The 70491-nt window shown below is 49.5% G+C and overlaps 1 protein-coding gene across 2 annotated transcripts; it reads left to right on the top strand.

The window, feature by feature from the left end:
• Positions 1-18416: 18416 nt before the first annotated feature.
• On the top strand, positions 18417-52381 carry SMAD7 (SMAD family member 7). 2 transcript variants are annotated; one of them, XM_060173842.1, is made up of 4 exons: positions 18417-20376; positions 21626-21679; positions 28756-28827; positions 51124-52381. In XM_060173842.1, exons 1-4 carry the CDS (start codon positions 19770-19772, stop codon positions 51660-51662), a joined length of 1272 nt encoding a protein of 423 aa, XP_060029825.1. In that variant the 5' UTR covers positions 18417-19769; the 3' UTR covers positions 51663-52381. The 2 variants fall into 2 exon arrangements, with proteins under 2 accessions (XP_060029825.1, XP_060029824.1); XM_060173841.1 differs by having other exon boundaries at positions 28753-28827.
• Positions 52382-70491: the final 18110 nt, after the last annotated feature.

Below are 70491 nucleotides of genomic sequence, written 5' to 3'. Positions count from 1 at the left end.
AAAGATAATTTAAAATTAAATTAAAAACAAGAGAAAGGAGAGAGGAGGAAGAGCGAGAAAGAGAACATGTTATAGCATGACTCTGACACATGTGAAGCCAGGGATTGCATTCATGCCTGAACATCCAACACTACCTACTGTGACACCTCGTGCAGCTTCACCTTAAGGGTTTTGAATAAACCTGCTAGCGTTATTTTGTTTGGCCACTGTGTGATTCTACTGTTCCTAGTAGAATCTTGCCACCAGGCAAGGTAAAGAGAAAGAAAGAGAAGCAGAGAGAAGGAAAGACACATAATAGCCTTGCATGATGGCACATTCATGAAGACTCCCCGCTGCATGGTGCTTCCATGTCGTGACCAGGGCTCAAACCTCTACCTTCAAGCATAGTAAAATGTGTGCTTCTGGGGAGACTTAGTTCCTGATCCTCTCCCCCCAACAACACCACTTTTTTTTTTGCCTCCAGGGTTATTGCTGGGGCTCAGTGCCTGCACCGTGAATCCATTGTTCCTGGAGGCCATTTTTTCCCATTTTGTTGCCCTTGTTGTAGGCTTGTTGTGGTTACTGTTGTTGATGTCGTTCATTGTTGGACAGGACAGAGAGAAATGGAGAGAAGAGGGGAAGACAGAGATGGGGAGAGACAGATAGATATGTGCAGATAGATATATGCCGGTCCTTGCGCTTTGTGCCACGTGCGCTTAACCCGCTGCGCTACTGCCCCACCCCCAACACCACCAATAAAAAAAATATTTATGGGAGTCTGGCGGTGGTGCAGTGGGTTAAGCGCACCTGGCAAGAAGCACAAGGACTGGCTTAGGATCCCGGTTTGAGCCCCCAGCTCCCCACCTGCAGGGGAATCACTTTACAAGTGGTGAAGCAGGTCTGCAGGTGTCTATCTTTCTCTCTTCCTCTCTCCATTTATCTCTGTCCTATCTAACAACAACGACATCAGTAACAACAACAATAATAACTACAACAACAATTAAAAAAAACAAGGGCAACAAAGGGAAAATAAATATAAAAAATTAAAAAACATATTTATGGGGCCAGGTGGTATTGCACCCAGCAGAGCACACATGCTACAATGCACAAGGAACAAAGTTCAAATCCCTGGTTCCTACCTGTGTGAGGGAGGGAGCTTCATTAGTAGTAAAGCAGTGCAGTGGGTGTCTCTCTGTCTCTCTCTTTCTCTCCCCCCACTTTCCTCTCAATTTCTATCTCCAAAAATACATAACATTTTTAAAAATGGGGGCTACTGGGCCAGGCAGTGGCGCACCTGGTTGAGCACTGATATTACAGAACTCAGAACCTGGGTTTGAACCCCCTGATCCCCACCGACAGGGGAGGAAGCTTCACGAGTGGTGAACTAGGGCTGCAGGTATCTCTCTGTCTCTCTCCCTCTATCTCCCCCTCCTCTCTCAATTTCTCTATTTCTCTATCCAATAATAAATAAATAAAAAGATTTAGGGGGCTGGGCAGTGGTGCAGCGGGTAAAGCGCACATGGTGCGAAGCACAAGGACTGGTGTAAGGATCCCGGTATGAGCCCCTGGCTCCCCACCTGCAGGGGAGTCGCTTCACAGGCGGTGAAGCAGGTCTGCAGGTGTCTATCATTCTCTCTCCCTTTCTGTCTCCCCTCCTGTCTCCATCTCTCTCTATCCAGCAACAATGATAGCAATAACAATAATAATAACAACAATATACAACAAGGGCAACAAAAGGGGAAAAATAGCCTTCAGGAGCAGTGGATTCATAGTGTAGGCACCAAGTCCCAGCAATAACCCTGGAGGCAAAATAAATAAATAAATAAGGAGTCAGGTGGTAGCACAGAGGGTTAAGCGCACATGGTGCCAAGCACAAGGACAGGCATAAGGATCCAGGTTAGAGGCTCCCCCACCTCCCCACCCTACCAGCAAGGGAGTCGCTTCACATGCAGTCTGCAGGTGTCTTTCTCTCCTCTCTGTCTTCCCCTCCTCTCTCCATTTCTCTCTGTCCTCTCCAACGACAACATCAATGACAACCATAAAAACAAGGGCAACTGTCGGGCAGCCCCCATGCTCCATGCTCCACTGCTGATACTATGGCCTATTTACATAATCATTGTTTTGCCTGAAAGATCCCCACCCATTGATCTAGCTTCTTTCTACCTGGAGACCCGCCCTCCCTGCACGGTACATTAATTCCACCAGTTAAAACCCTAGAAATCATTGCTATGGAAGCTTTCTACCTTCCTGCTCTTTCTTTTCTCCACCCCTTTTCCCAACCATCTCTGTTCCCGACTTGCCACTTCCGGTTTTATCCCATAAAACCCACTTCTGTTCCTGGTTTCGCTCTCTTTCTCTCCTGCATCCCAAACTGGAGACAGGCTGGTGTGCAGAGTGGGAGGTGGCCATTGCAGTTTGGCACCAGTGGCTTAACCCGCTGTGCTCTCACCCGACTCTGGAGTGTTTCCGTGTGAATGAAAATTGTATTACCATGCCGCCACAAGTTCCTGGATCCTCTCTCCTGCCCGCAATGCTAGCCTGGCAGGCAACAAAAAGGATATATATATAAATAAATATTGAATAAATAAATAAATTAAAATATTTTTTAAAAATGGGGTCTAGATGGTGGCATACCTGGTTGAACTCACATGTTACAATGCACAAGGATGCAGGTTTGAATCTCCAGTCCCCACCTGTACGGGGAAAGCTTTGTGGGTGGTGAAGCAGTGCTGCAAGTGTCTCTCTGTCTCTCTTCCTCTGTCTCTATCCTCGTCTCTATTTCTGACTGTCTCTATGCAATAAATAAATAAAGATTTGGGGGTCAGATGGTCACGCACCACATTAAGCGCACATAGTACAAAGGAGAGGGTCCGTGCAAGGATCTTGGTTCAAGCAGGATCCCTGGCTGCAGGGGGTTGTTTCACAAGTGGTGAAGCAGGTCTGCTGGTATCTGTCTTTCTCTCCACTTTCTATCTTCCCCTCCCTTCTCAATTTCTTTTTTTCCTATTCAATAAAACAGAGGGAAAAAGAAGAAGCCACCAGGGGCAATGGACTTGTAGTATTGGCATAGAGCCCCAGGAGGCAAAAAAAAAAAGATTTAAAAAATCATTTAAAAAAATGAAAAACTATATATTTATTTTATTTGACAGGACAGAGAAATTGAGAGGGAAAGGTATGAGAGGCAGAGGGAGAGTCCTACAGCACTGCTTCACTAGTCCTGCAGGTAGGGATCACGTACTTGAACCTGATAAAACGTCTGCTCAGCCTCCTGTGCCACTGCCAGCCTGTACCCCCTTTATTTTAATCTAGAGACAGAAAGGCAGATAGTGAAAGAGACCACAGCACAGGGGGCTGGGTGGTGGTTAAATGCACACAGAAAGAACACAGCAACAAAGCTTCTTTCAATACAGTGGGAACTGGGCTAGAACCTGGGTCGTACATATTGCAAAGCAGCGCACTATCCAAGGGAGCTATTCACCCCACACACACACACACACAGATACACCCTAAACCACATTACTGCTCAGTTCTGCCTTATGGTGGTGGGGAGTGGGGTGGGGTTAGATATGAGACTCTGAAGCTTCAAGCTTGACAGACTCTTTGCATAATCATTATGTTATCTCCCCGCCCCCTCCCTTTAAAAAAATAAAATGAAGTCTGGGCCAGGTGATGGTGCACCTGGTTAAGCACACACATTATAGTGCACAAGGCTCCAGGTTCAAGCCCCTGCTCTCCACCTGCAGGGGAAAAGCTTCATGAGTGGTGAAGTAGGGCTGCAGGTGTCTCTCTGTCTCTTTCTCTCCCTATCCCCCTCTCCCTTTTCAATTTCTGTCTCTATTCAATAATAAATTAATGAATTCATGAATTTAATTAAAATTTTAAAAAATGAAGTCAAGGAGAGTGACTTCTTTTAATTTTTCTCTTTCTTTTTTCTTTTTTTCTTTCTTTTTGCATTTGGTTATGAGATAAAGAGAGAAGAAGCACAGCATCACTCTGGCACATGCGATGCCAGAGCCCAACTCTAGACCTCATGCCCAGCACTTTTGGCAAGCAGGCTGCACAGGGCTCCATCATGTGTGCCCCCCAGGAGTGAACCCTGAGCCTCGCACATAGGTGCATAATGTTCCGCACTGGTGAAGCCACCACCCAGCCATCCTGCTTCTCTCTGCAGACTCTCTTGTGTTTTGAATTACGCACTACCATGCATGTATGGCATATTCAGAAAGCCCTGAGACAGAAAGGGAACTTCAAATTCCAAGCATTGTACTGATAGCATTTGGAAAACAACAAAGTGCATTACACTTTGCAAACTTGAGATGGGATGCCTGGTTCTGGTGTTTGATCTGGAAGTGGAGATATCTCTCTGGGTTGTGAAACCTCTAAAATCCCTTGGAGCTCTATCTAAGTTGACCTTCCTGTAGATTTCCTTTCTTCTTCTAGTGTTTGCCCTTCTTCCATAGCCAGTCAACAGCATCAGGTTGAGCCTGATGTAAAGTTTCGAGACCTCCTTTGAATCTGGAGAGGTGGCAGTCGTTGACTATGTGGGTCATCGTCTGTCTGGAGCCGCAGGGGCAGTTCGGGTCGTCTCTGGCTCCCCAGCGATGGAACATAGCGGCGCACCGGCCATGGCCTGTTCGATAGCGTTTGAGGAGGGCCCAATCATAACGTGCTAGGTCAAAGCCGGGTTGACGCTTGCAGGGGTCTGTGATGAGGTGTTTGTTCTTTACCTCAGCTGACTGCCAACTCTGTTTCCAAGAGTCTGGAACAGAGAAGTTCAGTGTAGGCGTAGGGGACCAGATTGGGTGACGAGACGTCAAGCGTTGGACAGGGTGGGCGAAGATATCCGCGTATATTGGCAGGTCTGGTCGAGCGTAGACGTGGGAAATGAACTTAGATGATGCCGCATCCCGTCGAATATCTGGCGGGGCGATGTTGCTAAGAACTGGCAGCCATGGAACCGGGGTGGAACGGATGGTTCCAGAAATTATCCTCATGGAGGAATATAATTTGGAATCGACCAAATGGACATGGGGGCTACGGAACCATCCTGGGGCACAGTATTCTGCAGTGGAATAGCATAATGCCAGAGAGGATGATCGTAGTGTGGAAGCGCTCGCGCCCCATGAGGAGCTGGCCAGTCTTGCAATGACGTTATTCCTCGTGCCCACCTTTGCTACAGTTTTTATGAGATGTTTGTGAAATGACAGAGTGCGATCGAGAGTAACGCCAAGATAGACTGGCTGGGCTTCATGCCGGATTCTCGTATCACCAAGCTGCACATTAAGCTCACGCGAGGCCGAGGCATGGATTTCTTGAACTCTCTCTCTCTTCTCTGTTGGTCCTAGGGACTCAAGCAGTGTTAAATAACACCCAGTAAGTACTGAAAGGCTTGAGCAGGATCAGGACTGAACTCACTTGGAGTTGGGGAGGAGGCTCAGTGGTTAGAGTTCATAGTCCCAGATTTGATCTTTTGCACAGAAACTGTGTGTGGCAGGCTAGCTCTTTGTCCCCTTCTCCTCCTTCTCCTACTCCTCCATCTCCTTCTCCTTCTTTCCATCTAATTTTTATTAGATAGGACAGACAGAGAGGACAGGGAGACAGAGAGAGGGAGAGAAAGACAGACATATGTGCAGACCTGCTTCACCGCTGCTCTCAAAGTGCAACCCCCTACAGGTGGGGAGTGGAGGCTTGAACCTGGGTCTTTTCACTTGGTAATATGTGTGCTTAACCTGGTGTGCAGTGCCCAGCCCCTTCTCTGTCATCTCTTCCTCCATCTTTCATGGCACTTGGTCCTTGCTTTTCTCCCAAGATAAAGACAATTTTGTGCTGTGCAGATGTCCCCTCTGCGTCACAGCCGACAATTTTGGGGTTGGGGGTAAATAGCATAATGGTTATGCAAAGATACTCTCATGCCTAAAGTTCCATAGTCTCAGGTTCAATCCCCTGTACCACCATAAGCCAGAGCTGAGCAGCGTTCTGGTAAAAAAAAAAAAAAAAAAAAAAAAAGACAATTTTTGAAAAAAGAAAGGGGGGGCTGGGTGGTGGTGCATCTGGTTGAGTGCAAGTGTTACAATGCACAAGGACCTGGGTTCAAGCCTCCAGTCCCCAGCTGCAGGGGGAAAGTTTTGTGAATGGTGAAGCAGTGCTGTAGGTGTCTCTCTTTCTCTCTCCCTATCAGCCCTTCCCTCTTGATTTCTGGCTGTGTCTATCCAATAAATAAAGATGATTTAAAAAAAAATTAAAAAAAAAAGACAAAGTAATGAATTTGAAAGCATCAAATCCTAAGTTTGATCCCAGCAGCCTGTGCATTACATAGACTAAAATAAAACAGTCTTCTAGGAGTGGTGGAATTATGCAGGTGCCCCCTGATAACCTTAGCTGGGCAGTGGGGGGGGGAGAAAGAAAGAAAGAAAGGAAAAGGCTAGAGCTGAGGAGATAGCATAATGATTATGCAAAAGACTTTTCATGCCTCAGGCTCTAATGTCCCAGGTTCAGTCCCAGCACCACCATAAGCCAGAGCTAAGTAGTGCTCAGGTCTTCTCTTGGTGTCTTTCTCATTGTATCTCTTTTTCTTTCATTAAAATAAGATAGAAAGAAAATTAATATTAATATCAATATGAATATTTGCTGTCACAGAGGTTTCACCATTCTGGAATGACTATGTCAGATGGAGACAGAGACAAGAGAGAGGGGAAACAAACAAGATAATAGGGGCAGAGAAAGAGAGAGTGTGAAAGAGACCATAGTACCAAAGCTTCCTTCAGTGTGGTGGGGGCAGGCTTGAACCTGGGTTGTGCAAATGGCAATGCAGTGCACTATACAAGTGAGCTATTTCACCAGCCCAGTAAAATATTTTTCTTTACAAGACCAAAGTGGGAGAGTTCTATTCCCTAGGCATGTTGTTCCCCGCGGAGGGGACGGGGGGGGGGGGGGGGGGGGAGGAGAAGGGAGAGGACCTTGCTCCTTCCGCCTTGCTTGTCAGAATTAGCAGCAAAGCTCTCCCAGGGTGGATTTCTGATGCAAGGCCAGGCTAGGGAAGGACTAGGAGCTCTCTTTATTGTCTTCTCTTAGCCCCTGCTGTCACCCTCTGACAGAGCTTCCAGGGCTTGCTTGTTTTGTTTTCTAGCTTGGAGGCCAGTCTGACCTCTAGGATGGGGACCCCTACACACACACACACACACACACACACACACACACACTCTCTCTCTCTCTCTCTCTCTCTCTCTCTCTCTGAAACCCACCAGAAGCCCCAGTCAGACCCTAGAAAGAGCAACTTCCTTCTTCCCAGATTACTTGGACATTTCCTTCCTTTAAAAAATTCCTTCCTGGCTTGGAAGGTTCTGCCGCATTACTTTGCGGGGCGGGTCCGGCCTCCCGGACTCACAGATTCCAGGGTGATTAGCATCTGGATATGGCTTAGTTTACATAGTGCTGGAGCAGCCCGGAGTCTCAGGTCCAGCACCCCCACGGAGAGGCCTTTGTTCTTGGAGCCTCACTCCAGGTCTGGCACACACCAGATAAAGGTAATTTGTTTGTTGGCTGAGGAAGGCAGACAGACTCTGGAAACAGCTCTCTTACCCACGGTTTCAGCTAGTCATGGTAGAGGAGTGTATAAACACTTTTTAAAAAAAAAAAAACAAAGTACAGCTCAGCTCTGGCTTATGGTGGTGCTGGGGACTGAATTTGGGACCTCAGGTGCCTTAGGCAAGAAAGTCTTTGGCATAACCATAATGTCATCTGCCCCAGACCTGTATATACACTTATAACTAGACCGGGGCTCCCTTTGGAACCACCCACTCCATCAGTGCTTTGGCCATTACTGGGGGGGGGGGGGCTGGGTTCTTCTTGGGGGTGCCAAAACATGCCAAGGCTAGTGTGTGTGGTTACCTCTGACCCCTATTCTTGGCTTCTGTAGGCTGCCCAGTTCCAACTCACCATGACCAGTTTTGTCTTGGTTAGTGATCTCAATCAGTACTTACTAGGCAGAGTTGAGCACCAATGGGGGGGGGGGGTCCGGGGTGTTAGATAGCATAATAGTCATGCAAAGAGTCTCTAATGCCTGAGGCTCCAAAGTCCCAGGTTCAATCCCCCAGCTCCCACCATAAACCAAAGCTGAGCAGTGCTCTGGTGACTCTCTCTCATTAAAATAAATAAATAAAATATGGGGGGGTAGCATAATGGTTATGCAAACAGACTCTCATGCCTGAGGCTCCAAAGTCCCAGGTTTAATCCCCTGCACCACTGTAAACCAGAGCTGAGCAGAATATATATATATGTTTAGAAATGATTGAGCACCAAAGTCATCCTTTGGCATCATGTCTTTTTGTCTATGCTATAATCGAGAATGTGAATTTTAGCAGAAGGATGACAAAGATGAAAATGGGATGTGGGTCAGAAAACAGCATACAGGGTAGAGGTAGACAACATAATGGTTATGCAAAAAGACTCTCATGCCTGAGACTTCGAATTTGCAGGTTCAATCTCCCACACCACCGTAAGCCAGAGCTGATCAATGTTCTGGTTTAAAAATTAATTAATTAGTTATAATAATAATGTTTCAGAGGATGGCCGTGGTGCACCTGGTTAAGTGCACATGTTACAGTGCATAAGGAACCAGGTTCAAGCCCCTGGTCCTCACCTTGAAGGGGTAAGCATCACAAGCAGTAAAGCAGTGCTGCAAATGTCTCTATGTCCCTCTTCCCTCTTGATTTCTCTCTATCTCTACCCAGTAGATAGATAAATAAAATACTGTAAAAGTTGTTTGCATAGCCATTATGCTATCTCCTCAACCCTATCTAAAGTAATACTGATGTTTCTAGGCTCTATGAGAATCAGCCAACTTGATGTCCTCCTGCTTGTGCTACAGTGGTTATCGCTGGGGCTTGTCGCTGGGTCTTGTCCTCCAGGGTTATCGCTGGGGCTCAGTGCCAGCACTATGAATCCACTGCTCCTGGAGGCTATTTTTCCCATTTTGTTGTCCTTGTTGTTGCCCTTGTTGTGGTTGTTATTGTTATTGTAGCTGTTGTTGTTGGATAGGACAGAGAGAAATCGAGAGAGGAGGGGAAAACAGAGAGGAGGAAAGACACCTGAAGACCTGCTTCACCACCCATGAAGCGACACCCCTGCAGGTGGGGAGCCAGGAGTTCGAACCAGGATCCTCATGCCCATCCTTGTGCTTTGCGCCATGTGCGCTTAACCTGCTGCACTACCGCCTAGCCCCCTCTGAGGGCATCTTTTAAGTCTGTCTTCATTACTGAGCCAAGGCTGGCCAAGTTCAAGCCTCAAGGCACTTTTCCTCCTAGTCACCCACTGCTGAGTTGAAATGGAGAGCTCATGGAGATTTCCTCAGTTCTTTGAGGAGAAACTTTCTGTAGCTCCTCTAATGTTATCTCTACCGCTTCTTTCCATAAAGGCAAGCTTCATTCTCAGAGAGACACTCTTCCAGAACACTCCCTCATAACTCTCCTGAGGCTTCAGAGTGTTTATAGAAAGACATGAAGACTTAAAGTGACAGGCATGGCTTGAAAAGTAAGAGAGGCCTCACCCTTCCACCACCAGAATGAAAAAGCAGTCTGATAGGGGAGCAGCAAAACTGTGCACACCTTAATGCCCCAGCTCCACAACAAAAGAAAACTTTGTGTGTGTGTGTGTGTGTGTGTGTGTGTGTCGTCCTTGGCTTTCTCTGTTCTCTCCTTACCCTCCTTCTCCTTTTTTTTTTTCTTCAATATTTATTTATTCTCTTTTGTTGCCCTTGTTTTTATTTTATTGTTGTAATTATTGTTGTTGTTGGATAGGGCAGAGAGAAATGGAGAGAGGAGGGGAGGACAGAGACGGGGAGAGAACCATAGACACCTGCAGACCTGCTTCACCGCTTGTGAAGCGACTCCCCCTATAGGTGGGGAGACGGGGGCTCCAACCGGGATCTTTACACCTGCCCTTGCACTTTGCGCCACCTGCGCTTAACCTGCTGCGCTACAGCCGACTCCCCTCCTTCTCCTTTTACCAGAACACTGATCATCTCTGGCTTGTGGTGCTGGGGATTGAACCAGGGAGCTCAGAGGCTCTGGCATGAAAACCTTTTTGCATAACCATTATGCTGACTCCTCATCCCAAATTTTCTTATATATGAACATAAGAAGGAAGCAGGGCATCATTCTGGCACATGCAATGCAAGGATTGAATTCGGGACCTCATGCTTGAGAGTGTAATGCTTTACTCACTGATAAAGCCTCACTATATATACTTTAAAGATTTTTCTCTCCTTCCCAGCAAGCTCCTCCATTTTCGCTCTGAGTGGTACTAGCCCTTGTTTCCCTGTGCTACTTCTCTTGTGGACTGTGTGCTGCTTGTGGAAAGAAAGGGGCTGTTCAGTGCGTCCCCTTTTCCTACTGCCCACATGGAGTGGAGACTCAGGAGAACACATTTCCAAGATGCATTTTTATTTATTTATTTTAAAAACTTACCTTTAGGGTGAGGGTAGATAGCATAACTGTTATGTAAAGAGACTCTCAAGCTTGACGTTCCAATGTCCCATGTTCAACCCCCTGTACCACCATAAGCCAGAGCTGAGCAGTGCTCTGGTAAGTAAATAAATATAAAAAATAAAAAAATAGAGGGCCGGGCAGTAGTGCAGCGGATTAAGGGCACATGGCGCAAAGTGCAAGGACCAGCATAAGGACCCAGGTTCCAGCTCTTGGTTCCCCACCTGCAGGGGAGTCGCTTCACAAGTGGTGAAGCAGTTCTACAAGTGTCTATCTTTCTCTCCCCCTCTGTCTTCCTATACTCTCTTGATTTCTCTCTGTCCCATCCAACAACAATGACAACAATAATAATGACAACAGTAAACAACAAAGGCAACAAAAGGGAAAAAAAAAGATAAAAATTTTACCTTAAAATTGTTTTAACCGGGAGTCAGGCGGTAGTGTAGTGGGTTAAGCGCACATAGCGCAAAGTGCAACAGGCTTAAGGATCCCGGTTCAAGCCCCCGGCTCTCCACCCGCAGGGGAGTCGCTTCACAGGCGGTGAAGCAGGTCTGCAGGTGTCTATCTTTCTCTCCCCCTCTCTGTCTTCCCCTCCTCTCTCCATTTCTCTCTGTCCTATCCAACAGCAGCAACAATAATAACTACAACAATTAAACAACAAGGGCAACAAAAGGAATAAATAAATATTTAAAAATTGTTTTAACCTTTTAATTTATTGATAAATTCATTTATTGGATAGAGACAGAGAGAAATTGATAGGGGAAGGGGAGATAGAGAGGAAGAGAGACAGAGACACTTATAGCATTGCTTCACCATCCATGAAGCTTCCCCCTGCAGGTGGGAGCTGGGGGCTTGACCTGGTTCCTTGTGCAGGGTAACATGTGCGCTCCACCAGTTGCACCAATGCCTAGTCCCAGTTCTTACACATGAGAGTGGGTTTCACCTAAGACATAGAGAGAAAAGTCAGAGCACCACTTTGCTGCTGATAACCACAGACAGCCAAGTTCAACCATTTCCCCTAGCTGCTCATGTGAGTACATTAAAAAAAATTTTTTTTTAACTTAATAAGAGAGAGATACAGGGAGCCGGTAGTGGCACAGTAGGTTAAGCACACGTGGTGTGAAGAGCAAGGACCGGAGTAAGGATCCTGGTTTAAGCCCCTGACTCCCCACCTGCAGGGGGGTCACTTCACAGGCGGTGAAGCAGGTCTACAGGTGCCTTATTTTTCTCTCCCCCTCTCTGTCTTCCCTATCTCTTTCCATCTCTCTCTGTCCTATCCAACAACAATAGCAATAACAAAAATAATAATAACAACAATGACAATAAACAAGAAGAGCAACAAAAGGGAAAAAACTAAAAATAAATAAACAAAAAGAGAGATACAGAGAAAAATAGAGACCAGAGCACTGCTCAGCTCTGGCATATGGTAGTGATGGGGATTGAACCTGAGACCTCACAGCCTCCTCAGGCATAAAAGTCTTGCATAACCATTATGCTGTCTCCCCAGTCTGAGCATATTTCTGCTCTAAAATGCAAAGCTCCTATGCTTGCAGGTCTGCTGGCTCCTTCCTGTGCTTCTGTTGTTGTGCCAGCAGAGTTTAGGAGGCTGAGGCTGAGAGAGGACATGCACCTGACTGAGAACTAGCAGGACTTCTGATTAGGGCTGGCGGGCTGCCCCACTCTCTCCCACTGGGTCATGAGGTGGCAGGCTCCTCCGCCTGGCTGTCTGCGATGACACACTGGCCCCGGCTGTCACCAGCTTCCTGGAGTGGCTGTCCTGCAGAGATCTCTGCTTCACTTCCATGTGGGGCCTTGCCAGCTCCTTTTCTCCAGGGACCTCAGAACCCGGCCATGCCGGAATAGAGAATTGCAACAACACAGCTCTTTCAAGATGTGCAGGGTTTTTGGAATAAGTAACAAGTCAAAAGGTACAAAAGGTACAAAAGGTTACAGACAGTGAAATTCCCCTTCTAGTTCTGTTTTGCAGTCATCCAGTGCCCCTTTCCTGGAAGAAACTACTTTGGCGGAGGGTGGGGTGGGGGGTGGGTGAACAGTATAATAATTCTGCAAAAACATTTTCATGCCTGAGGGTTCAAGATCCCAGGTTCAACTCCTCACAAAACCAGAAAGCAGGGAGTCGGGAGGTAGAACAGTGGGTTAAGCGCATGTGGCGCAAAGCAAGGGCCGGCTTAAGGATCCTGGTTTGAGTCCCTGGCTCCCCACCTGCAGGGGAATCGCTTCTCAGGCCTGTGAAGCAGGTCTGCAGTTGTCTATCTTTCTCTCCCCCTCTCAGTCCTCCCCACCTCTCTCCAATTTTTCTGTCCTATCCAATAACAATGACATCAATAATAACTACAACAATAAAACAAGGGCAACAAAAGGGGATAAATAAATAAATAAATATAAAAAACAAAACTAAACTACACCAGAAAGCAGAGCTGAGCAGTGCTCTGGGGGTTGGGGGGTAGGGGGAATCACTTCTGGGAAGCCTGGCAGTGCACACTTGGTAGAGCACACATTACAATGCACAAGGATCCCAGTCCCATCCGTAGGGGAAAGCTTCAGGACCTGCATTGCTGCAGGTGTCTCGCTCCTTTCCTGTTGATTTCTGTGTCTCTGTTCAATAAATAAAAAGGAAAGTGGTCCGGGAGATGGCATAGTGGATAAAATGCTGGACTCTCAAGCATGAGGTCTTGAGCAGCACATGTACCAGAGTAATGTCTGACTCTTTCTCTCCTCCTATCTTTCTCATTAATAAATAAAATATATTTTAAAAAGGAACTATTTATTTAAAAAAAATAAAATAAAAAGGAAAAAATTTTTTTTAAAGTTACTTCTGTAGATAACGATATGACTCTGACTTTTTCTGGTTGTTTCTCTTATTTCCCCTGCCCAGTCCACCCCACCACCCCAACCTCACCTGGCAGATGTTTGAATCAGCTGACAGCCTGTCTGTAATACGAGAGTATTTGATGAAGCTGGGTTCACAGTGTCTTTATTGGGTTGTGAACTGGATGTCTTGCCATTCACTCAGGTCCTTGTTTTTCTAAGATGGGTCTGGCTCCTGCCTTCATTATTGTCTTCTCATGAGGCCAGGTAAGGCTTCTATTGTATTGTTGCCAATTCAAGAGGGTTCAAGGCTGGCTCATACTCATCCCCCCATATTTGTGCAAGACATGTTGATATTTTCAATTTCTTTTTTTTCTTTTCTTTTGGGGGGCCTGGGGGACTCTTCCATAATTTATTCCTTGGGTTTTTCTGCAAGGAAAAAAAAAATTTTGATCCTTGCTTCCTACTAACACACACACACACACACACACACACACACACACACACACACACACACACACACTTTGATCTCCTCCAGGAACCACTGGAAATGAGAAAACTTTGCTGTTTGTGACCCATGTTGAGCCAGCTCCCCACTACACTAAAGGAAGTTTTGGTGCTGTAGTCTTTCCCACTCTTTCTGCCTGTCTTTTTCAGTTTTATTGGGGGGGGGGGTGCTAATGGTTTACAGTAATGTTGTTGACACACAGGTACAGTTTTTCATCTCCCCATGATAGGTGCCTGCACAACATTCTCACCCCAACCCCAGCTCCATCATTATCCACCAGAATCCCAAAGCTTTCCCCCATCTCCCATTCCCTCCTTTCCTAGAGTCTTTTTGTTTTGATACAACTCTCTGACACTTTCTTTAAAAAAAAAGGGGGGGAGAGTGAGGGATAGCTCACTTGGATATGGGCTGCTTTGCTGTGTGGGCAGGACCCAGGTTGGAGCTTGGCCCTCAATGCATTGCAGGAAGTTTTGGTGCTGTGGTCTCTTTTTCACTCTGCCTATTTCTAAAAAGAAAGAAAGAAAAGGAAGAAAGGAAGGAAGAGAAAAATAATGGGGGGGGGGGGCGAGAGAAATGTATTGAAAGGGAAAATCCTGACTTCCTAGAAAGCCTTTCATGAGATGGCTTCCCAGTGTGGTGGAGACTGAACTTCGCACATCACTCGCCCCTGGGCCCTCCCTCTCTCCAGGCGCCGGCCCACCTGCTGGGCCTCCACTTCCTGTGGCTCGCCGCTCCTCCCTGCACGCTGAGGCCCTGACCGCGCAGCGACCACGGGGCTTCAGCAGCCTCCCTCCCGCTTCCGCTCTCCTCCAGGGGCTTAGCCTGCGCTCAGTCAAGTGGTCCTCGGGGCGCTCGCAGGGGCCACTGACTAAGTAGCCAGGTCTTTACCCCGACGACTCCATCCTTGTTTGTCATAACTCCTGCTGCAAGTTATTTTGGTCTGTGACTTGTGTCTGCGCCACGATTGGGGTTTGATTACTATCACCAAAGTGACTAAAAGATGAAAATAGAGGCCACAACAGGAAATAAACAATGGCAAATGAGATCTTTTCTTCCATATTCCCTGCCAGCAAATGATTAAAATCAAACCCATTCACAATAGTGCGGTGGTGAATTCCTGACTTAATTTTCCCCCCCTTTCTTCTCATTATGAGAATTTGAAATACCGCTGGGGGTGGGGGTGGGGGGGCTGGTGTCTTATTGGCACCCATGGAAAGAAAGTCATCCCAACCCCCTCCCAGGCTCTGAGTTCCAAGCCAGCCAGAGTTCCCTGCCTCCTTGGAAAGGAAGGGACTCGAAGGCAAGTGGGTGGGGCAGGCTCTAGGGAAGGCCAGGGCTTCGAGCTCCGGAGCTGCTAGGCAGCCCCCGACCTTGTAGCTACTTGCCCAGCATCCCACCCATCGCCTCCCAAGGGACAGTAAAATGGGAGAGGATGGCCATGCGAGAGGGCCAGAGAATGGCGATGCTGAATGAAAGCACCCACAATTACCCTCTGTGGGAACACAGCTCTGCAAGCAGAAGCACGTTCAGCCCAGACAAACTGTGACGTCAGACCTCACCCACTGGGCCTACCTGCCCCCACGTCCCTGCCTAGGCTAATCTAACTGGGGCCAGCTTGCCAGAACACCCTGCGGCTCCACCAAGTCGTCCAGGAGCTGAATTCGAATCAGGACTGTGGCTTTCTGTTTCTTCAAGTCTTTCCCGTCCCTTTGTGGCCTGGCCCAGCCTTGCTTGGGAGGCCCAAGGCAGAGGAGGGGGGAGCGGGACCCCAGAGGGCAGGAATCTTGCTCAGAAAGCTTTCAAAACTCTGCCAAGAGCTTGCCTAACGCGAGGATCCCCACTGGTGCGAGTTATTTAACCACTGAGTGGCAGAGGCCCAGCCGGGAATTAGGGTTTCTGGCTTCCAGCTCAATGCTCTTGCTAGTGTGGGCAGGGCCTATAAGTTCCTCCAGACAACCCTCTTCCAATCCAGGGTCGCTCTTGTCTTTCCCTGCCATATGATCACAGGGTCATCATCCACATCTAGAACCCCCCCCTTCCTTGGCTGCCATCTTTGCAGATGATTACAAAAATATACTTCTTTCCCAGAGCACTGGCTCAGCTCTGTCCTATCATGGTACAGGGGACTGAACCTGGGACTTCGAAGCTTCAGGCAGGAAAGTTTATTTTTTATTTTGTCAGCTCTGACTTATGGTGCTGTGGGGGATTAAACCTGAGACCTTGGAGCCTCAGGCTTGAGTCTCTTTGCAGAACCATTATGCTATCTCTCTACTTTCCTTCTTTCCAGACAAAGTGAAAGAAACCACAGTACCAAAGCTTCCTTCAGTGTGGTGGACTCTGGGCTTGAACCTGGGTCACACACATGGCAAAGCAGCGCACTATCCAAGGGAGCTACTGAGTTGTCAGAAAAGTCATTTTTGCAGAGAAAAATACGTCATGACTTTTCTGATAGCCATATTTTGCCGGCCCACACATACCCTTTTCACAGGGAACATTTTAATCAGGCAGCCTCTTGTGTTCTAGCAAATATAGTCAGTGTTGCCTGTTCCCTGATATTTACATCTTCTCAGGTGCTTTGGGTGAGCTTGGGGGGGTGGTGGTCCAAATGCCCCTTCAAGTTCTAGCCAACTTGGTAACAACTCCTAAACATTTTGCTTTTCTTTCTTTCTCTCTGGCTACCTGAGCATTGCTCAGCTCTGATTTGAGGTGGTGCTGAAGTCTGAACCTGGCACTTCAGGCATGAAAGGTATTTTGCATAATGATTTCCTCAGGCCCCCCCCCATACTTGTTAATGGACTGACTGCACTTCAGACATCTAAGTTGCTGGAAGGGTGGAGGGTCTGAGCTAAAACCCCTCTGACTTCAGCCACACCTTTTCCTTTAAATAACGTCTATTAATAATTTAGTGGGGGAAATGGAAAAATTGTACTTTTTGCCTTTTCAAAAAGATTTCTTTAAAATCCGTCATTGACTTTGTCATTTTGATCTCACAAATCTAAAAGATTTCGTGGTGGGGGGATAAGTACTGCTTCACTAAGATGTAAGGTTAGATCATGCCAACCAGTGGCCTCAGTGCTGGCCAACGCGGAGAGGCCAACCCATCGCTTCTCAGTGCCATCAGATTCCACCAAGTTTAAACACACTGAGGTCCTTTGCTCGGCCACCGCTTTGCATTTATTTATTTATTTATTTATTTATTTATTTATTTATTTATTTATTTATCCTCTTCTTTCCAATCCCGGGTGGGGAGTGCAGCTCTCCAACGCCGAGCGCCTAGAAAGCTCGGAGGCCGAGGAGGGCGCAGGAGCAGGCCCGCATGCAGACGCATGCCCCGGGCAGGTCTGCTCGGAAGGTAACCTTCCCGCGCCGGGAGGGAGGCGGGGTGGCGGAGGTCTTCCGGGCTCTGGAGGAAACCTGCCGGCGGCGGGCCGGCTGGCGGGCGAGCCCCCCTCTCCAGGACCCCCCTCCCCGCCTGCCTGCCGCCCGCCCCCTCCCTCTCTCGCCAGGACGCTGCCCCTCGCGGCTCGTCAGCCTGCCAAATGCATTCCAGAGCTGCGCGCTCGCCGCGCTCCTCCAGGCAGTCCTAGAAACCCGAGCCCCGAGCGGGAGAGGGCGGGAGGCCGCGGCCCCGCTGAGGTCACACTCGCGCCGCCTCCCCGCCCGCCCTCGGCGGCCCGGCTGTTCCCTCCAGCGCGCACACTGCCCGGGGCCTCCTTCCAGCCCCGCGGACGCGCCTCCAAACCCAGACAGCGCCCTGCCGCCCCCCCGACACCGCCCACCCCGGCCCGCGCGCCCGGTGCTGCACCGCTCGGGCCCCGCGCACACCGCGAATGAATGAAGCTCAGGGAGAGCGCGCGGGCCGCGTCTACACCGCCCTCCCCGTCCCCTATGCGGCTCCCCAGCTCGCCCGTGCTCTCGGCTCTTCCGATCTCTGCTCCCGCCAGGTCTCCGCCGGCTCCGGAGCTTCTCAGCACTACCCCTCCCCCTCTTTGTACACCCCCCAGCTGCCCCCAGCTTTGGTCTCCCCTGGGCAGCGGACCCACGAGGGGGGGTGGCGGTGGCCCGGGTTGGGGGGGCGGGCGGGGGAGAAATAGCTTTTAGAAACCGGATCTGTTGTTTGCGAAACACAATCGCTTTTTTTTTTTTTTAAAGCGACAGGGTGTCTAGACGGCCACGTGACGAGGCCGGAGCCGGGCGCGCCACTGCGCAGTGGAAGCAGCCGAGCGAAGGGCCGAGGGGGGGGGGGCGGGGGGCGGGGAGGAGGCGGGGGGGCGGGGGCGGGGGCGGGGGAGGCCAGGGGGAGGGAAGGGGGCGGGAGCGGGAGGCCTTGCGGGAGGCAGCGAGCTCCGGGCACACTCGCTCTCTCGCTCGGCGCACGGCGGAGCCTGTCCCTGAGCCGCCCCAGCCGAGCCAGCCGGGCGCCGCGCCGGACCGAAAGAGCCCGCCCGCGACGGAGCCAGCCCACCGGCGCCGACCTGCCGAGCGCCTGGCCCCGGAGCCCCGGAGCCCCAGAGCGAGGCGCGGCGAGCCCCCGAGGCGGCACCGGGACCCGAGCGCCAGGAGAGGGCGGACGGGGGACCAGCACGAGAGTCTCGGAGAAGGAGGAGGAGGAGGAGAAGGAGGAGAAGGAGGAGGAGGAGGAGGAGGAGGAGGCGGCTTGAGGACACTCGGGCCTCCTGCCGCCGCCGCAGCCGGGTAGGGGCGAGCAGCCCGCACGGAGAGCCCTTGCACGGCCCCCGCACCCGCCGGCGGCTTGCACCCGGGAGGCGAGAGCTAGCGATCCGCCGGGCCCCGCCGTCGCCGTGCCGCCCTCCCCCGCGCTGTCAGCCCCGCCGGGCGCAGCCGCCGCAGCATCTCCAGCCTCTGGAGCCCCTGCCAGCCCCGAGGAAGTCCCCGCCGAGGACCGGGGCCCCCGGAGCAAAGCGGGAAAGACCAGAGACTCCCCGAAACACCCAGATGCGGAGGATCGAAGCAGTCTAGCCAGAGCTTTCTGTGGATTAAAAAAAAACAAACATTTTTTTTTCCTTTTTGGCAGAAGACAAGGAGAGGAAGACGGGGGGGGGGCTCTGCAAGGAAAACATTAGGGGGGGGGGATGTAACTCGTGGATACTTTTTTTTCCTACCCCAAAGTCTTGTTTGATTTTGTAAACATTTTCTTTTTTTAAACCCCACCTCCAGCCGGGCTCCCACCAGACCTCCGTGGAGCGAGGAGGTGGCGATTTTTTTTTCCCCTGGGGGGGTGTTGCATATTGGTTTTTAGGTTGTGAGCAAGTCTCCTGATTTTGGCCAGACATCTCATGCGGAGTGAAGCCCACTCAGCCCCCTTCCCAGCGTCTTCGTTTGCACGGAATTCGAGGAGATCCGGTTACTAAGGATATATAGAGAAAAAATAAATAAATCGCGTGCCTGCTTTTTTTTTTTTTTAATTGCCTGCTTCTCCCCACCCCCAAATCAAGTTGCTTAGCAAGAGAAGACAGAGGCTTTCTCCTCTCTCCAACAGCCCCGGCTGAGCACCTTTTTCTTTTTCTTTTTTTTTTTTTTTCAATTTGCCCCCGCGGATCTTTCATGTAGGAAGCCGAGGCTGGCGAGCCTGACACTCGGGACACGCCGCGGGGGGGGCTCTTTTTGGGGAGGCGCCGAGCAGGGCAGGCTCCGCCGCCCCCAGGGAAGCGGCGGCCGCGGTCCTCCGGGGTGCGCCGCGGCGGGAACGGAGCGGGGTGGGGCAGCCGGAGCGCAGCCCCCCGAGCCCCGTCGGGCGCCCCCGGGCCCCCGCGCGCGCCCGGCCGTCCGGGAGACTGGCGCATGCCACGGAGCGCCCCTCGGGCCGCCGCCGCTTCTGCCCGGGCCCCTGCTGCTGCTGTTGCCGCCTGCGCCTGCTGCCCCAACTCGGCGCCCGACTTCTTCATGGTGTGCGGAGGTCATGTTCGCTCCTTAGCCGCCAAACGACTTTCCTCCTCGCCTCCTCGCCCCGCATGTTCAGGACCAAACGATCTGCGCTCGTCCGGCGTCTTTGGAGGAGCCGTGCGCCCGGCGGCGAGGACGAGGAGGAGGGCGCGGGCGGAGGCGGCGGCGAGCTGCGGGGAGACGGGGCGACGGACGGCCGGGCGCATGGGGCCGGAGGCGGCGGCGCGGGCAGGGCTGGCTGCTGCCTGGGCAAGGCGGCCCGAGGTGCCAAAGGTCACCAACAGCACCCTCACCCCCCAGCCTCGGGCGCCGTCGCGGCCGGGGGCGCCGAGGCTGATCTGAAGGCGCTCACGCACTCGGTGCTCAAGAAACTCAAGGAGCGGCAGCTGGAGCTGCTGCTCCAGGCCGTGGAATCCCGCGGCGGGACGCGCACCGCCTGCCTCTTGCTGCCCGGCCGCCTGGACTGCAGGCTGGGCCTAGGGCCGCCCGCTGGCGCGCAGCCGCCCTCGTCCGCGTCCTACTCGCTCCCCCTCCTGCTTTGCAAAGTGTTCAGGTGGCCGGATCTCAGGCATTCCTCGGAAGTCAAGAGGCTGTGTTGCTGTGAATCTTACGGGAAGATCAACCCCGAGCTGGTGTGCTGCAACCCCCATCACCTTAGCCGACTCTGCGAACTAGGTGAGAAGTTGGCCTGTGCTCACCTTGCCCGTCTCTGGTGCTCGAGGTGTGGGGGGGAGAGGCCAAAACAGGAGGGGGTTCACACTGGAAGCGGTCTCCTTCCAGTCCCCCCCCATTTCCTTTTTTTTCTCTTGCCCGAGGTGGAACACTTTTCAGACAGAAGATTACAATGTAGATGCCCTCATTTCCGGGTCAGCTAAAGGGGTACAGAAAAAACTGGGGTGGGGGGGGTGTCACGCCTCCCTTGCACCCTGAAAGACTTAGAGGGAGGTGTGTGGCCGATTTGGATTGGCTCCAAGCTCGCCAAGGAAGAAGGCTGGGAGAAATGAGTTGCGAAGGTTGGCGAGTGTCTACACCTTTAGTGGGGGAGGGTGGCAGTGAGGTCCGGGTGACCCGGAGACTGCCCTGGCCACGCACTTTTGAGGCTTAGGGGGGCAGAGGGTGAGGATGGGAGCGACCCTACCCAGAAGTTGGAGAGCTAACGTTTGACTGAGCCAGCCCAACTTGGGAAAAGTGCTACCTAGGAGTTTGGGGAAGTTGAGGTATCCCCTACTTTCTCCCTTCCAAGTGCAGGAAAGTTGAAAATCCGATGGTGTGGTGCCCCTAGCCACGTGGGTGACGTTGCTCCTCACTGTGTTGCCCCCCCCAGTGTCTGCTGGGGGGGGGGCACGATTCACCCCGGGCGCCCACAGACCCTCCCAAGTGCACCCGCATATTTAATGGGGGGCTGTGCTCCCCTCCCAGGGTGAGTTGGAGAAAGGTAGCCATAGTTCCCTTTTGGGGCGGAGTAGGGGGTGGTGGGACGACGGAGGTGATTTGCGCCCAGAGGAGAGGGCAGGACGGGGGGGGGGGGGGGGGGAGCTGACTCGAGGCGGGTGCCTGCAAGTTCCGGGTCGGGAAGGGGGTTCAAATACAACCCCCTCACCCCCAGTGAACTGCAGAGTGCGTGGCTCTGGCCGAGCCGCAGCCGGGTCGGTGGTTTCCAGCCGGGCGGGCGGAGCACAGCGGCGGCGGCCGCAGACGTGGAGGAGCGGAGCGCCGAGGCTGGCGCCAGGCGGCCTCTTTTGTTTATCTGACAGCTAAATATCAAGGCAATCACCGCCTCTCAGCCCTGCCTCCAACCCCCACAGCTTAGACAAACAGTTGGGCTAAAAGAATGCCTGTGTTATCATAAGTTTCTATCTCTCTTTCTCAGGGACCGGCCTTTATTATTTTTTTTCTCTTCCTTTTTTTTTTTTCTTAATTCCAGAGTCTCCCCCGCCTCCTTACTCCAGATACCCGATGGATTTTCTCAAACCAACTGGTGAGTTGAGATGCCTTTTTCTAATACTTTTCTGCTTTCAGTTATACACCAGCAATCTGCGAAGGGCAAGCTTTCATGTTGTGGCTGGGGCCTGGGGAGATTCTTGGTTATCACTGTGGACATTTCATGGCTCTTTTAGTTCTTGTTGTGACTGGTTATGTATTATAAAAACAGATGGATGTCGTGTGTGGGCCCTTTTTTCCCCCCTTTCTCCAAAGGCCTTTCCTCGATAGCCTTTGCATCTTGGTACCTTTTCTTGTGTCTGCCACCAGTGTTGGCTCTGGGGTGGGATGGAACTGGATCCCTGCAGAACTTGGTGGGAGCCAACTAGGACAGGTTGATGGGGGAAACTGGAACGGATACTTTGTGAGTGTCCCAAGAGCCAGTGGGGCACATGAAGGGAGACAGCTTTGGAGCTGGCACCCAGAAGGCTGGTTTGGAATAAGAGTGGGGCGGGGGGGGGGGTGGACTGGAAAAGTAAAAGCCAGTAGCACCCCTTATGCGAATGGGCTTGCTGCTTGGGCCAACACTGTCCCTCCAGGCTTCTCTGGCAATTCTTGGTAGGGGCTGTAAAAGTTTCTAGCATAACTCTGCCTGCCTGTTGCTTTGTTGCTGGCTGGCTGGCTGGCTGGCTGGTTGGCCTGGGGCCCAGGGCAAAAGCCTATTTGAGACTGCCAGCACCAGCCTTGGGGTTGTGTGCTGTCGCCCCAAGGCGGGGTCTCCATCTTCCCCTCACCAGGGCTAGAAAGTTCAAGATAGGCCTGGGAGGTGTGTGTGTGTGTGTGTGTGTGTGTGTGTGTGAGAGAGAGAGAGAGAGAGAGAGAGCATGGGGTTTCTGTCCCGGAGCCCCCTTTCTTAGAGCTAGAGGCCCTTTTCCCTGAAAGCACAGGTTGTGTGACTTGATTTTGAGGCTCAGCTTTAAAAAGGCTGGAAAAAAACCCGTAAAAAAACCACAACGCTTGTGACAGTCATATTTTGCCATGGTCCCAGGAAAAGGAAGAGTGAAAAAGGGTTGGGCACCATTTTCGCTCACGGTGGAATTCTGCAAGTTCTTCCACCTCATCAGTTTTGGCTGGTGCCCCCCCTTCCCCGCCCCCCACTAATTAAAAGTTCTGCCGGGGCGATGTCATAAATTAAATACTTTAATGAACGTGTAACTGAAGCCAGGGCACTTCAGCCAGCCCTCCCGGGACTCCGAGCGTCGCCGCCCTGGACTTGGGGAGGTGTTCCTGCCTGCCTAGTGCCGGTATAATAAGTGGCCTGCAGAGCATGTGATATTTTGCTTTCGATTTACAAAACACCAGATAAATGGTCACTAATGAGAAGATAGCCAGCTCCTTCACATGCAGTCACAAACGTTAGCTGAACTCACCCACACTTGTCTGAGCTCTTTGGCTCAAGGGGGAGGGTGTGTGTGGAATCTATGCTGTTTGGGGTTTCTCCTTCCCTCCTCTTCAGATTTGAAGGGTTTCCCTGTAGAAGAGAGAGAACTGCCGCCCCTGAGTAAAGACCACTGAGGTTCCCACAAACCTTCCCAAAGCAGAGAAGGACCACATTCCTTGGGTTTCCTGCAAAGATCAATCTGTTTGCAGGATTCTGCCAGGCCAGGACCTCATTTTCAGTGAGTGGAGTGATATATTTATTCATTAGCAAGTGTTGACATTAGGTAGCAAAATGTGTGTAAACAGAGAAGCCACAAAGACAGGAATGTGCCATTTCCAGTGTGTGTGTATGGGGTGGGGGGAGTTCTCCACATCGGCCAATAGGAAGTGATTAACCTGCCAGTCGGAAACCCCAAACAGCTGGTTACTCACCCAAAACAATTTTTGTTTGAAACAAAGCAGCAGAAAAAGGGAATGTGAAAAAGGTTACTTTGTATAAGGGCCTGAGGGTCGTCCGAGACAGAACTCAGCCCCCTTTTTCTTGAGCAGGAATTTTGGGGAGCCTTTGGAGGGTAAAGATTGGGACTCTTCCCATGTCCCTGACCCCTTATGGGCCTGGGTCCTGTTTACTGACCAGGTGGTCAAGGACATTGAGGTCTCTCAGGGTTCTTTCTTTTCTTTTTCTTTCTTTCTTTCTCTCTCTCTTTTTTTCAACTTTATTTTATTTTGATAGGACAGAGAAATTTAGAGGGAAGGGAAATAGAGAGGGAGAGAGATAGGAGTACTTGCAGCACTGCTTCACACTTGTGAAGCTCTCTCCCTGCAGGTGGGGACCTGGGGTTTGAACCCAGGTCCTTTTACACTATAATGTGTGTACTTAACCACCACCCAGACCCCCATACAGGTTTTTTTTTCCTATCCTTACCTTGTACCTGAGAGAATGCTGACCAGGGAAATTTTGATCAACCACTAACATTTGTGAGTTTCAGAACTGTGGGTTGACTTTTTGGTCTTGGGTCATTAGGTAAGAACCAGAAACACAATTATACAATGGACAAGTTTTAAATCTCTTCTGTAGTTGGGCGGTAGCAGCGGGTTAAGTGCAGGTGGCCCAAAGTCCAAGGACCAGCATAAGGATTCCCATTCGAGCCCCCTGCCTGCCTCCCCACCTGCAGGGGGAGTCACTTCACAGGCAGTGAAGCAGGTCTGCAGGTGTGTCTATCTTTCTGTCCCCCTCTTTGTCTTCCCCTCCTCTCTCCATTTCTCTCTGACCTATCCAACAATGATGACATCAATAACTACAACAATAAAAACAAGGGCAACAAAAGGGAATAAATAAATATTTTTTAAAAAATGTGGTCTGGGAGGTGGCGCAGTGATAAAGCTTTGGACTCTCAAACATGAGGTCCTGAGTTCGATCCCCAGCAGCACATGTGTCAGAGTGATGTCTGGTTCTTTCTCTGCTCCTATCTTATTAATACATAAATAAAATCTAAAAATAAAAATCTCTTCTGTGACTCCTAGTTTGGGAAGTGAGGTCGGGTGGGGGGCACCTGCAGCATTTGGAGGTTCAGAACTCTGTTTTGTTTTGGTTCAAGCCATTCCCAGCAGCTTCTTGGCCCTGTGGATGTGGATGCTAAGGGCTAACTTCTGTGAGTGTTGGTCGTGACCAAGCCTATTGTTAAAGTGGCTGTTATTTGTGGCTGCTGGTCTGGGAAATGACAGGTAGAGCACACAACTAGCATGTCCGAGACCTTGGGTTTAATCCCCAGTATCATATATGCTGGAGCATTGCTCTGTCCTCTGAGTTAAAAAAATAAATAGGAGGTGGGTAGATAGCACTATGGTTATGGAAAGAGACTCTCTCATGCCTGAGACTCCAAAGTCCTGGGTTCAATCCCCCGTACCATAAGCCAGAGCTGAGCAGTGCTCTGGTTAAAATTAAATTAATTAATTAGTTAATTAATCAAAAATTAGGTTGCCCAGGTAGTGGCTCAGTGAATAAAGCATTGGGCTCCCAAGCATGAGGTCTTGAGTTCAATCCCTGGTATTGCATATGCCAGAGTGGTGCTCTGGTTCTCTTTCATAAGTTAAATTGTTCTTTAATAGTAAAAAAAAGTCAGGAAGGGAATCTCTCCTTCCCTCATTACAGGGTCTAATTTCTCCTTGAAATCTCAGTTTCTGGAATGTGGGTGCTTTGAGGGGGGTTGCTTTTGTGGATGCTGTTTACCATGTTCTTAGTACTTGATCCTCTGAGAGTTCTGAAGAATGACTTTTTGGTTGGAGGGGTTGGGGACACCCTACTTGCTTAGAGTGGAATCCTGGTAACCAGTACCCGGAACTGCAAAGCTTAGTTGAACAGCCAGTTTTGGAGCCCTGCCTTAACTCCAACCCTCTATTTAAATCCAGATGATTAAAGAGTTAAGTGATTCATTCATTCATCTGCTTATTTATCGCTTCATTCATTTGTTCTGCAGGCCCAGTGATGTGTCTGTTTAATAGCTGGTGATTTCGGTGCAGTGACATGTCCTTCCTTGACTAGGGCTCATCTGAGTTGTGGATTATGACAGAGGGAATACAATGGAGTACATGGGTGGAATTTGAGGGAGGGTCCTCTTTTCTGCTCCCATAGTACTTAGGCAGCTCAGCTAAGTTGAGAAGACTGTTTAGGGTTTTCCTGGAACCATTTTCCTGCTAAGAGATGTGGGGTCCCCTGCTCCCTCTCCCTGTCCCTCTCTCTTCAGTGCATTTATTGGCCCATATGGGAGTGAGTTTTTCTCTCTCACAGAGCCTTGCCCTCACTGGATGGTTGGTAATGCTTAGGGATGGATGAGAGCCAGGAGTGGCCCAGAGCCTTGGTGCCTTCCTGGGCTCCATTGCTGGGATGGGGTGGGGTGGGGGGGTTGAATTTTTTTTGGGGGGAGAGGCAGACAGAGATGGGACACAGGCAGGAAGAAGTCAGAAGTCTCACCCCAGACTAGAGAGCTTTTTTGTGGGTGAGCTATGGGAGGCGTGGTCTCTTTGACCTTTCCAGGCTTGGCAGCAGCTGGAGCTCTGGTCAGGATGCTGAGGACTGTCCCCATCTGCCTTCCTGTAGGCAAGAAGTTGGGGCTCTGGCCTCCTGGGGAGGGTGAACTGTGGGTGTGGTATGTGGCTCAGCCCAGCACACTGGGTGGCCCCTTGGGCTAGTCAATGACGCCTCAGTTTACCTGTATGCGTGTGGAACAGGTATACTTTGCAACTTCACAGGAGAGGTAGGTAGGCCGTCTAATTAATGTTTGTAACTCCCTCTTGAGATCAAAGGCTGCACAAGGGCAGAGCATCATTTCATAAGGAAAAAAAAAAAAAGCTTGTGGTTGCCAGTACTGGGCCCGGCTTACCTTTGATCTGAGCTGGGCTGACACTCCAACTGTGGTCCCCAGTCTGAGAGAGAGATATGCAGGGCTTTTCTCTTTGAACCACACCTTGACTCTGGGAGTGAGCCAGCCTGGGGAGTGGGGTGGCGGGGGTTGGCGGGGGGTGGGGGGAGAGGCATGGTCATGGCTAAGTTACGGAGTTTAGAATGGGGTTGTCTTCCATTCAAGGGGGAGGCGGGCATCCTTAAATGTTTCAAATCCAATGAAGGCCTTCAGAATCATTTAGAAAGTGCCTGGTACACACACCCTTGAGCAAGAAGCCCTTCCTCCTCCCATTGTTTTCCATGTGATGAAGTGTATCCTGTAAAACTGTATATTCCTGTTCAGATACTTTAGCCTGATGGAAGGAGATTTTACACACACACACACACACACACACACACACACACACCCCTCTGCTTCTTTCTCCCTGTCCAGGAGAATTTTTGAAAAGTTGTTTTTCCAGCTCTGGAGAGGGGTCAATGAAAAAATTTCAGGGTATTTCTTTGGGGGGTGGGGTGGGGATGGGAGGGGATGTAGAAATCAGGCAGCAGAAGCAGTTTGAGGCTTCATGTAAGCCAGACTCAGACCCTCCCATCATTCCTGAATTAGGAAATGGAGCCACTTTGGAGCTAGGAAGGGAGGAAGGACTGCTCCTTGGATCAAGTGGTCTAGGACCTGGCCCAGTGGGGAACCAATGCTGTGTACACCTCTGGGGAGCATGATGCCCCCCAGGGGCCTGGACTGGGGTGGCAGGGACATCACACAGCCTAGCAAGTTTGCTGTAGAGCTGGAAAACATCACCGTGGATCCTGCCTGGCTTGTGTCTTGAGTCTGTCATTGTGTACTTTGCTCTGGGACTGGTCAGTTATGTTCCTTTTTCTTGTAACATTTGGAGCAAGTCTATTTCTTACTTGAAGTTATTGTTTGTCCTCATCTGGGTCACTGAGCACCTGAGGGTGACATAGGTGAAGAGGCAGGTGGGAGGGGTCTGAAGGAAAAGGGAGTCAACAGAAGGAAACACCAGGAAGTTTCCATAAGGGTGTGGGGCAGGGAGCCCCCTGGGTCTAGGGGTGCCCAGGAAGCTTTCCAGAGATGGGAAGTTGAGTCTGAGAGGAGGCAGACCATTGAGAATATTCTGGATCTGGTGGTGGCTTCCCATAGGTGTAGGCACTGGTGATCTTCATGGATGTGCTTTGGGGTTTGGCTACTCTGCTGTCCTCACACAGCAGTTAGAAATGAGCTAGAAGGGAGTCGGGTGGTAGTGCAGCAGGTTAAGCACACGTGGCACAAAGCCCAAGGACCAGCGTAAGGCTTCCCTGGCTCCCCACCTGCAGGGGAGTCGCTTCATAAGCGGTGAAGCAGGTCTGCAGGTGTCTTTCTCTCCCCCCTCTGTCTTCCCCTCCTCTCTCTGTTTCTGTCTGTCCTATCCAACGACTACAGCAATAACTCCAACAATAAAAACAAGAGCAACAAAAGGGAATAAATAAATAAATAAATATTAAGAAAAAAAAGCTAGAAGTTGGCCTGGGAGGTGGCACAGTGGACCAAGTGCTGAACTCATGTGAGGTTATGAGTTCAAGCCCAGTTATCATTACATGTGCCACAGTAATGCTTTGTTCTCTCTCTACCTCTCCTTCTTATAAATAAATAGATCCTTAAAAGAAAAGAAAAGGGCTAAGAACTCCCTACAACCCAGCCCCAATCTTGAGTCTACACGAACTGGGGGAATTCTCTGTAAGATGATTGGTAGATAGAATGATCGGGCAGAAAGACTCTGATGCCTGAACCTTTGAAGTCCCCACTTCAATCCCCGAGCACCGCCATAAGTCAGAGCTGAGTAGGGCTCTGGTTCCAAACAAACCAGAAGCAAAGACCACTCTGAGAGTGTGCAAGAGACTACTGGGCCCACTCGAGGAGTCTTTGCTCAGCATGTTTCCCTGGGAGAGAGGTGGCAGGAGACCAGCGTGGAGTGAGCAAAGCCCACCTAGATCCACTTTGACCTTGGGAGAACTACCTGGCTTCCTCAGCAGGGGACATTCCAACCAGTCTGTGATGGGGCCTGACTTGAGGAATGATTAACTGGCTGCCCAGATGGGTGACAAGGTGCTGTGGTCTGCCTTCTGACAGGGAGCAGGCCGTAAATAATGGGCACCATGGCAGGGAGTCATCCTCTGTTCGGAATGTGTGGTTTCTCTTTAATGCTGCTTCTCATGTGCTTAAAGATTAATCTTGATGTTTGTATTTATTTCTCCACACCATACTTACCTCTCTTTTCCCCTTTCTACATCCACAGCAGACTGTCCGGACGCTGTGCCTTCCTCCGCCGAAACTGGGGGAACGAATTATCTGGCCCCTGGGGGGCTTTCAGGTGAGTTCCTTCTCTGTTTTTTCCTGGAAGTTGCAGGGGGTGGGGGGAGAAGGGTGGCTGTGGCCACCAAGCCTGGTCTGGGATTCACACTTATGCATGCAGGCAGCCTGGTGGGGACCCTTGATGTCCCTGGGCTTGGCTCTTAGGTGTCAGGACACTGGGCCTGCTCCCCACAGTCTACCTTGGGAACCTTGGGGTGTGCTGTGTGTCAGGCTTACTGTTCCTCCTGCTTCTGGCCTGAAGGTGGCTTTGCACAGGTTTAAGCTCATTTTGCTCCTGCCCAGTGTGTCTTGGGTCTGGGCTCTGGGCTCTGGGCTCTGGGCTCTGGGAAGGGGATGGTGGATGGTGGATCTACCTTTGGAATCTTGTCAAAGACAGATCCTAAGTGTATGTGTGTGTGTGTGGGGGTGGGGGTGGGGGTGTGTCTCCATGAGCTGGACACCTTGGGATTCCCATTCTAGCCTAGTGCAAGATTCTGTGTTGCATGTTGGAGACATGGAGAGGGGCATATGGTGGGTCCACAGTGGGTGGGGTGTAGAGGTGCTGACTCTGCTACCTCCCAGAGATGGGTTTCCTCAGACCTGAGGAATGCAGGCCTGAGGGTTGCAAGGTTGATGAGCAGTAGTCAGGGGGCTTTGTTGGCAGTTCTGTCCCTGGAGCCCGGCAGAGAGGGACAGACTGGGAGAAGCATGAGGACTGCCACCTGCTCCCCTGTCCCTGCCCCTGCCCCTGCTGACAGCCACCTCTGGATGGTCAGAGAACTCCCTAAATCAAAAGGAAGATTACCTGGAGAGAAAAAATATATATATTCCATGTTAGAAATAGTAATATATTACTATATATATTATAAATTATATATTGGAAGAAAGAAATTCTTGCAGAGTTCTGAGCATCTATTGTCATTTCTTACATTTGGGGTGTTTGGCTGAGAATGATAGCAGCTGGGATTGGTGCTGTCTTTAGAGTGGAGTGAGAGTCACCCTCTTGTGTGAAGTGACCTAACTGGTCAGGCGTCGCTCGGTCCCCTGCCTGGCAGCTTCTCTGCAGGAACTGAGCTTGCTGTGTCTTGAGGGAGATCTTTGTTTGTTTTTATTTCAGCACAGAATATACTCTGACTGTTATCTGAGCAGAGGGTATTGTTGACTCAAAGCTCCTAATGAGGACTGGGCCTGAGAGAGGGGGACCCAGCAAGGGGAGGGGGCTGGGGCCAGTGGGGTGACAGCAGCCTTTTATGTTCTCTAAGGCTGACCAAAAAAGGCCGAGGAGAGGGAGGGGAGGGAAGGGCCTGGGCAAAGCCACACACTCAGGATGCTGTTGAATGTTTTATTTTCTCAGTCTCGGTGTGTGCAGGGAGCTCAGAACCACATGAAATAAGCAAAGGCAGCCAGACCTTTTGAAGGGTGTGTGTGGGGTGCCTCTTCAGAAGGGCTGTCTTACTGATAACATCTTGTCTATCTCCTGTTGGAGGAAGTGACTGACACAGGCCCAGCACCCTGAGAACTCAGTGTCACCCACTGAGCAGGGCCTCTCAACCCCTTCCAAGATGGGTAGACTGGATGTGTGTCCCCCCCCCCCCCCAATTTCTGCAACCTCCCCTCAGGATAGGTAGGGGTTGCTAGGAGTAGGGTGCCTCTGAGGAACCCGTGGTTTAAAGCAAAATGCAAAAAGGGGGAAAAAAAAGGTGGAGGGGTAAGAGGCTTCCACATGAAAGAGCATTTGTTTTGAATTTGAGCTCTTGATTTACTAATTCCCAAGGCTTCAAAGTTTGAGCTCTTTCTTCTTTCCGTTCCGAGTTGGAGCAGTTTATTAATAATGTGCCGTGGGGGGAAATTGAAGAACCCGTGTGTTGAGTTGGTGCCAGTGGTTTTATTTTTGTGGGGAGGGGGAGTGTCTTGAGGGGGAGAGGAGGGGAGGTGATGGGCCCCAGAGAAGAGGCGGGGTTTCCACTCTTTGTAGGGTGAATATCTTCTTCCTACCCCTAGATGATTTTAATGGCTCTGGTCCAGGGCAGAGGTTTAGTTTTTTTTAAAATTTTTCCCTTTTTCCTTTTTCCTTTTTTTTTTCTTAAGGAAAGAAGAAAGCCTAGACCTCTCTTTTCCAAGAAGCTGATCTTTCCATGGAGGCGCGGGGGGGGGGGGTAGCTGGGTGTGTTCCCCTAGAAGAGGATGAGACCAGTGGGCCTGGGGGAGAGGGCTGGATGAGTCTGGGCCCCTGGTTCAGGAAAGGGAGCACTGAGATGGGGAGTGATACCCCCCACCCCCAGTCACCTCTCTGAGTGTCTCTCTCACAGCCCCTGTGTGTTGTTTTCCTTCCTGTCCGCCCTGGCTGAGAGCAGCTTAATGAATGGGGCTCAGTCTAGGGTGGGAGGAAGGTCGGGAGCGGGAGCCAGGGCCTGATTCTCTTGGCAAGGGAAGAAGGGAAAGCAGAAAACAGCCAAATGTGAAAATGTGGTGCCTCCTCAGGTGGGGGGCAGGGGTGGGGAGTGTGCTCAAACCCCTCCCCTCGCAAAATGCGGGGTGACTCCAAGGCTGGCCCTTCCCTTTTCCTGCAAGGAAGGGGAGTGGGTGGGCAGGAGTCCTGGGAGTCAGCCCGCTGGCTGCAGGTTGGAATTCCAGCCTCGCAGGCCTTGGGGAATCGCGATCTGCAGTGGAACGCACCCCACCCCTGCAAGTTTCCCCCAGTCTGGGAAAACATTTTTAGAAGGCTTGTGACTTGCTTCCAGGAGATTGTACTTTCATTTCTGACAGCCGGCTCTCTGAGACAGATGGATTGCTCTGTGCAGGGTGTGTGTGTGTGTGTGTGTGTGTGTGTGTGTGTCTGTCTGTCTGTCTGTCTGTCTGTGACGTATAGACAGACAGCCCCGTGCATAGACATGTGAATGGGCAGATGCCCAGGGTCATGCTGTGGGACAGCTCTTGGGCCCCTCACTGAGACACAGGTGGCCAGCAGGGCCCTTCCTGTGTGGGGACACGGCACCTTGCAGGCAAGGGGGGGGGCGGTGCTTGTGGACTGGTTCTGAATTGTCACTTGGCAACACCACTCAGTTCTCACAGCATGGCGCCTTTTGGAAAGCAGGCGGCTTCAGAACAGGTCCTCCCTGCTGGGATGTCTCCCTGCTGGGCTGTCTCCCTGCCCAGGAAGACCCACCTTGGCGAGGCCTGGCAGAGATAGCCAGCCCTGGGGAGTAGGGCGGCCGGCTTTGGGGCTCTGGCTGATCAGGGCTAATGAGAAGCATGTGTTGGGAGCTGTCATCTTTGCAATCTTCATCTGGAGTTGCTGGGAGGGCATTGAGGGAATGGGTTTGCAGTCGTGGGCTGGGTGGGCTGCAGCATGCCGGCATACTCCCAAGCTCTAGATGGTTCGACTGTAAAAAGCCCAGGCCCCCCTCCTCCTTGAGAGCTGACTCTGCCACCCCTGGCCCTCAGTACCCATGCTGGGGGCAGAGTGGAAGTCAGCAGCTGGTGTTTGGAATTGATTAGACTTGAAAAGTGGGGGCCCTGAGGGTTTCAAGGAAGGGGGGGGTGTGTGTGTGCAGCAGACTAAAGTACTGATATGAGGGAACCACCCCAACCCCTTATTTTATTTTTAAGTATTTTATTTATTGCTTATTGGATAGAGACAGAAAGAAACTGAGAGGGAAGGGGGAGATACAAAGGGAGACACTTGCAGCACTGCTTCACCACTCTTGAAGCTTCCTCCAGGCAGGTGGGTGATGGGGGCTTGAAACCAGGTCTTTGCATGTGGTAATGAGCTCTACTCTTCTTGGAGAGGCACACTCAGGAAAGGCCAGGCACCTGCCACTGTAGAGGGCGCTGTCTGGGTACAACCCCTTTTGTCCCAGAGAGTGAGGTAGCCAGCCAGGCCAGGGTTCAGGGTTCAGTGCAGGGTGAGAGTTTCTGGAGCAGACCTAGGCTGCCCTGCCCACCTGACAAGCTGGGTGCTGCTGGCTGCTTCCTCCACTGAGGCAGAACAGGGCAGCCAGGAGGGCTGGTGCCCTCAGTTCTGGGCTGCAGCCTAGCTTGGTGGACCCCCCTCCCACCCTTTATTCTTAGCTCAGAAGGGTAGGGGTGCTTCTAGACACATGGGACTGTGGTGGCCAGCTTAGAGCTGGGAGGGCAGGGACAGGGAGAGATCAAAGTAGTCATGATTGAGCTTGACTTTTTTAAAAAAGTATTTATTTCCTTTTGTTGCCCTTGTTTTTATTGTTGTAGTTGTTATTGATGTTGTCGTTGTTGGATAGAACAGAGAGAAATGGAGAGAGAAGGGGAAGACAGAGAGGGAGAGAGGAAAGATAGACACTTGCAGACCTGCTTCACTGTCTGTGAAGTGACTCCTCTGGGGTGAGGGCCTGTTTCTCTGACTTATTTGATCTGAAGTAGCTGGTGGATCTTTCTTTTTTCCTCCCTTCCTCCCTCCCTCCCTCCCTACTTAGCTACTTGCTTACCAGGGTCATCACTGGGGTTCTGCACCTGTATGATGAGTCCAATGCTCCTGGCAGCCTTTCCTTTTTGTTTTTCTTTTTATTTATTTAATAGTATACAGAGAGATAGGGGAGATACCTGTAGACCTTGCTTCACCTCTCCTGAAGCTTCCCCTTTGCAGGTTGGGAGCGAGAGCTTGAACCTGGGTTCTAGCGCATGGTAATCTGTGCAGTTAACCAAGTGTGCCACCGCTAGGCTCTCAGATGTGGGTTTTGGGGACTGGGCAGTGGCACACCAGGTTAAACATGCATAGTGGGCAGAGGGTAGATAGCATAATGGTTATGCAAACAGACTCTTATGCCTGAGACTCCAAAGTCCCAGGTACAATCCCCTGCGCCACCATAAGCTAGAGCTAAACAGTGCTCTGGTCAAAAACAAACAAACAAACAAAAAACCCAACACACACACACACACACACACACACACACACACACACACACACACACACACACACACACACAGAAACTCAAGGACCAGCTCAAGGATCCTGGTTCAAGCCCCTGACTCCTCACCTATAGGGGGAAAGCCTCACAAGCGGTAAAGCAGGTCTGCAGGTGTATTTCTCTCTCCCTCTCTGTCTTCCCCTCCCCTCTCAATTTCTTTCTGTCCTGTCAAAAAAAAAAAAAAAAAGAAAGAAAAAAAAAAGAAAGCCACAGAAGTGCAGATACCCTGCAGGCAAAGAAAAAAAAAAAAGAAATGGCAAGATGTGGGTTCTCTCTCTCTCTCTCTCTCTCTCTCTCTCACACACACACACACACACACACACACACACACACACACACACACACACACACCCGCCTAACTTGCCTCCTTTTCGCTTGTGAGCTTAGAGAGCAGGGAGCAGGGGCTCCTTCTCTGCCCTGGTGTTTTGCCCCCTGGCTTGCCTGTCCTGCTGGGTTCTGGGGACTATCACCCCAAGCCTAGCATCCTCCCATCACCCTAGCTAGGTGATCCACACCCTTGCTTGGGTCCCACTGCCTGTACCCCACTGGATGTGACAACCTGGTCCATCCAGGTTGCAGGGTGGTGACTGGCTCCAGAGCCTGGTGAGAGGAAACTGTACCTCTCGGCCACTGGGAGGTCACCACTGGCCCTGCCGCCCTTCTCACCCGGCTGCCTGGGTTGAATGGCCAGCCTGGAGCCTGGCGGGGTGCCCACTGTCACAGAGTGGCTTCCTCCGCTGGCTATTTTCAGTGGGGAGATATTATTAACTGCCGAGGCACGGTGCTCACTTCAGTGGCTAGCTCACTGAGGAAGCGGCATCCGATAAGCCTGGCTGCTCTGTGGGGACATGAGGGCTCAAGGGGGGGGTGTTGCTCTGCTGTGTGCCACCCCCACCCCCTCCACAGCCCCTCCATTGCTTCCCAAGTTGGGGGGGGGGGCAGAACTGGGCCTCTAGCCCCATTCTTGGTGTAGCTAAGACTAAGTATCTGCCCTCGAGAGTCTGAGATTTCATAGGAAACTCAGTTTTTTATTTTATTTATTTCACCAGAGCACTGCTCAGCTCTGGCTTATGGTGGTGCTGGGGATTGAATCTGGGACCTTTGGTGCCTAGGCATGAAAGTTTTTTTTTTTTTTTTTGGATAACCATTATGCTGTTTCCCCAGCACTACTTGATTGATTTCTTCTTTTTTAAAAAATATTTATTTATTCCCTTTTGTTGCCCTTGTTTTATTTGTTGTAGTTATTCTTATTGTCCTCATTGTTGGATAGGACAGAGACAAATGGAGAGAGGAGGGGAAGCAACTCCCCCGCAGGTGGGGAGCTGGGGGCTTGAACCAGGGGATCCTTATGCGGTCCTTGTGCTTTGCGTCACGTGCGCTTAACCCATTGCTCTACTGCCGACTCCCCTCTTTTTTGTTTTTTAAAGATCATTTTGTTATGTGGAAAACTGAAAAATGTTATGTATGTACAAACTATTGTATTTACTAGCGACTGTAAAACATCCCCCAATAAAGGGGAAAAAGAGAACATTTAAAATTTTTATTTATTGGATAGAGACAGTCTGAAATTGAGGGGGGTTAATAGAAAGGGAGAGAGACACCTGCAGTCCTGCTTCACCATTTGCAAAGCTTTCCCCCTGCAGGTGGGGACCAGGGGCTCAAACCTGAGTCCTTGCTCACCATAACATGTGCTCTGAACCAGGTGTATCACCACCCGGCCTTGATTCCTTCCTTCCTTCCTTCCTTCCTCCCTCCCTCCCTCCCTCCCTCCCTCCCTTCCTTCCTTCCTTCCTTCTTTAAAAGTTTTCTTTATTATTTTTATTATCTTTACTTATTTATTTATTGAATAGAGACAGCCAGAAATTGAGAGGGAAGAGGGAGATAGGAAGAGAGACAGAGAAACACCTACATCCCTGTTTCAACACTGGCAAAGCTTACCCCTGCAGATGGGGACCGGGAGCTTGAACCTGTGCCCTTGCACATGTAACACGTGCACTCGACCAGGTGCACCACCACCCGGTCCCTTGATTTCTTTATTATTGGTACAGACAGAAATTGAGAGGGGATGGGGAGAGAAAAGTAAAGAGACAGAGAGACACCTGGAGACCTGTTTTATCACTCATGAAGTGAGGCCCTCCCCCACCCCAATACAGCTGGGGACCAGGGGCTTGAACTTGGGTCCTTCACTGTAATTTGTACGCTTAACCAGGTATGCTACCCCCTAGACCCTCAATTTCTGTTTTTAAGATTTATTTTGTTATATGTGAGAGGAAGAGCTCCCCATGAGGCAAATGGAAGGAGGAAGATCTGACAAAGTAGCTCACTTGGATAGGATGCGGGGTAGAGGACTAGCCTCAGAGATCACTGCTTGTCCATGTTTGAGACCCATGTTTAAGCCTGGCCTCCACTACACTGAAGAAAGCTTATGTGCTATAGCTTCTGTGTTCCTCCCCCCCTAAAACAAGGCAGAAGGAGAGAAGCCAGAGCGCCACTTTGGTACATGTGATGTTGGGGATTGAACTCAGGCTGTTGAGCCTTCCCTCCCCCACCCCACCCCAAGAAAGCACCAGAGTATCACTGTGGCATATGTGACGCTGGGGATCAAACTCATCATATTTATTTATTTATTCATTTATTTTCCCTTTTCTTGCCTTTTTTATTGTTGTTAGGACAGAGAGAAATGGAGGGGGGGGGAAGACAGAGAGGGGGAGAGAAAGATAAACACCTGCAGACCTGCTTCACCACCTGTGAAGTGACTCCCCTGCAGGTGGAGAGCCTGGATCTTTATTCTGGTCCTTGCGCTTTGCACCACATGTACTGCCCTACCACAGGCTCTCAGCTCATCATTTTATACTCATCATTCTAGCCACCTTTCCAGCTGATACAACTTCCTTTTTTCTCCCTCCCTTCCTCCCTCCTGCCCCCTCCCTGCCTTTCCCTCTTTCTCTCTTGTGTGAGAGATAGAGATGAGAACCCAGGCTCAATCCTGGGGCCTCACACATGCAAATCCTACACTGCCCTCTGACACACACACACACACACACACACAGACACACACACACACCCCTACCCCTGCAGAAAACCAGCTTTTTTTTTTTTACAGAGGGAGAAAATGGTAGGATTTACATTCTAAGATGTGGAGCAAAGGACTGGCATTTGGGACTGTTGTTTAGAACATGGTGAAACTTTCACCTTGTAAGCGAGCAGGAAACATTGGGACAAGACAGGAAATTGCATCATTCCTTTTATGAGAAGAACTTGGGTGAGGGGGGTTGAGTTCGTGAAAGGTAGTGGCTTGCGAGGTGGCCAGCTGTGTGTGTGTGTGTTTGTACACGTACATACCTGTGCGTGCGCATGAGTGTGTGTGTACACATACATACCTGTGCATGCGCATGAGTGTGTGTGTGTACACATACATACCTGTGCGTGTGCATGAGCTTGTGTGTGTACACATGCATACCTATGTGTGCACATGAGTGTGTACACGTACATACCTGTGCGTGTGCATGAGTGTGTACACATACATACCTATGCGTGTGCATGAGCTTGTGTGTGTACACATACATACCTATGCGTGCATATGAGTGTGTGTACACATACATACCTATGCGTGCATATGAGTGTGTGTACACATACATACCTATGTGTGCACATGAGCTTGTGTGTGTGTACACGTACATACCTATGTGTGTGCATGAGCTTCCTTCTGCTTCCCTTCCACTCCCATGAGGACATTTAGACCCTTTTCTTTAAAAAAGAGCCTTTTTGAGAACTGTTATTTTTCTTATTAGAAAAAATATATTTTAGCAGAAAGGTCACCTCCAGTTGAAATGGTAACTGTAGCCTCAGTTCCTGGCTTACTGAGGGATCTTTCATGACTGGCTCAGGCGCCCCCACCCACCCCGATGGTGGGGCCGGGCAGAGCTGCTGTCTGGGAGTGAAGCTGATTTGGTGCTGTGACCTGCACACTGACCCCACCCACCATTTGAAAAAGTAATTATTTTATATATCTTAACTGTTTAAAACAAGCTGAAGAAAGGAGAGGGACCAGTCTTCAGAGCCCTCCTGGGGTAGCTGTGGCCTTTGAGTCATCTAAAAGGTTCCAGAAGTTTCTGTTGGGGGTGGGTTTTGCCATGGTCCAACAACAGTGGTATTGAAGGAGGTTGCTTCTGCCCCAGGTATGAAAACATAGTTTTCACAGCCTCTGGTTTCCCAAGTCCCCTCCTGGATGATGTCACTGTTTCTAGTGCTGAGGGATGAGGGAGGCAGAGATAGGCAGAGACAGAGACACATACACAGTGCAGCCTGCTGTAGTCCCCCTGCCCTCACCCTTGCTGCACACTCCCCCCTGCCCTGGCTTTTTCTGTAGTGTGCTTGTTTTGTTTTCATAACACAACAAGAGCCCTGGGGTGTGTAAAAGCATTGTTGAACACCACGAGAGGGTAACTTGTCCAAACAGAGCAGGACGCCAGGCAGAATGCTGTGGGCAGGTGGCGTGCCCGCAGAGGGTGCCAGGCTGGTGCCTGGCTTGGAAATGCCTTTCGGGATGTGCCCCAGCTGCCTGGGAAGGGAAGGAACTGGGACAAGGATGGACAGCATGGGGGTGGGGGTGGGAGTCCCTCTCTTGCCTGAGCCCTTCTGGCTCCCTAGAAGGCCTGGCTTTCCTTCCAGTGGATCCTCCCTATGTCTGCCAAATATAAAGCTGGGGGTATAGGGGGAGCCTGATGGCTTGGGGATTGGTGGGAGGCCCATCCCTAATGTGCTTTCAGGTCTTGTTATTGAACATCTGCTGTTGGGCTTCCCTAGGCAGAACCATTGGTAGAAGGAAAAGAGTGATGTAATAGTTTGTCTGAAGTCAGGCAGAGGGCAGCTTCTGAGGTACCATATCTGTGAGGTGAGGTGTCCTAAGACACAGCAGGAGTACCGGAAAGGGGGCCCTTGGGTGCCTTTCTGAGCACAAAGGCCAGGTGGAGCCCCCTGTCTCTGCTTTGCTTGTGTGGTCTGTTGAGATAAACAGACATCTGCTCTGGTTCCACTAAACCCCCCCCCCCCACCATGTAGGTCCCCTCCAAAATAAAAAAAGCTTCTTTTAAAAAATTTTTTTAAATATTTATTTTCCCTTTTGTTGCTCTTGTTGTTTAACATTGTTGTGGTTATTATTGTTATTATTGATGTCATTGTTATTGGATAGGACAGAGAGAAATGGAGAGAGGGGAAGACAGGGGGAGAGAAAGACACCTGCCCTGCTTCACCACCTGTGAAGCGACTCTTCTGCGGGTGGGGAGCCGGGGGATCAAACCAGGATCCTTACGCTGGTTCTTGCGCTTTGCGCCATGTGCGCTTAACCCGCTGCACTACCATCTGACTCCCAAAAAAGCTTATTTCTTTTTAAAATAAGAGAAGCAGCAACCAGGGGGATGGTGGATAGTGTTGGACTCAATAACATGAGGCCTTAGTTGAATCCTTGGCATCCTGTGTGCCAGAGTGATAATGTGGTTCTCCTTTTTCCTTAAGGAACCTTAAAAAAAGAGCAGAGGGCAATGGTACACATAGTTAAGTGGAACATGTTTCCATGTGCAAAGCATCAGGGTTCAAGCCCTTGGTCCCCACCTACAGCGAGGGAAGCTTCACGAGTGGTGAAGCATTTACTGCAGGAATCTTTCTCTACTCCTCTATCTTCTCTTCCCCTCTCATTTTTCTCTCATGCCCTATCAAATTAGAATAAATAATTAAACATTAAAGTAAATAAGTAGATCTGAATAATATTAAGATAACAATTTGGCAACAGAGAGCAAAGTTAGATTGCATATTACAGACTGGAGCTACCAGGGAACTCAGTATTGCATGGAGGGGACTCTTTAGTGGGATCTTATCCCCAGGGAGTGGGGGAAACCTGGGCCACAGCATTGAAATGTCCCCATAGCTGAGGGAGCTGCCAGCCTAGGCTGTGTGTGTTGAGGGGGAGGGGTGGTGGGACTTTGGAACCCCAGCAGTGTGACTGCCCCTTTCTCACTCAGTGAACCGTGACTCTCCTGCTTGACTGTCTAGAGATGCAGCTCTGGCTTTCCACTTTTAAGCCCATGGTCAAGTCCATTTCTGAGATCCCAGACCCGCCCCCCCTCCCCCCGTGTGAGGCCCTGCTTCCCCCGTGATTGGCTTTCCACAAAGCAGTAATTGAATCCTTACCCACCAAGGTGCTTCGTTTTGACGCTCATCCTGCCCGCCTGTGGCTCTCTGCTCAGAATCCACTAATTTAATGAAATTGTCTCCCTTCCTTCCTTCCTTCCTTCCTTCCTTCCTTCCTTCCTCCCTTCCTCCCTTCCTCCCTCTCATTCTTTCTTTCTTTCTTTCTTTCTTTCTTTCTTTCTTTCTTTCTTTCTTTCTTTCTTTCTTTCTTTCTTTCTTTCTTTCTTTCTTTCTTTCTTTCTTTCTCATCCTTGGCCAGAAAAAGCTCCCTGAGAGCTGTGTTTGGGGTTTGACCTGGGGTTTGAACCTGGGGCAGGAAAGGAAGAAGCCACGTGAACTTGATCTGGTGGAGTTGGGAAAGTCTGCCTTCCAAAGCCACTCAGTGAGTGACTGTTGGTGGTTGGCTCTGTTCTGTGCTGCTTTATTTTATTTTTTTAACTTTTTAATGTAGGATGTTCGCTCAAGCAGAACAAAAACAAGTCAAGGCCTGGATGGGAGTGTGAGGTCACAGACTCCTTTCTGCTCTTCCCCTCTGGAGGTTACATGAACTATCCTGCTGTCCCTTCCCACCTTTCAGCCCACTGGGCTCAGAGGACTTTGTGGACAGGACACTGGCTAGGAAATGGGGATGTGGGGTCCCATTAAAATCCTGCTGGGTTGTATTTCCTGGAGAAGACCCTTGGAGTCTGGGGTCTGCAAAGACGCCCAGTATTTTTGCAGATGAGGGAGGTAGGGAACTGGGAGGATGACAGTGGAAGGGAAGTGTCCTTCAGTTTGTCCCTCAACCAACCCCTCCAAGGCTTTCTGGTCAGACCTTGCTTGGACTGGGTGTGTGTGTCAGTGGGTGGGTGGGTGGGGGGGTGCACCAGCTGGCTACAGGGCCAAAGTTGGAGCTGTTTTTGTGTCCTGGGTTTCAGTTTTCTTTCTTTTGAATTTTCACTTATTATTATTTTTAGATAGAGACAGGGAGAAAGCAAAATAGACCACAGCACCAAAGCTTCCACCAGCGTGGTGGGGCTGGGCTTGAGCCTGGGTGGGACACAGGGCAAAGCAGCACACCCTCCAAGTGAGATGTTTGACAGCCTTATTTGTTTACATATTTATTCATATATTTGTCAATTAGAGAGTGAACCAGCGAAACACTAGCATAGGTGGTGGAGCTAACAGCCTATATTCTAAGCCTGTATGCGTGCACACGTGTGTACACGCACACGATGGTTCTTCTGTTTCTTGGCTTGCAGAGCATTCCTGGAAAGAAGGAAAGCTGAGGAGTCTTCTAGAAAAGTGTGCTGGTGCCACATAGAATCACCCAAATTTGCATCCATTTCCATAGGGCCTTTCACCTTGAGCAGCCACAGCCTGCCTTTACACTCAGGAAGGCAGGTTTATGGGGGGACATGCTGGAGATGACATTAGGAGAGCCCCCCCTTTAAAGAGCAAAATATGTGTAGCATTTGCCATCCTAAACATTTTTTATTGTATATGTCTCAATGACATGAAGTGCTTCACACTGCTGTGTACCCCTCACTGCCTCCCACTTCCGAAACTTTACAATCCCCCCCCCCCCCCAACCCTGGCCCCGGCCCTGGGCAGCCTCCACCTTATGAATCTGACTCCTGCAGATGCCTCATAAATAGAAGGATACATCATTTAATGCCATTCAGCGTGATGTCTCCAAGGCTCCTCCATGCTCGTGTGCGTGTTCCCTTCTCCTTATGTAGATGTATATACATTCTGCTTATCCAGCCATCTCTCCATGAACTCTTGGATTGTGTATGTATGTATGTGTGTGTGTGTGTGTGTGTGTGTGTGTGTGTGTGTGTGTATGTATATATACTTTTTAAAAACATTTTTTAAAACATGTATTTATTTTCCCTTTTTGTTGCTCTTGTTGAATGAATAATATTTTAACAAGAGACAGAGAAAGGGAGGAGACTAAGGCCAGAGCACTCCTTAGCTGGTGCTGGGGATTGAACCTGGGACCTCAGAGCCTTCCTATGGAAGCATTTTGCAGAACCACTGAGCTGTCTCCTCAGCCCCCTCCTTCTGGTTCTTGTGCTCTGAACCTGGGAGTAGACATGACCTGGAACATTGCTTTCTTTCTGTTCTGGAGGTGTATCCTCAGACATGGGGTCAGTACTGGATCCTGGGGCCATTCTGTTTTAATTTTTTAAGGCCCCTCCATCTTGGTCTCTGCATAGTCTAATGAAAGAGGGGACGGAGGGCAGTAGATTTGGGGGAGAGCTTGAGAGGCAGGGAGAGTGAAAGAGGCAAGGTGAAGAGGCAGTGGGGGGGGTGGCTGATGTGTGAGGGGCCAAGTCTAACCTTGTTCAGTGAGGGCGGCTGTGTAAGAGATGTAGCCTGTGTACCCCAGTAATCCAAGCTAGACCTGGCAGGGGCACACTGCACAGAATGGTCGGCGATTTATGTTGTATTTATTGTGTGTGTGTGTGGGGGGGGTTTGCAATGGCCCCCTCTTTCATTCTGCTTGGCCTCTTCACCAGAGGTTAGAGGTGGGAGGCGGGGAGGGCAGGCTGAGGCCTAGGAGGTCCTGGCGCTTTGGGGGTGAAAGGGCTGGGATGGCTGAGCTGTGAGTGTGTCAAAGCCGGAGAGATTAGATTAGGAAGGCAGACAGAAGTAATGATTAACTTTTCCAGTCTGCTCAGTGTCTCCAGCCTGTCGTACTGTTGTTTTTTTTCCCCTTGTGATACAGTGCGGGCCAGGCCAGGCCCTGGGACTAGGCTGTAAAGACAGAGAAAGAATGAGGGCTGGGGAATGAGTGAGCAGGAGGCGGGGAGCCAGAGGGAGAGGGAGGCCTTTCCATCAGATCCTGCTTTGGAATTTATTAGCCGGAATGCAATAAATGTTCAAAATGCCGCCCCATCCATCAGTTTTCATAATTGTTATGGAACTGAGGTGGGGGGACTGGTGGGGGAGGGCTGAAAAGGACTTTTGTTTCTCTACTGGATTTTTCCATGTCTTCTGAGGGTTTTCCTTCCCTCTTGAAAAACCAGAACTGGCTTGGCACCTTGTGGGGGCTGGGGTTGAGGCTGGGGCTTAGCCTGTCTCTGAGGCCTGGGATACCTTGCCTGCAACATGAGGACAGAGCCCCCAGCCCCGAAGAGGGCAGGTGGGGACTGCTTCACCCCTGGGGTCCCTGTTCTGCCAGAAGAAGGGCTGTTACACACAGGGTGTTAGTGAAGCCCCACCAGGCTTTCTTGTAGTCACTCACCTTATAGTCTGGCAACAAAGAGAAAGAAAGTGAGGGTCTTCTCTTAGATCCACTGTGCAGTTTCTCTCTTTCTTTAATATTTTATTAATTTATTAATGAGAAAGATAAGAGGAGAAAGAGAAAGAACCACACATCACTCCGGTACATATGCTGCCGAGGATTGAACTCAGGAGCTCGTGCTTCAGAGTCCAGTGCTTTATCCACTGCGCCATCTCCGGACCAGCAGTTATTCTCAGTTGGGAACCCAGTACAGAATTGGTGGTGGTGGTGGTGTGTGTGTGTGTGTTTGGGGTGGGGGGATCCACTGGCTTGTTTCCAGGTGGGAAGTGGGTGAAAGCAGGAGGGGTCTGACTTGGGCATCTCCCCACTGTAATGATGTCCCTACTTGCTTTGTTTTCCTGGGAGTGACTAGGTCAGGAAGAAGCTGTGTGTGCAGGTTTATTGGGGTAGGGTGGGGGAGAACACAGCAGAGAATGACTCTGGCACTCAGTGCTGGAGATTGAACACAGAACTCCATGCTTGAGAGTCCAGTGCTTTCTCCACTGCACCACCTCCCCATTTTTCTTTTTATCATTTTATTTGTTGGCGCTGCTGGGCTTTTCCAGATTGAAAGAAGCAGACTCCATAGCCCTAAAGCTTGTCCTAGGGGCTCAAATCCAGGTTGTGTGCCTGACCAAAGCAGGTGCACCCTTTCTGAAGAAAGCTGCCTGGTCTTGGGGGAGGGAGATTAGGTGCTGACTCTGGATGCCCAGGAAGTGGCCAAGCCCAGAAGTTGGAGCCCCAGGAGCAAGGAGGCTGGCCCCACACTCCACCGGCCAGGAGGCCCCTTGACTGTAAATATTATGAATGGGGCTGGCCGCCTGGGTGTCCCCACCCTTCCTCCCAGGCCTCTGGGCGAGCCGGGCAGAGCTGGCCCCTGAAGCAGGCAGCCAGGCAGCCGCGTCCATGCTATAATTTGCACGGCTGAAGGCTGGGGCACAGGAAGCCGCGTCAGTCGGGCTGGCGAGACAGAGGGTAGCTTTGGATTTGTGTGGCTTCCCGCCCCGGCCGGCGCTCCCCTCAATTATATTCTCGGATGGCAAAATACTGCCTTGAGGAGAGGAGGGACCCTCTGGCTGGGTGGGGGCTTCAGGCACTTTGAGATTGGCAGGGGTGGGGTGGGGGGGCCAGGAGTAACTGATTAGTCATCACAATTCTTAAGGCACAGTTGCAGATCCTACTTCTAGAAGTGGGAGGAGCCACCAAAAATGCTGTTCTAGACCATTTGCAGGGGGAGGGAATTCAATGCTCCCAGTCTCCAGCCTGTGTGGTTTCTGGCCATGTGGTGGTGCTAAGGAGATGACCAGATAAAGAACTGAGTGGACACATCAGAACAACCCTTCCACTTTTTTTTTTTTAACAGAGCACTGCTCAGCTATAATTTATGGTGGTACTGGGGATTGAACCTGGGAGCTTTAGGCTTGAAAGTCATTTGCATAACCATTATGCTATCTCCCCTGCCCTTCTTTCTTCTTTATAGATAACACACACACACACACACACACACACACACACCTCCCCTTTTGATTGTGTTTTCATTGTTGCAAATGAAATGCAAAAAAACCTGCTCTCTGATAAATGATCCCCCCCTTCTTTGCTCTCCAAAAAGGTCGTAAAAGTAAATGGAACTAGGGCTGTTTGAGTTCAGATAGGTCACATTGTGAATCACAGAGTGGTGGAAACTAGAAGTGGGGTCCCCCCAGTCCCTTCATAGCAGTTATGGGACAGGGCAGAAGGGGCAAGATGGCCAGCTCACGAAGCTCTTTCCCTCCCTGCTTCTCTGGGCAAGAGGGCTCTGCACACTGGGAGCAGGCAGACTGAGTGTTTCAGGGGCACTAGCTTTCCCCTCTAGCAGCTGGGGTGGGGATGGTGGCTTCAAAGGCCACTGGGGAGTGGTGTCCTCCTTTAGCTCATGCAACAGGCAGCTTTCTGGCCTTGATGCTCACAGGTAAGGGAGATGCCTGTGTTCCCCTCTGGAAGGGTGGCCTCTTGGTGAGGTGGGGGTGGGGCCGTATGGATCAGAAAGGGCTTGTGCATAGTGAGAGCTTAGGAGGAGCAGGCACCACCCAGAACTCTTCTGTCTGGGGACAGGGGGCAAGAGTGGGCAGTGTTTTCCAAGCAGTGGGAGGACCTACAGGAGAAGACACAGTCCCTGCAGGTGTGGCCACTGGGCTGAGCTTGAGTCACTGCCAAGGTTCCCTGGGAGACAGATCTGAGTCCCTGGGTTTGTGAGGCCGTGACTGGTCAGCTGGTGGGTGTGGGAGTGTGTACCTTGGAGCTCCTTCAGAAATGGGGTTTGGGGACCCAGCTGACAGGACCCAGGAAGAGGAGAAAGCATGTTGACTTCCAAAGGAGAGAAGCTATTACAGAGTCTGGGGGGTGGGCGGGATCTTAGTCCTTCTGCCCATTGGGATTTCCATTTTCTGTTGGGTTTGATGAAGCAGCTTGGGAAGAGTTGGGTCTGAGCCCTTCCTCCCTGGATTTGTTTGTTTATGAGAGAACCATAACAGCGTTCTGGCACATGCATTATTGGGATCAGAGTTGGGAACTTAATCCACTGGACCCCTTCCTGTTCTCCACCACTCCCATTGGATAGGTTGCTCTAAACTCCCCCCCCCCCCATGTCTGCTGTGTTGGGGGGGTTGGCAGGCTCTTTCCTGCTCTGTCTGAAATCATAAACATGGCAGATTAGAGCTGACCCCACAGAACCTAGCCCATGCTGAGGGATTTTTTTTTTGTCTGTGTGTTTACTATACCTTTTAGTCTCAGTTCATGGCAGGTACTTAAGATGAAGGGGTCCCTGTTTTATCTCCTTCATTTCCCTGCAGTGGACTAGCTGCTCCCAGGTCAGCCCTACTGGGTGGGGAGCAGGGCTGATGGGTGCTGTTAACCTTTGAGATGGCCGATGGGGGAGGAGGGGCAGGACAGGATGAGGCAACCCTTGGTGGTGTCTGAGTCCTCGCAGAGGGAGGACCCTGGACCTGGCGCTGGTGGGGTGTGGTGATGTTTGCATTCCGGGGTTGCTGGGTTTGACTTCTGTGTCTACATCTGTGCCCTTGGCTTGCCCTCAGCAGCCTGTGCCAGTTAAGGTCCCCCAGCCTCAGCCTTCTCTGCTGGGCAACTGAGGCTTGGAGGGAGGTTCCTGGGTCCATCCAGCCACCCCTGGCACTGGGTACACTTTGAGTGCAGTTGCCTTCACTGCTGTGTGTGTTTCTGCCCGTACTGGTTTCATTTCCCAAGTGTGTCCCTGTCCTGTCAGGTCCAAATCTCAGGACACCTGTGGGCCCCCCCCCACCTTTATTGAGGGATTAGTGGTTTACAGTCAGTAGTAAAATATAGGAGCTCCTGTGGTACAATCGGTTAGTGCGCGGTACTTATACAATAGTAAAATACAGTACTTTGTACATGTGTAACATTTCTCAGTAACTCCCTCTAGGTCCTCCTCTGCCATCATGTTCCAGAACCCGAACCCTCCCCTCCACCCCAGAGTCCTTTACTTTGGTGCAATACACCAAAAACAGTCCAAGTTCTGCTTTGTGTTTTCTTATTTTTCAACTTCTTTATTATTATTAGTAGTAGTAGTAATTTAGTAATGATCGACAAGATTGTGGGATAAGAGAGGTACAATTTATACAGTTCCCACCACCAGAGTTCCCTGTCCCACCCCCTCCATTAGAAGCCTCACTATCCCTCTGGGAGTATGGACCAATGATGTTTGTGAGATGCAGAAGGTGGGAAGTCTGGCTTGTGTAATTGCTTCTCTGCTGGACATGGACATTGGCAGGTCGATCCATACCCTAGCCTGGCTCTAAGGGGACCTACTCTTACCACTCCCCCCCAAGTGTGGGCTCAGCAGGTCCACCAGTGTTCCCAGAAAGCCCACCAGGGATTTTTCAGGACAGTTCTGCTTTTCTAGTCTGCACTATCAGTGACAGAAGCTGGAGGCACTTGCTATTAGCTTTCTTCTCCTTCCCATTTTTTCTTCTTCCTCGCCTCACATGTTCAAATAAAACCTCTAAAAGGGAGAACATTCCTGGCTTACCTAAAATGTGGCCTTGAGGTCTAGTCACCCCAGTCAGTGGAGCCCTTGGGCGCTAGACTCATTCATGAGCCTCTAGTTTTCCAGAAGGGTCTGGTCTGTTCATTCATGACCAAGGTAATTAAATGAGTCTTTGTGAGAGGCAGGCAGCTCCTAGCTAAGTGGTCTTCCCTAATGCAGGTGCAAACACTGGTGAAAGCCCTTCCCCTTCTCAACACCCACCTCATCCCTGCCTTTTAAAGAGGAGATTTTATGCTTTGGGGGGGGGGGGGAAGGGAGGCAACCTTAAAGGAATTTTAGGCCGATTCAGCATTTTTCTGGGGTTGATCCAAAAAAATTCCCTGAACTGTAATAAAAATAAAGAAAAAAATTGTGAGTAGGCATCTGATTAGTTAGCTTTTTACAACGTGGCTTTTCTTTTTCTTCGGGATGCTTTAAAAATGCACAAATACAGTTTTCAAACAAGCCCCTGTACAGTTTTTGGAGGTGGGGGAGGGAAGTTGCTCAAAATACCGGAAAGGAAAAGGCTTATAAAGTAGAGAGAAGTGAACAAGGAGCTGCCAGTTTTGCCTTGGAGATTTGAGCATCAGCAAGCAAGACAGGCAGCCCAAAGTAGGGCTCCTGTGATCCCCCATCCTCATGGGGGGGGAGTGTCCGGGGGCATCCCAGTTCCCAGAAGCTTCAATGTCCACATAGCCCTTTGTAGGGACAGGTTGCAGCTGTGGGCCCCATTCAGGGAACTGTGCTTCTCTGAAGATGATGCATTGCAGAAATGTTCCCCAACGAGCCCTAAACAGCAGGGTGTTTGGGGCACAGGAGTGTGTGTGTGTTGGGGGGATTTGTGTATAGGACCTCCCCCCAATGTGATGTCTTCGAGGGGGCCCTGGCTACTGCTTAGTTGGTTTGGCTGGAGGGCATATGTCAGCAGAGAAAGGGAGGATTGGGGGTGCTGGTGGGGTGCCCAGGAGGCCAGGGGAGCAGGCAGGGATCCTACTGTGGGGTGAGGGCACCCAGGGCCCAGCCTTCAGGGCCCTGCTCACACAGACACCCACACACTGGTGTTTCTCCAGGCTGGGCTATTAACCTCAACAGAAAAAAAGACTCCTTGAAAAGACTGTCTGGAAGCAAATTGCGGGGTGGATGCTGGCCTTCGCAGATGAAAGAGAACCCTGCTTCCCCCTCCCCCCAGGCCCCGCCCAGCTTCCTCTGCCCCCACAAGCCCTCCCAGAGGCAAGCCCCCACCCCTAGCTGGAAACCCTGGCATTGGTGGGCTAGTGGGTCTGCTCCCACCCCACCTGGTGACCTCCTCATGAAACAAAGTGTTGGCAGGGCCACTTGACTAGCCCTGTTGCTAGATCTGTTTGCTGTCTGTTTGCAAGAAGAGTTGGGCTGAGAAGCACCATGTTGTGTGTCTTAAGATTTTGAAAATACCCTCTTCGCCTAAACTCCTCTGACTTCCCAAGAGGGCCCTCTCCTCCCCTCCTGCCCAACAGTGTCTCTTGATTAAACCAGGACATTCTGAGTCTTTTTTTGTCAGTAACCTTCGGAGCCCCACTCCCTCTGCCAGAAAGTTCAAAGATTGCCAACACTCACGAGTTTATTAGCAGTTGATGGATACTCTGCAGGAACAAGTTCATGCCACATGAGTCACCTCACTCCCAGCCCTGTCCTTCTCTTGTTTTGTTTTTCCGTCGGTCCCAGCGCACGCTCAGACACGTACACTCACACGACACACATGCACTTACACACGCATGTGCTTACATGTGCAGGGCACACCTCCTCATCACGCTTTTGCGATGCCACGTTTGGGGGTGAACCCCCCCCTCTGGTGCTGGAATTCAAGACTGAGGGGGAAAGAACAAGTCTCCTCCTCCTGCCCCCACTTTTTTATGTGGCTATCTGGGTAGCCGGGATGTCTGCAGGAGCCGACCGACCACTCACAGGGCTGGGGCTTCAGTGCATGCTTATACAGACTCACTCATGGGCGCCCCCTTGCCAGACTGCCTGCTGCTTAAAAAAAAAAAATTAATGGAGGTGACTGGTGCCCAGGTCCTAACATGCCTCTGAATGCTAGGAGGAGTTGCTGTGCTGAGCTACACTGGGTTAGCCTGCCTGATGCCCCCCAGCCCCCAGCCTCTGCATTGCATGACCTTTCTGTGACCCTTTTAGTACACTTGCCAAATCATGAAAGTCAAATATCCCCAAGTGAGAACTGGGGTTGGAGGGGGGGCTCTGAGAGGGGGGCCTGGCTCCCCCCCCCCCCCCCCGCTTTTTTTTTTTTTTTTTTTTTTTTGGTTAACAAATATAAGACTTCCGGCTCCGCCTCACCACCACAAACCACAGTGTTTCTGCAGCCCGCCGGCCAGGCGGGGAGATTTATGGCTTCTACTCCCAGCCCGCTGGCTCCTAGCAAGGAGGACTTGCAATGCCAGCTGGGGCTCCTCCTCAGTCCACATGATCTCCCCACCTTGAGCAACCCAAGAGAAAAGTCACCTTACTAGAGCCACCCCACCACCATGTTGGGATGCTGGGGTAGAGCAGCCAAGGGAGGGAGGAAGGGCACCCTGTCTACAGGCCTCTGGGTGAGTGGGTAGGGGAGGGAGGGCTGTGGGCAGGCAGAGAGGGACACTTCAAGGAAGGCTGCTTTAGACACATAATCTGTCTGGGTTGAAGGAAGCCGGTCAGTGGGACCTCACCTGCCCACGGTGATTTGGCCTTTGGTATATGACGCTTGCGTGAGCCCTGTGTGCACAGAGCTGCTGCTCACCGACCCCCAGGTAGCTGAGGTTTATTTTACTAGTAGGAAAACAGGTGTTTTTGTCACAAACTACCTCCACTGACATATGCCCCCAGACACGGGTCTATAATTGGGTGAGAGAGGGTGGGGTAGATAGCAGAATGATTATGCATACAGACTCTCATACCTGAGGTTCTGAGGGCCTAGGTTCAGTCTCCTGCACTGTCATAAGCCAGAGCTGGTCAGTACTCTGGTTAAAGAAGAAAACGAGAGAGAGAGATTGATGTTGTAGGTGGGTCTGGGGGATGGTCTTGGTTCCCGCTGTGTGGTCCCAGTTGTCAGAGGTCTCACACAGGAGTGTCCAGAGGCCGGGGCAGCTGGACGTCCCATACAGTTTAAAGAGCTCTGGGCCACCTCTAGGGCATTTCCTAGGCCTGAAACCACCGCCAGCCAAGTTAGCTCCAGCTTCTGAAAGGCTTTTTTTTGGGCAGGCGTGTGCGTGTGTTGGTGTCCTACATCATCATAGGATAGAGACAGTGGAGGGAAGAGAGGTTCCCATGAGCCCCAGGTTTAGAGGTAGGGCTGTTTGACTGGTAGATCAAGAGTTCCAGTCCCAGGACTGGCAAAATAGCTCACTTGTTGGATAGTGTGTCACTTTGCCATGTGCATGACCCAAGTTCAAGCCTGTCACCCCCACTGTGTTGAAGGAAGTGTCTGGTCTGCATCTGTCTATCTCTCTGTGAGTTCTGCAAAAAAAAAAAAAAAAAAAAAAAAAAAAAAAACTTCACGCCTGAGACTCTGAAGTCCCAGGCTCAATTCACAGCACCACCATAAACCAGAGCTGAACAATGCTCTGGTAAAACAAGGAAAGAGAGAGAGAGAGAGAGAGAGAGAGAGAGAGGGAGGGAGGGAGAGAGAGAAAGAAAAGTACATTGAATAAAAAAGATTTCCAATCCCCAGGAGACCCAGTAGGATGGTACCCCCTACCGGATTCTATTCTGCCTTGCACAGAGAAATAGAAGGATTCATTTTGGGAGGTGTATATGTGGGGTGCACTCATTACCCAAGCATCTCAGCCGCTGGAGGGCCCTCGCTCATCTCCACCTTCACCAACCCAATCTGCCATTTTTGTCTTGTAGATTCCCAACTTCTTCTGGAGCCCGGGGATCGGTCACACTGGTGCGTGGTGGCATACTGGGAGGAGAAGACGAGAGTGGGGAGGCTCTACTGTGTCCAAGAACCCTCCCTGGACATCTTCTATGATCTACCTCAGGGGAATGGCTTCTGCCTCGGCCAGCTCCACTCGGACAACAAGAGCCAGCTGGTGCAGAAGGTGCGCAGCAAGATCGGCTGCGGCATCCAGCTGACGCGAGAGGTGGACGGCGTGTGGGTGTACAACCGCAGCAGCTACCCCATCTTCATCAAGTCGGCCACACTGGACAACCCCGACTCCAGGACGCTGCTGGTGCACAAAGTGTTCCCCGGTTTCTCCATCAAGGCCTTTGACTATGAGAAGGCCTACAGCCTGCAGCGGCCCAATGACCACGAGTTCATGCAGCAGCCGTGGACTGGCTTCACCGTGCAGATCAGCTTCGTCAAGGGCTGGGGCCAGTGCTACACCCGCCAGTTCATCAGCAGCTGCCCATGCTGGCTGGAGGTCATCTTCAACAGCCGGTAGCCCAGGGGATGAGCGCGCGCCCGCCCAAGGGCCCAGGCCAAAACTACTTTGCTGCTAATCTCTCCCTCTTCCTCCTCTTTCTCCTAAGTGCTCGCTCAGACTCCTCAGTTGGTGTTATCCCCCCCCCCCACCTCCCAGTGTCGTCCTTGTTTATGTTCTGTTTTGTTCGTGGAGAAATAGCTTATGAGAAGAATTGTTGGGGTTTTATTATTGTTGTTATTATTATTATTATTACTCTTTTCAAAGGGGAAGGGGAGGCAGGCAGGACACCCTACCCCCCTAAGGAAAAAGGGGCTGCTGGCACCTGAGGTCTGAAATGGGAGATGGGTCCTGGAGAGCGAATCTTGTGCGCCCCCCTCCCCCCATGACAGGTTGGGGGTACAGTGTGCTGTGTGGGCACCCCCAGCTATGTCTGCCCCTTGGATGTGTCCAGAGAGGCAGAGGAGTCTCTGCTCACAGCCCAGGGAAAGCCCCTCTCTCAACTCCCCTACTAGGATAGACCTGCCCGCCCTACCATAGACCCCACATGTCCTCCAGCTGTGTCTGTGTCCATCTCCCCCGCTCCCCCCCACCCCCCATTGTCCTGTCTGTTTTGGACCCCTGCTCCTGGATCTCCCATGAGATGGGCCTCCCCCAGGGCTGCCCGGGCAGCCTGTCACAGTATTGCTCCCAGTGCCCACTCAGCCCTCAGCCTCTCCCTCTGCCCTGGTCACATCAGGTGTTTCCCCAGACTCAAAAACCAGCCCAGCACTTTCCTCTCCTCCCCAGCCTGTGCGTTTAGCTCTGCTGTTAGACCAGCCAGGGGAGCCTCCCTGGGAGGGAGACTTCTCAGCAGTGCGCGCCCCCCATACACTATGCCTGCCTACACACACACACACACACACACACACACACACACACACACACACACACACACACACACACACACACCCCAAGAAGGATTCGGTCCATCACATCCCAAGGTACCATCCTGGGCTGACGCCTAACTCTTCTTCCTCTTTCTTCTACAACTCATACACTCGTATGATACTTTGACACTGCTCTTAGCTCAATGAGCATGTTTAGACTTTAACATAAGCTATTTTTCTAACTACAAGAGAAACATTCTCATTGGAAATTTAGCATTGTAGTGCTTTGAGAGAGAGAAAGGACTCCTGAGGAAAAAACTGAGATTTATTAAAGAAAAATGTATTTTATGTTATATATAAATATATTATTACTTGTAAATATAAAGACGTTTTATAAGCATCATTATTTATGTATTGTGCAATGTGTATAAACAAGAAAAAGAAAAGATGCACTTTGCTTTAATATAAATGCAAATAACAAATGCCAAATTAAAAAAAAAGATAAACACAAGATTGGTGTTTTTTTCTATGGGTGTTATCACCTGGCTGAATGTTTTTCTAAAAGGAGTTTATGTTCCATTAAACAATTTTTAAAATGTAGACCTGGTTCCATGTTGTGCTCTGGCTCCTACTTCTTGTTGGATGGAGGTGGGAAAGACAGCCACCAAAACTCAGGCTAGCTGGGGAGGGTGAAGGCCTGGGTGGGGGAGTGGGCACCCTAAAGGCAACACCTAGTTTTCTGTACTTTTCTTCCTTGTAAGTACAGAAAACTAGGTGGAAAGAATAGACACTCCCTTCAGGCTCCTTAGAAGATGCTGGCTGGAGTCTGGGTACCCAGAATTAATTTTAGGGAGCTCTGGGCTACAGAGGCAGATTAATTCATGTTTTCTGAGTTCAGAGGGAATTGCATTTCTGGTCACCAGGAAGGAGTCTGCACTGGGGTGGTAGTATAAGGTGAGGATCCACGGAGCTGAGCCCCACCCTGTTCCTGCTTGCTGCCTCCTCTCTCTGCACCCTCTGTGCCGGCCTCTAGGAGGAGCAACGTTGCCCACCTGAGTTCCAGCACAGGTGCCCTAGAGTGGCAAGGGGATCGAGGCTGGGGGTAGGGTTGGGGTGACACCGGCTGTGACCCTGGTGTTCCCAAGAAGTGCCACAGCCCACTGCATCCTGGTCCTGCTTTGCAGTCTGACCTCTGCTTGAAGTCCAGTCACATTCACCGTTTCCCTGATCCTACCTGCCCCTTTTGCTGCTTGCGTGAGCTTTTTAGATTCTAGGATTCTTCCCCCAAGAGACTGGGCACCACCAGCGGCCGATGTAAACTAGTGGGCACAGCACAGAACTTGCATGTACAGGAATGCGGCCCCCCACCAGTTTAATCCCAGTCTCAGCATAATAATTTTATGTAATGTGAGCATTGAACCAGGTGTGCCATCACCTGGCCCCCAAAATGGTTTTATGTAAAATGCCTCATACCTGAGCCAAGATTCCAGGTTCAAGATTGATGCATCACTATCAATCACATCTGAGCAGTACTCTAGTCAGTTACTCATTAAAGGACAGAACATACATGCCCGATGTTCTGGCACTGCTACATGCTAGAGCAATAGTGTTCTGGTAAAAAACAGTTTTTGTTAGAGGCCAGAACACTGTTCAGCTCTGGCTATGGTGGTGCTGGGGATTGAACCTGGGATCTTTAGTGTATACACACTACACAAGGACCTAGGTTTTAAGCCTCTGCTACACACTTGCATGGGGAGTGGTGTAGCAGGGCTGCAAGTGTCTCTCTTCCCCTCTATCTCCTTCTCCTCTCTCAATTCCTGACTTTACTCAATAATAAAATCATTTTTTCAAGAAAAGTTCTAGTTGGGCAAAAACAGCTTGTCTTAATTCAGGAATTAAAGGGTTAATATTTGGGATGTTGGGAGCCAGGCAGTGGTGTACTTGGTTGAGCACTCAACATGACCATATGCAAGGACCCAGGTTCAAGCCCCCCACCCTACCTGCAGGGTGGGGGAAGAAGCTTCACGAGTCGAGAAGCTGTGGTGCAAGTGTCTGTCTGTATGTACGTATCCCATCTGAATTTCTCTGTCTCATCAAAAGAAAAAAAATTTTGGATGTCGAACCCATATGATTTTAAAGAGCAGTAGCTACGGCCACACCACAAAGGCCCAAGTCTCCCTGGCACCACCCTTTCATTTGAGAACCACAGCAGCTTGCTTATAAGAGCTCACTACCTCTTTCAGCAGCTTTGGGTTTTTGCATCAGTTGAAGTGAAACCCTTCATTTCTTCTAGTTCTGCAGCCCCCCCCCCCCCACTCCTCCCAAGTGTAAAACCCCAACTTTGGAAAACACCCCAGGAGGCCTTTAATTAACTCCCAGGTGGTGATGGTGGGGTGGGGGTGGGAGGTGTGACATCAGGGAACTGTCAGAGTCATTTTATTTGCTCTAACTTGCATCAGCACGCTGGGGAAAGATCTTTAATACTAATAGTTGCCATTTAGTGAAGGCTGAAGGCCGTGCAGGCGCAGCACTAACCATTGGCGGGAACTGGCAACTCCTCACTGGGACCCTCACCCTCATGCCCCCGCAGAAAGAGACTTCCAGAAGTCAGAAGTCATGTCCAGGGCCACTGCTTTAAGAAGCTCTTAGGGACATCCAGGTCTCATTCCTGACAGGGCTCTCTCATTCTGACCCATGTACTGGGGGTGCCTATGTGATGGCATTAGGCATAGGGGGGAAGGTGACCTGCCGCTTTGTCACCGGCCCTGCTGCTTGGACAAGGACTTTGATGTGATGGCAGAGGCAGGAGCAGCCCCCTGATGTCCTCTGCTGGGCTGGAGGTGTCAGCCTCTGGAGTCTGGAATCAGGAGAGGGTGTGCGGATCCTGTTGGGGTGGCAGAGGCAGAATAATGCTGAGGGGGGACTGGGTATTTGCTGGGGGCTGGTGACACTCCTCGTCTGGTCAGGGTGGCTGTAACCCACTTGTGTGTGGAGTTGGAGGGTGGGGGCAGTGGCCCAGGATGGTGGGGCCAGGAACACAGGTAGAATGTGTGCAGTTCTCCAGACCAGGTGCTGGCGGATCGCACAGGTCTTATGGTGCTTGAGGTCAGGCCCTGGCACCCCATGGGGGCACCATGGAAACCACTGGGGGAGCTCCATGAGTGGTGGAGTGGTACTGTGGTGTCTTCTCTCTATTTTCTCTCAGTAAAGAAGGAAAAGCTTGTGGTCAGGGACCAGCTCAGATAGCAGCGAGCAGGGCTTGTGTGCCTGAGGCTACAGCTCCATCGCTGTGTTGCACGCACCACTGTGAAGCTCTCGTTTCCAACTCTCATTCTCTCTCTCTCCATTCCCCATGAAATCAATCTTTCTTTTGTTTTTCCTTCTAAAAAAGCAAAACATTGACCAAATGAAAATTTAACAGGTGGACAGGTGCTGTTTTCTGTATTGGCTGTGAAGGATGTCTTTCTCTGCATCTTTGTATGTGGGAGGAGAGTGCCCATGAACTGAGGGTGCATCATTGTTGTCACTATACTAGCTAGAAATGTGACTGACTGATATTGTACAAAACCATTATAAGTTATAAGAAAAGAAAAAAGTTGAATTCTTGCATTAAACTAACTGCAAAAAAAAAAAAAGAAAAGAAAAGAGAGAAAGAAAGAAAGAAAGAAAGGAATGAAAAAAAAGGGGGCCAAGTGGTGGCGCACCTGGTTGAGCACGCGTTACAATGAGCAAAGCCCCCGGTCCCCACCCGTAGGGGAAAAGCTCTGCAAATGGTGAAGCAGGGTACCCCCCCTTACTGTCAATTTCTGGCTGTCTCTATCCAATAAATCAAGATAATGATAAAAATGGGGGGCTGGGTGGAGCACAGCAGGTTAAGCACACATGGCACGAAGCACAAGGACTGGCATAAGGATGCTGGTTCGAGCCCCAGCTCCTCTCCTGCAGTGAAGTAGGTCTGCAGGTGTCTATTTTTCTCTCCTGTCTGTCTTCCCCTCCTCTCTCAATTTCTATCTGTCCTATCCAACAATAACAATAATAATAATAACAACAACACGGGCAACAAGGGCAACAAAAATGGGAAAAAATGGCCTCCAGGAGCAGTGATTTCGTAGTGCAGGCACCGAACCCCCAGCAATATCCCTGGAAGCAAAAAAAATAAATAAATAAAAAGAAGAAGAAGAAAAAAGAAAACATCAGACCAGGGATGCCACTCAGTTATGGTATTATGAATGCTTGAGGCTCTGGGTTCATTCTCTGATGCCTCATTCAAAACTTCTCTAATCAGAAAATGTTCCTGGTGATGGCAGAAGAGGACCTAGTGGGGGTGTATTGTGTGGAAATGTTATGCATGTACAAACTATTGTATTTCACTGTTGACTGTAAACCATCAATCCCCCAATAAAGAGATTTAGAAAAAGAAAAAGAAAGAAAATGTTCCTGGGACCATCCCTCACTTGCTTAGCTATGTCAGCACCCCAGGAGAAGCTGGGGCTAGTGAAAGGGAAGAAGCTGTATTAGAGGGGAGATCTATCTATCCATCCATCTATCTATCTTATCATCTATTTATTAGAAACAGAAATTGAGATAAAGGGGGAAGGACAGAGAGACACCTGCAGCTCTGCTTTTCCCCTGCAGGAGGGGACCAGGGGCTTGAACTTAAGTCTTTAATCTTAACTAGCTGTGCCACCACCTGGCTTCCCCCCTCTTTAAAAGGGATTAATTGGGTGGGTGGGGGTATAGCATAATGGTTATGCAAACAGACTTTCATGCCTGAGGCTCTCAAGTCCCAGGTTCAATCCCCCACACTGCAATAAGCCTGAGCTAAGCAGTGCTCTGGTAAAAAAAAAAAAAAAAAAAAAGTGATTAATTAACTGGATAGAGACAGAAATTGAGAGGGAAGGGGGAGAGAGAAAGAGAGACACCTGCAGCACTGTTTTGCTGCTCATGAAGCTGTCCCCTGTAGATAGGGATTGGGGATTTGGACCCAGGTCCTTGTGCATGGTAATGTGTGTACTCAACTACCCACCCCTCTCCTCTTGCTTCAAAGGGATAATTTTTTAGATAGATAGATATGCAGAAAGACAGATGAAGAGATACTAGAGTGTTGATGCTCCTTCTCTTAATGTCCTAGTACTTCCAGGTGGTGTGCTGGGGCTTGAACCTGGGTTGCCCACATGGCACTGCAGGTGTGTTACCAGGTGAGTGTCTCTCTGGCTCTTGGAGAGAAGCTGTCCTGTCACCTGCTTTGTCTCCCTCCTCCCTCTTCCCTTTCCTGGCTGTCTAGACAGAGTCTGCCTCCCCACTCCACGCCACCCCCCAGGGATCCTCTTCTCCTGGTGGTTTCATTTCCCCTCACCTGGGACACCTGAGCTGTCCCTGCCAGAAGCCTGGCCTCACCCACCTCCACTGCCTGGTCAAGGGGTCAAAAATCCAAGGCTTGTCCACTCTGCCCTATCTAATCCTTGATTCTTGCATGCTAATCTCTCTCCTGCATTCCGTTTCTCTGTCCCCACTGTTCTGTTTGAGCTCAGGGCCATCTATGGACTCCTTGGTCTTCTAGTCCCAGTGACCACTTATTCCTCTGCAACCCTGTTCCATGGAACACGAACACACACACACACACACACACACACACACACACACCAGCCTACAGGTCCTCAAACTTGTCCTATTCCTGTGCCTCTAAGGGAGAGAGTGGTCTCCAGCTCCTGCTTTAATCGCTTGTCTCCTCTATATCTTTTAGGATACAACTGAGGTCACTCCGCCTCCAGGAAGCCCTCCCACCCCTTAAAAAAATGCCAGTCCTAAAGTAACTTTGGAGTTTGCAGGATTCTGTCTTAAGGGTTTCAGCTGGAGCACCAGAGAGGATCCACTACCCTAACAGCTCCTGCCACAGTGCTCACACAAGCCCTGGTTCATGAATGAGGGGGAGGCAGGATGTGGGCCTAGGCTGGAATGAGAACTATAGTCCTAATTGTAACAACTAGTGCTGATCTCTTCATCCTTATCCTCCTTGTCCTTCTTCTTCCCCCCCCCCTTTTTTTAATATAAACACTTTAAAAAAATGATCTTTACTTATTTATTGGATAGAGACAGCCAGAAGTTGAGAGGGAAGGATAGTGTTAGAGAGGGAGAGAGACAACGAGACATCTGCAACACTGCTTCACCACTCATAAAGCTTTTCCCCTGCAAGTGGGGACTAGGGGCTCAAACCTGGGTCCTTGCCCATTGTAACATGTGCTATCAACCAGGTGTGCTACCACCCAGCCACTTTCTCTCTCTCTCTCTCTCTCTCTCTCTCCTTCCTTCCTTCCTTCCTTCCTTCCTTCCTTCCTTCCTTCCTTCCTTCCTTCCTTCCTTTCTTCCTTCCTTTTTTTGTACCAGAGCTCACTTCTGGCTTATGGTTGGTAGTCCTGGGGATTGATTGAACCTGGGACTTCAGAGCCTCAGGTTTGAAAGTCTTTGAAGAACCATTATATTGTCTCCCTTACTTGATTTTGTTCTGAAAGTGTGCTGGGCAGTGGTCCAAGCCATTATTCACACTGGGATAGTCCCCCATCTCCTTACAGCCACCATGCAATATAATAATAAAAAACAGCACATGGCTGCAGGGGTAACTCAGTGGGCAGAAATCCTGAGTGCACTGCATAGGAATGAAATGGTACTCCTCTCTGTGCCTCTCTCCTGCTCGCTCACTCTTGCTATTTTTCAAACAAGCATATATATATATATATTCTTTCTTATGAATATTTACAACATCCTGGGAGGGAGTGCTGTGTGTACAGCACCTGACTAACAAATACGAGTTCCATTTCCAGTATCACATATGCCAGAACAGTGCTCTAGTTCTCTCTCTGTGTTTCTCTCCCTTTTCTTCTCTCACTAGTAAATAAATAAATAAATAAATAAATAAATAAATAAAATGTTAATAAAATAAATTGCCTGGAGAGATATCTCAGTTGGTAAATCAAGAGATCTGCCTGCTTGAAGCTTCGGGATTCGATTCATTCCCAGTTCTGCATGTACCCAGTGATGTTCTGGCTTCTCTTTCTCCCACTCATGTGAAACAATCTCTGAGGACATAAAGAAAGCAAATGTAAACAACAGCAACAACAAAAACCCATTGACATGGGGTCTTAGAATTATGACTTGATGAATTTCAACTTTCACTTTAGTTTGACTTACCAAAATAAGTAAAAAAAAAAAAAAGCCCAGTTTAAAAAAAAATGTCTCTTTGCCTTATTTCCCTGTTGGAAGTTTTTCACTAATGTTACAGAAAACCTTGGAAAAAACCTATATCACTGAATTTGAATTTATGATTATATTTTAATTCTCTTTTAAAAATTGAAATTGTGTCTGCACTAGAAGCACTAAGATCCCACAAGTGGAAGAGGAATATATTTCCACAATACAGTGCTGAATTCCTTACACTTGTCAAGGACCTTAGTAGTAAAGACTGCTAGTATGTCTGTCCTTTTAACTATAGAAAGGTTCACAACAATTAAGATAATTAGATCCTTGGAATGGGATGTGAATAATGGAGAAAACAATGATTAATCTTACCAGAGTCAATGTCAACTTATATTAGAAAATGAATAAGCTTACCACCATGTTCAAAGGACACCAATTTCATTAATTGATAGAAATAGTCACTTTGCCTTTACTTGAACTTGTTATGTTACATGTGTTTAAATAAATACATTTTTTCAAAAAAAAAAAAAAGAAACCAAAACATTAAAATAGGAGCTACCATGCTCATCAGTCAGCTCCATCCTACAGATGAAGAGACTGAGGTTCAAAGAGTTGCTGGAGGTGCCTCGGCTGCTAAGTGGCAGCGTCAGATTTCCTCACCCTAGTGCTATCTGACCTCTGTGGGCAGGCCCAGGTCAAGAGGTGAGGGACTCTGCTGGGCACATGTTTGCTCTAAAACAAGTTCTGGGCTGGAAGGGCTGGGCTGATCTGATTGTGAGCAATGGAAACCACACCCTTCATTTTCTGCATCAGTGGCCTTCCCTGTGAGGCCGCCCATGCCCCATGCAGACAGATGCAGGAAGAGTCAGCCTCTTCAATGACTGTGGGGTTCACCTAGGACACACACATGGAGAACGGGGGCGGGGGAAGCTGGCAGGTTCCCCGGGCCCATAATAAACATAGGTTTCCTGATGGCTCAGGTAAGTAGTCAGTGTGACATCGTCAAAGCACAGGCCCAGGATGGGCAGTGGTACACCTGACTGAGACATGTACCACGTATTTGAATTCAAGTCCCCAGTCCCCACCTGCGGGGGGGGGGGGGGGGTTACAGGCAGTGAAGCAGAGTTACAGCTGCCTCTCTTTCTCCCTCTGTGTTTCCTTCCTTTCCCTGCCTTTCTCAATGTCTCTTTATTCTCTGCTCTATCAAAATAAGTAAATAAATCAAGAAAGAAAAAAAAAAAGAAAAGAAAAAGCCCAGGACAGCAAGTACCACCAGGGTTGGGACAGTTGGGAGAGAGGTTTTCCTTGAGCTAGGATGTGACTCAGGGTTCTTGGGTTTGGGTCTAGGTCCAGTGGGTCCAGTGTTCAGTTGGGTAAGTCACTTAGTTTCTCTAAGCTTCAGTGTCTGAAACATAAGCTGGTTGTTACACTCACCTTGGATGTAGGGCAAGAGGACACATAGGAAGAGCTGCTGGATGAGACTCACAGTGAACCTTGTCGGTCATGGTTGAGTAAGATGACTAGTTTGTGTTCCTGGAAGTGGCCCAGTGGTAGAGTTCTGGAACTGCAAGCATGAGGTCTCTAGTTCAATCCTCAGTAACTCCTATGCCAAAAATGCTGCTCTGGTCTCTTTCTTTCCCTGTCTGTTGTGAAACATCAAATATATGTGTATATATATATATATATATGATCTTCCTTGTCTTTTCATTTAATGCAACATCCTGGTGTCAAAACATACCACCGTTCCAGGCCAACCTTCTCTTATTCATTCATTCATCTCCACCAGAGCTTTGCAGGGACTTTGTGCCTGCATGATTCTACAGCTCTTGGAGGGTTCTTGCTTTTCTTTTCTCTTCTTTCTCTCTTTCTTTCTTTTTTAAAAAATATATATTTTAATATTTGTTATTTATTCCCTTTTGTTGCCCTTGTCGTTTTATTGTTGTAGTTATGCTTGCTGTCATTGTTGTTGGATAGGACAGAGAGAAATGGAGAGAGGAGGGGAAGACAGAGAAGGGGAGAGAAAGACAGACACCTGCAGACCTGCTTCTCTGCTTGTGAAGCGACTCCCCTGCAGGTGGGGAGCCGGGGGCTCGAACCGGGATCCTTGCGTTTTGCGCCACATGTGCTTAACCCACTGCGCTACCGCCTGACTCCCTCTTTCTTTCTTTTCTTTTCTTTTTTCTTTTTTTTTCTCTTCTTTTTCTTTTTTACCAGAGCATTGCTTAGCTCTGGCTTATGGTGGTGTGGGGGACTGAACCTGAGACTTTGAAGCCTCAGGCATGAGTCTTTTTGCATAACCATTATGCTATCTACCTCTGCTTTCTTTCTTTCCCAGACAGAAAATGAAAGGCAAAAAGGGAGCAGGAGAGACAGTGAGAGATGCCACTGCACAGCTCCACCGCTCATGAAGTTTCCCCCTTTGAGTGGTGTTCCTATATGGTGGCCAGGGGCACAAACCTAGGTCTTCACACAGGGTCAAGTGTACACTCTTCTGGGGGAACTATCTCCCAGTTCCCTTTTTATTTTGGGTAGAGAGAGGTAGAGAGGAGACACACACACATATACCATATTACCACTCTACCATTCATGAAGCACCCAGTAGCTGTGCATGGTTCTCCCATGTGTTGTCAGCTCTTGAACCTGGGCCTCAAGTATAAGTGGTGTGTTCTACCAGGTAAACTATCTCTTGGCCTGAAAAGTCCAAATTAAAAAATATATTTATGGCAGTGATGCACCCAGTTAAGTGCACCTACTGCCATGCATAAGGACCTAGGTTCAAGCCTCCACTACCCACCTGCAAGGTGGATGCTTCATGAACAGTGTGCAGGTTTTTAGGTGTCTATCTTTCTTTCTCCTTCACAGTCTCCCCTTTATTCTCAATTTCTATTTTACTCACTAGAAAGGAAAAAAAAGGTTCTGGGAGCAGTAGATTCATAGAGTCAGCACTGAGCCCATTAATAACACTAGTGGCAATACAAATATTTATTTATTCATTTTATGAGAGATACAAAAAAAAGTAGATGGGGGGGCAGAGATCAGAGCACTGTTCAGTGCTGGTTTATAGTGGTGCTGGGGATTCAACTTGGGGCTTCTAAGCCTCAGGCATAAAGTCTTTTGAATAACCATTATGCTGTCTTCCCAGTCCCCAAATGGTGATTTCATATCATTTACTCCATTAGCGACTCAATTCAAGCCAGTAATGACTAGGGATCCCAATCTTTTTTTCCTGGAGTTAGGGGCTGACAATCCCCCCTACATTCAGCAGACTGAAGGAAGACTGCCAAATGAGCCCTCTGACAGTGAGGGCTATTCCATATGGGTGACCCCTACTTGGGCAGCCAGCAAACAGCTGGAGCCCAGGCCAGAGCAGGAAGTGCAGGCAGGAGCAGCCAGGGATGGAGGACTTGGGGTACCCATCTCAGAGAAGGTAGTAAAGGGCCTCCAGGCCGAGCCCCACAGTCACGGTGCTGCAGCAGCAGCCCAGAGCTGCCAGCTCAGCAATTTCTCCCACCAGAAGCGCCAACACCCCCCCTCAGAAAGTAATGATTTTCTAAAAATGGATTCCCACCCTTCCCCCAGCTTCAATTAATCTACGGAACACAAAGTGGTCACTGGAGGAGGCCCCTGGTGAGTGTGGACCGGGGCATAAGCTTTGATTAATTCAGGGATGATTTACAGGCTGGGGGTGGGGAAGTGAGAGGGTGTGAGGGTGGATGAGGGCTCCCCACGGGGTCTTTGGCTCCCACCTGAGACAGGGAGATGGGGACGCTTTCTGGAGAGCCTGTGTGGTGAGCCTGCCTTGGAATTTGAAACCTTACATCTCAAAGCCACAGGCAGGTACATCTGGTGAATAAAGCGGTGTGTTTTCCTGGAGCTGCTGTTTTACCAGGAGCTTTGGTAAAGTTAAGTTTTAAAATTAAATTATATTAATTAATTTATTTGATAGGACAAAGAAATTGAGAGGGGGAGGAGATAGGGAGAGAGAAAGAGAAGCCTGCAAACCTGCTTCATCACTCATGAAGCTTTCTCTTGCCCCTGACAGTGGGGAGCGGGGGCTTGAATCAGGGTTGTTGCACAAGGTAATGTGTGTGCTCAACTGGGTGCACCACCATGCAGCCTGAATTGTTTTAACACATGAAGATTTTGGAGGAGAATGTAAACTTGGACATGAACTGTAGAGAAGGGCCAGCTACTTCAAGGGTGGGCTGCAGTCGCTTCTGCCTGTGTCTCCAGGTCATGGCAGGCACTTTGTTGGAGAGGAGAGGGACCTATACTTGCAGGCAGGATACAACTGCTCTGGAAATAGAAATAGTGTTTTTAGGACTACAGACACCGTAGTCAATTCACAGAAAAATAACATGGCAGCTATCACCCACATTCTACTCATGATTTTTGATGTCAGTTCTGATTATCCCTGATTTGTTTATTTATTTGATGTCTGAGAGTAAAAGACACTACAGCCCCCTAAGTTTCCTTCAGTGCAGTAGGGTCTGGGCTGGAACCTGGGTCATGCATATTGCAAAGCAGCGCACTACCTAAGCGAGCTATTTTGACAGCGTGTTATGAAAAAGAAACTGAATCTCGAATAGTCAATGATGACCTCAGGCCACCTAATCAGAAGATGGCAAAGTTGTTTTTGGCCATTTTCATGACATCTAGACTCTAACCCCCCCCCCCACCCCGAAACCCTGATCTGCCTCTTTCGAACTCAGTTCAATAACCGTTTTAAACTATAGTTGCTTCCTTCACTCCTCTGGAGCCTGACAAGCAGAAGATTCTCTTCAAAGTACAACCAAATTCTGCCATGAATTCCCAGCCTCCCTTGCAATGTGTTCAGAGTCATGTGACTGGCTCTGAACAATAGGTCACCAGAAGAGCTGTTCATTGACCCTGGCGCCTTGCTCCCATGGTCCAGTTCCCTCTAGCCACCACAGGAAGTTGGCATAAGAGGAAAGCACCCTAGATCCCAACTAGGGTCAGCCCCCAGCCCCTCAGCCGGCTCTAAGTGGGCAGCTGCTGATGTGCCACCCCACTGAGACTTGGTGTTTTTCTGATGGGGATGACTATGACCTCTCCCTCACACTCAAAGCTTACCTGACACAAGGCCCAGCTCTGGCCTCATGGGGGATCTTGGTAAATATCTGCGGTGGTTGACAGAAGCTCAAGTGCCTCCTCCAACAGTGTCCCTGGTGGGGTGCCCTACTAAGGCACAGCCTCCCTGTCACCTTGTGGAAATCCCCCAATTACCCACTCTGGTTGCCTGAAAGCCACTCTGCACCTCTCTCTGCCCTTCTCAAAACCATCAATTTCTGCAGAAACAAGGAAGCTACCATTCTAACCCGGTGCAGCACCTCCCTAGTCCTAGACAAATCCAGTGCCTTCCTGGGTTTCCCTACTCAGCCAAGGAGAGAGAAAGTTCCTGAACAGGCCTCTACTGAGCACTGCTTAGAGCCAGCAGACAGCATTCCCAGCACCTAGCTCTTATTTACCTTTTCTTAAAAAATATTTATTTATTTATTTATTTATTTATTTATTTATTGTTTCTAGGGCTATTGCTGGGGCTCAGTGCCAGCACTATGAATCCACTGCTCATGGAGGCCATTTTTATTTGATTTGATTAATTAATTTTTTATTTATAAAAAGGAAACACTAACGAAGCCATAGGATAAGAGGGGTACAATTCCAAACAATTCCCACCACTAGAACTCCATATTCCCATCCCCTCCCTTGATAGCTTTCCTGTTCTTCAACCCTCTGGGAGTATGGACCCAAGGTCATTGTGGGATGCAGAAAGTGGAAGGTCTGGCTTCTGTAATTGCTTCCCCACTGAACATGGGCATTCACAGGTTGATCCATACTCCCAGCCTGCTTCTCTCTGTCCCTAGTGGGGTGGGACTTTGGGGAAGCAGTGTTATAGGACATATTGGTGGGGTTGTCTGTCCAGGGAAGTCTGGTCTGCATCATGCCAGCATCTGGAACCTGGTGGCTGAAAAGAGAGTTAACATATTAAGCCAAACAAATTGTTGACTAATCATGAACCTAAAGGCTGGAATAGTGTAGATCAAGAGTTAGGGGTCCTCCATTTTATAGATAGCTAGTAGGCATATTTTAGTTATATTCCAAAGGGCTTGTGGCTATACTAGGTTTTTTTTTTTTTTTTTTTCCCTGAGCCTGAAATCTGATATGCAGGTGGATCCTAGTTATTGTCTGGGGAGATGATGTCATAGCTGGAAAAAGGACCAGAAAGCTGGATCAGGGAAGAGAGTGGCTCCCAAATATGGGAAAGTTGTATAAATATTATTGACTGTAAACCCCATTGATTTGATGTGATCTGGGGCCCATATTTAGCTTAGGAGCCTATGTGACCTCTGCATCCCTCTATATCTGAGCTCACAATCTGTGGTCATGAGTAGGAATGTTCCAAGCTGCCCCAGTATCAGGACCCATCTTCCTCAGGTGGAGCATAGAGTATGCTGTCCAGCTTCCCTTCGGAGGATGGAACATTCTCTACCGTTGTTAATCTGAGTTGAGAGCAAGGTCCTATGGGGACCCACAAAGGGGTCTATTGTATTGTTCCTGATAGAGATGACTGGTGATATTGGGGAGAGGGATTTATTTGAAGTCTAGGACCATCATGTCTGTTTGGGAATCTCAGGACTCCCCGAATAGGGCCCCAGCTGATGGAGTGGCTTCATAGTGACTAAAGAGTCATTGTTAAAGTATGCCAGTCTCTTGCTCTTATTCAGCTTTTGCAGTCCTTGCTTTGATAAGGTTAGCTTTGGAGTGGGTGAGGGAACTGTAATAGGAAGTAGGTGAGGAGGGTATCTAAGTCTAAGTAGATACTATTTCATTATGAACTTTATACTGACTCACTGCAGACTATTGTGTACTTTTGCTTTCTGGTATATATGTTGCCCTAATTCATGGATACATGTGAACATATGCTCTATCTCATGGGACCTGGTCTATATCTAGGTTTTGGGACTTTGTTAGGAAGTGAATCACCTGGAATGGAATTAGAGAATCCTATGAAAGGAAAGGCCTCACCTGAGTAATGAGGCTGAAGGGTTGACATTCCACGGCTGATGTCTCTGGACACAGTCTGAACTGAAGCATGCTGAGGTGGTAGGCATTGCGTTGATTAGGTTGGGATCGGTGGATGCAATATCATTTGGTATCAATTTAGAGAAGCATGCAGAAAAGTGAGCCCCACCCTATAGGTTCCAGGACTGGGGAAAATATAGGCTCTATAGTAGAAGCAGAAGCTTCCTGCTGTCTTAGGGTTTAAGAAGGCAATAGATAGCTATTGCTCTAATCAAATTATTTGGCAATTGGTACTTTGAAATATCCCTTTGTTAGGATTTTCTGTATCATATACAACATCACCATAATTTATGTCCTTTGACATTATTTGTATATAGCTGTGCCACATTTTTCTTTCTTTTTATTGGACAGGACAGAGAGAAATTGAGAAGGGAGGGGAGGAAAGTGCCATCTGCAGATCTGCTTCACTGCTTGTGAAGCAGACCCATTGAAGGTGGGGAGCCAGGGGCTCAAACCTGGGTCCTTGCGCAGGTCCTTGCTCTTCAGACTATGTACACTTAACCAGCTCACCACTGCCCACCCCCCCGCTTCGTTATTTTATTTATTTATTTATACCAGAGCACTGTTCAACTCTGGCTTATGGTGGTGCGGGGCATTGAACCTGGGACTTTGGAGCCTCAGGCATGAAAGTCTATTTGCATAACCATTATGCTATCTACCCCTTTGTCCTTGCTTTTTCCCCTTTAACTTTATTATTTATTTACTTTATTTGGAAGAGCCAGAGGGAAATTAAGATGGAAGGAAAGACTGAGATGGAGAGAGAAAGAAATACCTGTAGCACTGTTTCACTACTTGTGAAACTTCCATTCTGTAAGTGGAGACTAGGGGTTTGAACCCGGGTCCTTGCATACATTGTAACATATGCACTCTGCTAGGTGCTCGACCACCTGACCCCCGCTCTGCTTTTTCAGAGCACTATTTGATACTGATGCATTGTATTATGTACATGCCTAACTTAGCGTAGTATCCCCGTGTTGTCTGACTTGCCCTGGGGAGGGTTGGTATTGAGTGACTACTTTCCAGCAGAAACAATCTCAGGAGCATTCAACGTTCTCCAGGGAAAATGCGTTTGTACTTGGTTTATAATATTTGTGAAAAAGACTGGTGCATGCTTCTACTTCCCTCCTCCCCTCCAAACCGAATTGAAACAGGCTGCCTCTTGAGATGATGGAAACAGTGACAACCAGCACTGCAGTCCTGATGATAAGGACAGTCTGCATTTACTGATGATTAAGTTTGTGTTATCTCTGAAGTAAGGGCTGTCATTATCCCATTTTAGAGGCGAGGAGTGGAAGCTCAAGGAGAGGTTCAGCTGGGGTGCAGAGCACGGGGGCAGGTAGGCCTAACTCCCCACCTACCACACACTCCACCCTAGGCCCTCCTCTGAACTCTGTGGCTTTGAAAGAGCAAGTTTCCCCAGTTTTTGTCTTCTAAGCTTGAGCTACAGCTGGAGACTCCAGGGAGATCTCTGCCAGGAGGCTGGCTCCATGGCCAGTCTGGCCTGTTCCATCAGAGTCTGGAATCTTTGTTGCATCCGGGCCTCATGTAGTCAGCCCCCAGATCACCTAATGACACATTGCAGCCAGGGAAATTACAGTGCCCGGGAGACTTGTCCTAGAGGCCCTGCCCAGGGTAATTCCAGAGCAGGGGAGAATGCTGGGAATAACAAGAAAGGTCCTGCTGCCAGCCTCAGGTAATGGAATGCTGTGCTGTGGTAATGGGGTGGGGAGCATGGCGAGGTGTAGAAGTTTGTCTTATTCATACAGTTTTTTTTTTTTTTCCTAAAAAGAATACCAAGAAGCACAAAATTAGAAGGAAGAATTATTCTCCATATCAGCCCTGGGAAGTGTACCTTCTGATGTCATTCCCCAGAGTGGCCCACTAGCAAAGGCTTTTTTTTTTTTTATATAAATTTTATTTATTTATTTTCCCTTTTGTTGCCCTTGTTTTTTATTGTTGTTGTTGTCATTGTTAGATAGGACAGAGAAATGGAGAGAGGAGGGGGAAGACAGAGGGGGAGAGAAAGATAGACACCTGCAGACCTGCTTCACCACCTGTGAAACGACTCTCCTGCAGGTGGGGAGCCATGGGCTCCAATCAGGATCCTTAGGCCAGTCCTTGTGCTTCGCGCCACGTGCGCTTAACCCACTGTGCTACCGCTGGACTCCCGCAAAGGCGTCTTTGGAGCTTCTTCTCTTCCGCTTCTCTGTATCCACACATGCAGTTCTCATGAGCAGAATCATGCTGTACACATCCTCCTATGTCCCTGCTGATGTCACCTAGTCAGACTTCTATTTTTATTTTCTTTATTTTAATAAATCCTTACTTTAAAAAGTTAAAAAATTCTTTTTATTAACTTTATTTATTGGATAGAGACAGCCAGAAATTGAGAGGGAAGGGAGAGAGATTGAGAGACACCTGCAGCCCTGTAGGCTTGAACCTGGGTTCTTGCAGATTATAACTTGAGTGGTGTACCAGGTGAATCACTGGCCAGCCTCTGGTGTCCTAATTCCTAATCTAGGAACCATCTCCAAGGGACAGTTTAGGAGGACACCTGGAATCATTCACCTAGGATGTGTGTACTTTGGGGTTGTGTCTGGGGTTGTGCTATGCTTCAGTTAAAGTCCACTTTCTGAAAAGGGGACCAACAGCATGTAGACCCCTCACCCCACCTCATCTGCAAGTGGTGACTGAAGGGCCCACAGGTGAACACCCCGAACAGACAGGCGCAGACTGAGGCAGGGTCTTCTAGGGCTCTGCCCTCATCACCACAGTCCTCCAGGAAACACCAGGAGACAAAAAGAAACAGAAAAACATTAAGTACATGGAAACAGTACTTCTGATAAAATTTTAAGTGTTGTTTGACAAATGAGGCACTAGCCTTTAGCTGGAGAACTCTCTAGAACCATCAAAGAGATCCTTGGGACTGCTCCGTCGGTTAGTTGCCATGTTAATGGCCACCACCTTCATAATAACACAGATGGCATCAACAGTGGTGCTGTGAGGACCCCAATTAGTTAAGAAGTCCCAAGGAGGATGCTGCAATACAAATACATATGATAGGGAATCGGGTGGTAGCACAGGTGGTGCAAAGCCCAAGGACCAGCGTAAGGATCCAGGTTCTAGCCTCCAGCTGCCCACCTGTAGGGGAGTCGCTTCACAGTCAGTGAAGCAGGTCAGCAGGTGTCTGTCTTTCTCTTCCCCTCTCTGTCTTCCCCTCCTCTCTCCATTTTTCTCTGTCCTATCTGACAACAATGACATCAATAACAACAATAATAACTACAACAATAAAACAAGGGCAACAAAAGGGAATAAATAAATATTAAAAAAAGAAAGTATTTTGCATAATCATTATGCTATTTCCCCAGCTAATTTTTTTATTATTTATTATTCATTGGATAGAGGCAGAGAAATCGAGAGGGAAGGAAGAAACAGGAAGAAAGAGAGAGGTCTGAAGCACTGCTTCACCACTTGTGAAGCTTTTGTCCTGCAGTTGGTGACTGGGGGTTTGATTCCAGGTCCTTGCGCATTGTAACTTGTGCGCTCAACCAGGTGTCGCCACTACCTGGCACCAGTTGATTTTATTTCTATTTCTATTTATTTTTTATTTTACTTTATTTGTTTATTTATTTTTGCCTCCAGGGTTATTGCTTGAGCTCGGTGCCTGCACCACTGCTCCTGGAGGC

This window comes from Erinaceus europaeus, chromosome 15 (genome assembly GCF_950295315.1).
Source record: "Erinaceus europaeus chromosome 15, mEriEur2.1, whole genome shotgun sequence".
Taxonomy (NCBI): Eukaryota; Metazoa; Chordata; class Mammalia; order Eulipotyphla; family Erinaceidae; genus Erinaceus; species Erinaceus europaeus.
Note: the sequence above shows the minus strand (reverse complement) of the source record. Positions and strands in the feature narration are given on the sequence as shown.

Excerpts from the sequence above, each read along its gene's own strand:
- SMAD7 (XM_060173841.1), top strand. The coding sequence starts at position 19,770 with ATGTTCAGGACCAAACGATCTGCGCTCGTCCGGCGTCTTTGGAGGAGC. Across the intron at positions 21,680-28,752 it reads GGATTTTCTCAAACCAACTG|CAGACTGTCCGGACGCTGTG; the intron begins GTGAGTTGAGAT and ends CTACATCCACAG. Across the intron at positions 28,828-51,123 it reads GGCCCCTGGGGGGCTTTCAG|ATTCCCAACTTCTTCTGGAG; the intron begins GTGAGTTCCTTC and ends TTTGTCTTGTAG.